The sequence below is a fragment of the Pinus tabuliformis genome, chromosome J, assembly GCF_031772625.1.
Source record: "Pinus tabuliformis cultivar Carrire ecotype Pingquan chromosome J, CPIR1, whole genome shotgun sequence".
NCBI classification, from domain to species: domain Eukaryota; kingdom Viridiplantae; phylum Streptophyta; class Pinopsida; order Pinales; family Pinaceae; genus Pinus; species Pinus tabuliformis.
Window position 1 is genome coordinate 417725327 of NC_142295.1, and position 72089 is coordinate 417797415.

Consider the following 72089-nt stretch of genomic DNA (forward strand, 5'->3'; position numbering starts at 1 on the left):
GGATATTATCCATTCTCAATCTAAGGGAACTTATGTCAGATTGTCTTGTTTGTGGCTAGACCCTTTCCCCCGGGCTAGAGGGATTGTCTCTGTCCATAGAGAGAGTCTTCGTACTCCACATAGATAAATAAATAAAACTGGAAATAAAGAATGTATACCTCCAGATCTTAAAATTGACGTAGCTAGGGCTACAAGAAACCTTTTCACGTGAAATGAGAGGGGTACCTCACTAGAACAGATGCTCCTAACACAATAGAGCATTCCTCTTGGCCTAAAAGCGGTCAGAAACAATATATCTAGGAAACGACAATCCAATGCAGTTGTAACTGCTTCGGATTTGGATCACCAATGAATGTGGCCCTCAAATAGTTGTGATACCATGTAGGAATTTACAGGGTAAGTTACTTAGATAGAACACCAAAGGAAACTGCTCAAAAATAGATCACAGATCAGTACACCAGTATTCTTGACATGGTTAAAACCCTCAAAGAGGGAAATATTCCACAGCCTAAGTCAACATGGCCACTTCAGGCAATTTATTAATGTAAAAGAAAGAAGATGGTAGCCTTATCTATTCCATTATTACTAATTTGGGACCATCCTACTCTATGTTTGTTTCCACCTTCCATTCTACTAGAGAAGCCTTTATTTCTCAAGGATAAGACTACAAGTCCCCCTCTTTTGATGGCTTTTGTGATTATTTAATAAGAGAACAAGAAAAAATCTTACATCTTGGTCTTCTTAATCTTGGAAACTCTTCTAAGAAAGCCTTAGCCTTCCAACAACAACCAAGTTCAAAGAATCCTAAGAAGCGGCATCCTAGAAAGAATGGTCCTAAACCAACCAAAGGTCCTAAGCACTTTCATTCTAAAAATGAAAAATCAATTCAACAAAATGATAAGGCAAATAAAAACAAAGGGAAGAAGAATGATAGACATTGCAACTTTTGTAATCATGATGGCCACTTAGAATCCAAATGCTTTAAGAAGATAGAAGCCTTGGAAGAAGCCATGAAGAAGCATAACATCCATTTGGAGCACTCTTGAACTTCAACTTCATCTTTAGGAATAACACTTTCTGCATGTGGTTGTCAAGCATCTTGGTCTGGTTATGCACTAAATGTATCTTCTTCTTCTCATTCTCATGAGTGGCTTATTGCTTCTGGAGCTTCTTATCACGTGGCCAAAAAAAAAGCCATGTTTTCTGCTTTAAGTTATTGTAACACCAAAAATATATATGTTGGTGATGATAGATCTCTTAGTGTTGTAGGGACTAGTGTTGAGCCATGGAAAAGGTATGCATATGTTATTTATTTGATCATCCTTTTCCTTTAGTTCTATCCCTTTTATATCCTAAAATGTTAATATATCAAAGGATTATGGTGAAAATGAGGAAATCATCAGTAATTACAATTTAGCTGATCGTATCCTTCTTTACACATGAAAAAGATGGAAAGGGACAACTGCTGTTCCCAACCAAGGAACAACGAGGAAGCAACAAGATAAGGAAGGGTGCAGTGGTTACAGATATGTCCAAAAGAAAATCAAACAGGATCAACGCAAGGAGGGAAAATGTCTGAGCTTAGAAATTTTGCGAATCCCTCAGGATCAAGAGATCCTGAGGGATCGCTTTTACTAGTTATCATTTTACCTCTTTCCCATTATAAAAAGGGAATAATTGTAAATAGAAAAAGGGAATTATTATTGGAGAAATTGTAACGTTTATCACTGACTCTCGCTGTTAAGTAGAGCATGAACTTGCTGTAATGTTTATGCAATGATTAATATATAAAATAGTTGTCGTTCCTTCGCATATCCTGAAGTAATCCGGTGGTGTTCACTAAAGGCTAAGGGCCCGGCCCTGGTGGATTCAATTGCTGTTCCTATATCATGCATTTATGATTCTTGTAGTGTGATGGTTTGATTGAATTTCTACTTTCTGCAATTATGTCGCTGTGTTATTTCCTGTTTTCAAATTACATTCGTTGTTCCTGTTTTCATGTATTCTGCAGTAATATCGTTGATATAGTTTACTGTTTTTTCGGATCTAGTTATTTAGTTAAGAATTCTGTTTCAAGATCATATATTGTAAATAGCATTGACTACTACTATTAAATCTCTCAGATTGAGATCATCTGCTGCTCATATAAAGAATTGTGTTTGATTGAATGAATAAGTTAAAAGAGGAATGAGTTATTGTTACTGTATTCTCGACTGGTGATTGTTGTTACTTTGATGAATGTCTAATTTAGTTTCATTAGAGGATTGAGTTTTCCTTTTAATTTCTATTAGAATTTACTTGCTGCATCTATTTAGTCTTGTATTTGAAAGGACTGTACTGCAATTTAGAAGCACTACTCTCTGAGTTCAATAGCCACCACATACTATGTACACTCTTGAAATAGAAAGACTTACCTGGATTGATAATTAATGTGAAGATAATTAGGAGATAAAATGGCACCTTTTATCACTCAACATTTTGGTGTCGTTGCTGGGGAGAGTGTAGCCATTTCTGAAGAGTAGTGTACATCTGATGATTGTTGTTGAAGAAGAATTGGGTTTTGAAAACAGAAGGTAAGAACCTACGTAACGAGCAAGTAAAAGGCTTGCTCTCATGCATGCTTTTCAACACAATTACAGAAATCTGAAATAGGTATTTTTTGCTTGTCTGTTGGGAAAGAATTGGGTTTTGAAAACGAAAGGTAAGAACCTACGTACGGAGCACGTAAAATGCCTGCTCCCCCGCCCGCTTTCCAACAAAATTGTTAAGAACTTAGGGTAGAGGTAAATATTTGAATTGTGTGTATGACTAAGAAGAAAAAAACTAAAAATAATCCAATTCCACTACCCAAACCCGACAAAGCTAAGGGACCGGTGACCCTTGGGCGATCAACTTTCATAGACGACATCATAAAGAAAGCCGAATCTCAGCCATCAGTAGGTCCTAGAAAAGTTGCTTCCAGACAACCTACTGGCTCCCTTCGGGCCACAGGCTCACCATCTGTAGCCTTTGCTGAGGTCCATAGCAAAACAGAAGAGACTGAGCAAAGTTTTCAAGAAATTGAAAATTCTCGCCCAATTTCTTTACAAGAAGGGAATTCTAGTAATCTTCATGAAGGAGGAGGAGAAACAGGGGAAACAGAGGAGCCAAGGTCCCCTTAGGTAATAATTCAACCAGGAACACTCAGCACCCCAGATAAAGGGAGTGTCGTTAAGTTCATTCAAGAAGGAGTAGGGGAAACAGAGGAGCCAAGATCCCCTCAGGTAGTAGTTCAGCAAGGAACACTCGTTATCCCAGACTAGGGAAGTGCTGTTAAGCTCATTCCCACCCCTTCTAGTCATCCTAGGAATAACTCTTTAGAGATCCCAGAAGGGTATTGGCACATGTTTGATCAAATGGCCAACAATCCACAGACACCTCAGACCTCCACCCTACAGTATCCCATCGTTGACATAGCGCTCAATGCACCTATGAAAGCCATACCTCTCCAAAATATTCCTACCTTTCATGGGCTAACATCAAAGGATCCAGACGCATTCAAGTTTGATGTATTATGTCGGGAGCATGATTATACCACCGACCCCCAAAAATTAAAATTGTTTCCCTCTACATTGAAAGGAGTAGCCTTGCGATGGTTTATGGGATTAGGTGGAGGCACAATAAACGATTGGGAACAAATGAAAACCGCTTTCCTAAAAAAGTATCAGGACTATTGTAGATCTAGGGAATTGAAAGATGAAATATTCCAGATGGTAGCAAGACCAAGTGAAACATTAGAAGAATATGTGGAATGATTTCAATATAACCTCCAACAGTCTCCCTATGCAACTCTGCCTTTACATGATAATGTGTTGAAAACTACACTAATTAAAGGGATGAAAGAACAATGGATAGAAACATTAAATATTATGGGTAAAGGAGATATATATCAGGAGAATTATGCTGACATCATTAATCTGTGTATCAGGTGTTCAAGAGGCAGCACGAGATTGAAGCCAACAGAACGCGACATGACCACAAGGGAGAACAAAATCATTGGTGGAGGCATAACTCACATAGAAATTGGCAATCTGCTAGAGGATTTCAAAACTGATATTTTAGGGACTCTGACAATGCAATTGGACATTATGCAAGCCAAACAAAAGCAGGTAGAAGCAGAACAAAATTTGGTGATATTCTGTCCTAGATGCAGAAAGAAGCATAGTCACAAAGAGTGCCCGCTAGACATGGTGCAAACTTGCGCCATATGCATGAAAGATCAAGCCACAAAAAGCTACCCGTCACTCCCAGGGCTAAAAGCAGTTTATAAGGAGGCAGAAGAAGATATAGAACCAGTCTACCTGCTCAATCAGCATCACCAATGGCAACCACAACAAACAGGTACATAGACTGATCCATCATCTTTCTTTCAAATGCCTCAATATAATTCACAACAATACCCGGGAACCATGTGGCAAAACTAGCCATCCTTTTACAATTGGTCACAACAGCCATCCTCTATGCGACCTTGACCCAAACAATCAAATCAAAATAACAATTGGCCAAATTCCTCTTACTTCCCACCGTTTTGGCAAAATAATGCATATCAATCCCAATGGCCACCCTCAACTTCACAGAATCAGAACTGGCAGCCAAGCTGGCAGAGACCTATAAATCAACCAGTAGGAACAATCCCCCTAACTCAACTCACACTGCTAGCACCCTACACATTACAACAGAACCCTTAGACCAAGTTACGACCACAACTCCGAGCCCAACCAAACCTGAACCCCAACAATAGACTGGTTCAATCTGTGCAAATTATTGAAGGACCAGAACCAGAAACCAATTTAAGGGAGTGAAATGACCTTCAATTAATATCTGGGTGGATAATAGAATCAGAGGGGGATAAAAATGTTCAAATTGAATATCTGTTACCTGTAGAACAAGCACTACAAGAAGAGAACATGGTTAGACAGAAAACTTATGATCAAGCAACCACCTCTTCTCCGCCATCCCCAGAAAGACTAAGCATACCTCGCCCAATTGAACACCCTGATTTTGATCTTTCGGGAGAATTGAAAAATTTGTGTATAGAAATACCACTCCTCCAGGCTATTCAATACATCCCAATTTATGCAAAAACTATTAAAGAATTATGTATGAAAAAGCCAAAGAGGAAAATAACAACAAATCCAACAATCCATGTAGTCGGTACCTTATCTGATTTACTATCAGGAAGAGAAACACCTGTAAAATATGAGGACCCAGGAAATCCTATAGTCACGGTGAAAATAAATGGATGCTCCTTCCTCAACGCCTTAGTTGATTTAGGAGCAGCAATCAATATTCTTACAACCACAACTTGTCAAAATCTTGACATTACATCCTTAGACCCAACCACGACCTTGTTGGAGTTGGCTGACCGATCAGTAGTCAAACTAGAATGCACATTACAGGATGTAATGGTGTTTGTAGACTCTTGGGAATACCCTGCAGACTTTTTGATTATCAATCCTAGAAACCGACTTGATGGACATCCCTTAATTCTAGGTAGACCTTGGCTAGCAATTGCGGATGCTTACATTAGTTGTCGAACAGGGAGCATGACTATAGCAAGAGGAAGCCATGTAAAGAATTTAGCCTTATATCCTCTAGCTCAACCAAGTTTAACAATAATCAAAACCAGAAAACAACCTGTATCATATCTAACTGAAAACATTAGATCACCGCTAACCATAGAAGATTTTCTCGAATTTAAAGATCAAACAGATCATTAATAGCTATATTAACCAATAAGATGTCGGATCCCATCTAAAATGTCACATGATCGAGGCAGCGTTCGATAGCAAAATAGAAGAAGATCCCCTAAAAGATATTAACGATCAATCAATACCAACTACCTCTGTTTATAATAGCAAAACCATCGAAATTGAGCCAGGAAAAACTTTGAATATTAACAAAAACCTGATTGCTGACCAGGAGCAGAAGCTTGTTAAACTCCTGAGAAAATATAAAGAGGCCTTTGCATGGGATTACCCAGACATGAAATGGATTGATCCCCAATTATGCATGCACCACATTTATATAGAGAAGGATACCAGGCCCGTTCGACAACCTCAACGGAGGTTAAATCCTCATCTTAAAGGTATTGTCAAAGCTGAACTACAAAAATTTCTAGATTTAAACTTTATCTACCCAATATGTGACAACAAATGGGTCTCTCCATTAGTAGTGGTGCCGAAAAAGAATGGAAAGTGGCAGATATGTGTCGACTATAGAGAGCTTAATAAAGCAACCCAAAAAGACCATTTCCCCTTTCTGTTCATTGACCAGGTCTTGGACATGTTGGCAAGAAAAAAATTCTTTTCCTAGATGGCTTCAGTGGATACAATCAAATTCAGATTGCCCCTGAAGATCAAGATAAGACTACCTTTACCTACCCTTGGCGAACATTTTCTTACAGGGTCTTACCTTTTGGGTTGTGCAATACCCCTGCCACATTTCAGAGGGCTATACTCAACATTTTTTTCAGATCTGATAAATGAAGGGCTCGAGGTGTATATGGATGACTTTACACCTTACGGAGATGACTTTGAGCCAGCATTAGAAACATTAGAGAAAGTTCTGCAAAGATGCATTGCCACCAGACTCTGTTTAAGCAATGAAAAATGTCACATGATGATGACCGAGGGCCTCATCTTGGGTCACTATATCTCAGCTGCTAGAATCTAGGTAGATCCAGCAAAAATTCAGATAATTCTTTTAATACCTACTCCTACCACACAAATAGAGGTACGCAGTTTTTTGGGATTTTCTGGTTATTATAGAAGGTTTATAAAGAATTTTTCTCAGATTGCTGCACCGTTATATGCACTAACAGGTAATATTGATTTCATTTGGACAGATAAATGTGACAATGCTTTTGAAGATTTAAAACGGCTTGTATCAACAACCCCAGTATTAAGGGGCCCAAACTAGGATCTGCCATTCCAGATTTCATCCGACGCTTCAGACACAGCCATAGGAGCAGTTCTTGGTCAGGAAGAAGATAAAAAGCCATATGCAATATACTATATTAGCAAAAATCTATCTCCTGCTAAATTAATTTATACTGTTATTGAAACGAATTTTTGGCTGTAGTCTATGCTATCAATAAATTCCGACATTATATAACATGTGGTTTTATACACTGATCACTCTGCTATTAAATATCTAGCCAATAAACCAGTTACAAATGGAAGAGTGACAAGATGGTTGATTCTTTTGCAGGAATTCGATATAAAAATTAAAGATCAACCAAGAAAAGAAAATCCAGTAGCAGACTTCCTATCACGAATGCCAAAGACAGATGACTCGGCAGTAGTTTAAGACCAGTTTCCAAATGAACATTTATTTGCTGTAACAATCAAAACACCATGGTATGTGGATGTCGCAAATTATTTGGCAGTGGGCAAATTACCCAAGCACCTGACGCCTAATGAAAGAAAACAAATAGTACAGTGCAGCACGTGATTCTCTTGGATCGGAGGCTATTTATTTCATACAGGAGCTGATATGCACATTAGAAGATGCATCAGGGAAGATGAAGTTTTCAACATTCTGAAAGCATGCCATGATGGGCCGTGTGGTGGACATTTTGCAGATCGTAGGACTGGTCACAAATTTTTACAGATGGGCTATTATTGGCCCACCATTTTTAAAGATGCCAAGAAGTTTGTCCAAGCATGTGACAGTTGCCAAAGAATGGGATGCCCTGGGCAGTCTGATGAGATGCCTCTGCACCCGCAGATAGTCACTGAGCCTTTTGAGAAATGGGGGTTAGACTTCATTGGTCCAATAAACCCATCCTCTAATATAAAAACATATATCTTAGTTGCAACAGAGTATGTGACTAAATGGGTGGAGGCAGGGGCCCTACCAAGGGCAACAGAGGATTCAGTAATCCACTTTCTTTTCCAACTATTCATGCAATATGGCTTGCCTGGAGAGGTAATTATGGATGGAGGGCCACAATTCATAGGCCATAAGTTCGCTGCAACATTAAAGAATGATCATATCATGTACAAGATCACAACTCCATACCACCCACAGGCAAATGGCCAGGTAGAAAGCACAAATAAAGTGATCGAGGCAATACTCACAAAGACAGTTGCATCACATAGACGTGACTGGGCTACCCGATTGCTAGAAGCCCTGTGGGCAAATCGTATGACATGGAGAAATACCACGGGATATTCCCCATACCAATTGGTGTTTGGCAAAGAGCCTATCTTCCCAATTGAATTCGAAATCTAGACATTGAGGATAGCTCAGGAGATAGGCTTGGACTTAAATGAGGCACAGATTAATAGGCTACATCAAATCAATGAATTGGATGAAATCCGACTATCAGCTCTTCAGCACACTGCACTGATCCAACAACAAAGAGCGAAATGGCATGATGCCCTTATTAAAAAGAAGATCTTCCACGAAGGAGATTGAGCACTCTTATATGATTCTAGGTTCCAGGATTTCCCCGGAAAACTCTAGACTAGATGGTTGGGACCTTATGAGATACAAAAATGGCACCATCACATTAGCCACCATCGATGGGTCTAGCTATTCTTTTAAAGCGAATGGACATTGAGTACGACTTTATCACAAACCGCTTACCAGGGAGTCCTTTTTCCAGCAGTTACGGGAAGATTCCACCATAAAAATTCTCGCTAAGGAGGACAACCCATCCTCAGCATTGACCCAGTAAATAATTCATTTTGTCTTTGAATTTTGTACATAAATTCTTCTCTCTATTTTGATTGAATTTGCTTTTAAAAACTGTAAATAAAATCTTTTTTTCCCTTTGTTGTTCCCTTTAAGGAACAACTGCTGTTCCCTTTAAGGAACAACTGTTGTTCCCCCCAAAAAAATAGCTGTTGTTCCCTCTAAAGGAACAACAATTTTGTGTACAGATTTTCATGTTGTTCCCTTAAAGGAACAACTGTTGTTCCCTCCAAGGAACATCTGTCATTCCCTTTAAGAAATAGCAGTTTCATGTGTGCTTGCTTTTGCTATTCCATTTAAGGAACAACTGTTGTTCCCTTTAAGGAACAACTGTTGTTCCCTTTAAGGAACAACTGTTGTTCCCTTTAAGGAACAACTGTTGTTCCCTTTAAGGAAAAACTGTTGTTCCCTTTAAGGAACAACTGCCATTCCATTTACGGAATGACAGTCTCCTGTATATTTGATTTTCGTGATGTTCCCTTTAAGGAACAACTATTGTTCCCTCTAAGGAACAACTATTGTTCCCTCTAAGGAACAATTGCCGTTCCCTTTAAGGAACAACAGTTTTGCGTGTATTTGTTTTTGCTATTCCATTTAAGGAACAACTATCGTTCCCTTTAAGGAACAGCGGTTCTGTGTGTATTTTTTTGTTGTTGTTCCATTTAAGGAACAATTGTTGTTCCCTTTAAGGAATAGCAGTCTCTTGTATATTTGATTTTCGTGCTGTTCCCTTTAAGGAACAACTGTTGTTCCCTCTAAGGAACAACTGCCATTCCCTTTAAGGAACAACAGTTATGCGTGTATTTGTTTTTGTTGTTCCATTTAAGGAACAACTACTGTTCCCTCTAAGGAACAACTGTCATTCCATCTAAGGAGCAATAGTTCCCTATATATTTGATTTTCGTGCTGTTCCATTTAAGGAACAGTTGTTGTTCCCTCTAAGGAACAACAATCATTCCCTCTAAGGAACAACAGTTTTGTGTGCGTGTGTATTTTGTTGTTCCCTTTAAGGAACAGTTGTTGTTCCCTCTAAGGAACAATAGCCGTTCCCTCTAAGGAACAACAGTGTCGTACACATTTGCTTTTTGCTGTTCCCTTTAAGGAACAGTTGTTGTTCCCTCTAAGGAACAACAACCATTCCCTCTAAGGAACAACACTTCCGTGTGTGTTTGTTTTTGTTGTTCCCTTTAAGGAACAGTTGTTGTTCCCTCTAAGGAACAGCAGCCATTCCCTCTATGAAACAACACTTCCGTGTGCGTTTGTTTCTGTTGTTCCCTCTAAGGAACAACAATTTCATTTGGGTTTGTTTTAATCTTGTTCCCTCTAAGGAACAACAGTTTCGTTTGCGTTTGTTTTTCCGTTGTTCCATCTAAGGAACAACTGTTGTTCCCTTTAAGGAACAACAATTTCACGTCAAATTATTTTTCTTTCTTTTCGTTGTTCCTTATAAGGAACAGCTACTATTTCTTCTAAGGAACAACTACTGTTTCCTCTAAGGAACAACAGTTTCGTGTGCAGTTTTATTTCTTTTTGTTGTTCCTCCTAAGGAATAGTTGCGGTTCCCTTTAAAGAACAACATTTTTGTGTGTTTTTCACTGTTCCCTCCAAGGAACAACACTTTTTGTGAAAGGTTTTCTTTAGAAAATAAGCACCTTGTGAATATTATTTCACTCTCTATGATCCTCTATAGGGCAAGAATACAAACATATATATAAGGATACAAATTTGAAGGTTACTGGAACAAGCAAATTAAATATTATCATCTTTAATGAGATTGCTTTGTATTGACTAAAAAAGGGAAGGACACAACCATCTATATCACTTTGTTGTCCTTATCTTCACTATAAATCAAATTGATTGATTATTTATACCATGTTGGTTCTTCCCTAACCCCTATAATTCTCTCTGCTCATTATCATTGAATAAGAGTAAGGGCATATTTTTTTCTATTGGTATGTTCAGACTTCTTCCACCATCCCTACTCTTAAGGAGTGTTGAGCCACCCTCTATATATAAATAGGAAGTGCTATATATATATATATATATATATATGTTTTCTAACAATTTCATGATTTGTCAGGTGGAGGATAGGGGGTCTCATCATGAGCCAGCCTACCATGATCATAAGGAAGCAGCGAAGTGGCATTCCCACTATGGCCACCACACCAGGGATATGATCCAATGGATGCATCAGAAAAATAAAGTCCTTGGAACAGGAGGTCTCATCACGAGCTGGCCTGCCCACTTTTCGCTCCTCCCCAGTGAATGGCATTGTGATTCATCTGGTCACCAAACCAGCACAATGGCCTCCATTCTGACATCATAAGGCACTTTCCTAATTATACATAAAGTATCATGGTTCCAAAGGGTGAAAAGGCAACTCTGTCAAGGTTATAAACACCAGTGGGCAACAGAAGCTCTGCTAATGGTATTGGAGTCAAATTTTCAACATCAATAGTGATTATAACTCCCTTTTCTTATTCTTTATCTTTATTACAGAGAAGATTATATCCCTGATTAATTTTTTTGAACCTTTATGCATGAGATATCTTTAAAAAAAAAATCAATCATAATGGGTTAAGTGGAATAATGACCACAAAGCATCTTACCCACGTAAGATGTCCTTTCTCCCTTTTCAAATCATTCCACAACATCTCCACATTTATTCATAATTCTCGTTTATGCATCGATTTCAGTACCCTGATATTTTTTGTGATCCTATCATAAATATGTATACCTTGTCATTTTTACCACTCCTATACGTCGCCGCCAGAGCATCATTCCTTCATTTAACCAGTCGAAGGTGACCTATCATTTTAAGGGGGGAGAGGGTGACTCTCAAAGCACTCATGCATGCGTGTCAGCCCTTTATTTGGTTATACCTGACTATACGACATTCCATAATAGCAAGTCTTTAATGGTATATATGTTGAAAAAGTATTATCCGATATTAACAATTTGTTGTTCCATTGTTGTGTTACCTGTCAATTGTTGTGTTACCTGTGTTAATCTAACAGTGTGCAAAATTCAAGAAAAATGGAAGGAAGAACAGTGCATAGGGAGCCACTGATACTAGTTGTTTCCGATGCCACCAGAGAAATTTTAGTCAGAGCTAGATGGGTTGCATATTTCACACGACTGTAGCAACCAAATGAAGCCATTGCTATCGAATTCTTACAGAATTTACAGAATGAACATTCTACAATAAGAGGAAGGAAAATTATAGTGACAGACACAGTAATAGCTGAAGTGTCTGGATTACCAGCAGTCGGACCCATATGGACTCATAAAAAATTGAGGTTGCAGGACGCTATTGCAGTTTTTCAGGATGAGGGACAAAACCTGATTGTCAAAGGCAAAGGATTTCAACCTTCATCCCTTGGAGAACCGTGGACAGAACTGGCCAAAATCGTTCAGAGCTATATCACATGCGATGGAAGAAAAGATGTGGTAAGACCATGACACCTTAAATTATTAGCAGTTCTGAAGCAGAAATGTTCTGTAAACTTGCCTGCATATTTGAATTTCTTATTGCATGACGCTGCTCGAAGCATAAAAAAATCCCGGCATATAGAAACTGTCGTGAGTCATCATTGCTTAATTAGGTTGATAGTAAGCTATAATCTTGCCCAACAACAAGCAAGTTGGGAAGAATTAGTATTTACCATAGAAGGTGGGTTAGCTTAACCTGCTCCTAACCCTATCCCAAAAAGGAAGAGAACTGCTAGCATAGCAAACAGTCCACAAAAATGCAGACGCTCTGCCAAGACAAGCTTGGGAACAACTAAAAACCTCCAAGGTAGCAGCAGCTAACCCTTAGAACTATCTAGCCCTAAAAATGAGCAACCTTTAAAACTGGAAGGACGTGATGACCGGGAATCAGAACTTGAGGAGGAAATAGAGCACTCTAGTGAAGAGGAGAGGAATGAATCAGAACTCCCCTTAACTCCCAACACAAGTCCCCCGCAAGACTTATTTGATATGGAATTGGCCCAGATTTTGGCCAATATGAATGAATTTATACAGCTCGAAAGCCTGCTCAACTTTAGTGTTGAAGCAACACAAACAGAAGAAAACTCTGCCCATAATAGGAGCATATCAGAAAATGTGATCGGTAGAGAAGAATCAGGGGCAGAAGTCACTCAGGAAGAGGTGGACCAAACTAGTAATGCACCTCCAAGAGAACCCAGTCGGGTCAATTTAAATACATAGGATGTGGGACAAATAGGAGAAATAGGAACAAGTCAGGGTAAGGACACAGCTCCTGAAGAACAAAACCCAGATAAGCAACCAACAGAAACGATTAGTGGAACAGTTGTTCCTTCCAAAAAGAAGAAAAACAAAGTTAAAAGGCTTAGAAAGGAACAGCAGAGGCTGCAGAAATTAGTGAAACGACTCAGGCAAAGGATAAGGACATTAACAGCGGGGAAAGTTTCAGGCAAAACCCCGAAAACAATGAATGCAACCATTCAAACTAAATTTCATGATACAAAGGTCACTGGGACTCAAACTGAGCCCATATTCACTCCAATTGTTAAGGAACAACACGTCACTGTTGTAGAAGCAGCTGCCCAAACAGAGAATATACATTTTCGTAGCATAGTTGTTCAAACGGAAGTAGTAACCTCCGACAACACGGCCACCCAGACAGAAGGATGGACTATCCATAATAAAAGTACATAGACTATAAGCATTCAGTCCCACAGCAAGAATATGCAGACAGATATTCAAGCCAAGGACATTATGACAAGCAGTGATCCTAGTATAGCAAATCTTCAAGAAAATCTGGCACAAGCTCGACTTACCATAGAATGGCTTGAGGAAGAAACTATCCCCCAACAGAGGTACCAGGAATTACAGAGGCAACTGCAGAATATGAATGCGTCAAAAAGTGAGGCATTTGAGAAATACAGAAAGGCAGAAGAGAGGACTGAGAAAATAAAGCTCAGATTGGAAAAGGCTAGGGGTCAAATGGATAATATTTTCTCCTTGTATACTGACATATTGGCATGCAGATCTCTTGCCAATAAATATGCCCTATTTTTGATGGAAAGATGCTTATAGTTGAAGATCAAAGCTGTCAAATCCGGAAAACCAATAGAGTTGAAAACAATTGATGATTTTATAAACTGTTGTAAGCATCATGGGATAAAAATACAGAGGCTGCTGTGTGAATTTTATTTACACAATTTTATATTATAAGAAGAAATTGAAAAGAACCCTTGTCCTTTTATAGGAGATGTGCAATTCTAGGCTTTCATTTCATTTGTTGTTAATCAATTGAAATGGTTCAAGGCCCATAACACTTTCCAGAGGCAAGAAAATGGACTAGACCTATGGGTTAGAGGTGAACCTAAGCACCCCTTACAAATTCTGGGCAGACACAAAAGTCTGATGAAGAGGGAAGGAGTAATCCAAATCCTGGGGCCCATTCACAAAGAGATTGTCCATAAGGGAGTAGAATACTTCCTTTCTATTCAAGAAAGCTCCTTGGCTGCAGCCAAGTTGAGGTGGACAGTTTCTAATAGTAATGTACAAAACAGGGAGCCATTCAATTATAAAAACTTTAAGCTTGCTACAGAACGCTTTGTTACTTACAACAACCTCATCTTAAGGGAAGGGCCTTATTGGCTGGGCTGTAGGTTCTGTAGCCCTATTGTTTGGTACCTTGCCGAAGGTTATAAAGCTATATATGAACTACCTGAAGGGCAAATAGGACCTATCCTTGAGTTCTTGGCCAAAAATCATGGCTTCAAACCACTTTATGACCTCCCTTCTCCAGCTTATTCCTTGACTGCTCTGCATACAAACTACATGGTTTTCATGAGGACATGAAAAAGGGTAAGCAGGGGAGTATGTTGAGTCATGGAAAAGGTATGCATATGTTATTTATTTCATCATCCTTTTCCTTTAGTTCTATCCCTTTTATATCCTAAAATGTTAATATATCAAAGGATTATGGTAAAAATGAGGAAATCATTGGTAATTACAATTTAGCTGATCATATCCTTCTTTATGCAGGAAAAAGACGAAAAGGGACAACTGTTGTTCCCAACCAAGGAACAGCGAGGAAGCAGCAAGATAAGGAAGGGCGCAGCGGTTACAGATACGTCCAAAAGAAAATCAAACAGGATCAGCGCAAGGAGGGAAAATGTCTGAGCTTAGAAATTGTGTGAATCCCTCAGGATCGAGAGATCCTGAGGGATCGCTTTTACTAGTTATCTTTTTACCTCTTTCCCATTATAAAAAGGGAACAATTGTAAACAGAAAAGGGGAATTATTATTGGAGAAATTGTAACGTTTATCACTGACTCTCACTGTTGAGCAGAGCATGAACTTGCTGTAATGTTTATGCAATGATTAATATATAAAACGGTTGTTGTTCCTTCGCATATCCTGAAGTAATCCGGCGGTGTTCACTGGAGGCTAAGGGCCCGACCCTGGTGGATTCACTTGCTGTTCCTGTATCATGCATTTATGATTCCTGTAGTGTGATGGTTTGATTGAATTTCTACTTTCTGCAATTATATCGCTTTGCTATTTCCTGTTTTCCAATTATATTTGTTGTTCCTGTTTTCATGTATTCTGCAGTAATATCGTTGATACAATTTATTGTTGTTTCGGATCTAGTTATTTAGTTAAGCATTCTGTTTCGAGATCATATACTGTAAAGAGCATTGACTACTGTTGTCGAAGCTCTCAGATTGAGATCATCTACCACTCATATTAAGAATTGTGTTTGATTGAATGAATCAGTTAAAAGAGGAATGAGTTATTGTTACTGTATTCTTGACTGGTGATTGTTGTTACTTTGATGAATGTCTGATTTAGTTTCATTAGAGGATTGAGTTTTCCTTTTAATTGCTATTATAATTTACTTGTTGCATCTATTTACTCTTGTATTTGAAAGGACTGTACTGCAATTTAGAAGAACTACTCTCTGAGTTCAATAGCTGCCACATACTGTGTACACTCTTGAAATAGAAAGACTTCCCTGGATTGATACTTAATGTGAAGATAATTAGGAGTTAAAAAGGCACCTTTTATCACTCAACAACTGGAACTCTTCATCTATACAATGGTCAATTTAATGATGTCCTATGTGTTCCTACCTTATCCCATAATCTTCTATCTGTATATCAGATAACTCATTCATGTGAAGGTAAAATCGTTGAATTTTCACCTCATGATGTTGTAATTAAGGACCTAAGAGATCCTAGACAGGTTTTAGCTACTAGCATTGCTAATGATTCTACAAGGTTGTATAAGTTTAACAAATTTGGGTCATCAACTCTTCCCTCGGTATTTGTTTCTCATAATGATGAAGTGAGCAAACTTTGGCATGAGCGATTTGGTCACTTAAACTATCGCTCCCTTCAAAATATATGTAAAGAAAATATGTTGATAAGTCTTCATATGGTATCTTGTAGAGATGGTGTTTGATCTGGATGTTTACTTGAAAAACATCATCGGGATAGTTTTGAAAAGTGTGCCTCTTGGCACGCCTCAGCCCCTTTACAGCTTGTGCATAGTGATTATGCGGTCCACTTCCAGTTGTTTCATTCTCTAGCTACAAGTATTTCTTAACTTTCATTGATGATTTCTCTAGACACACTTGGGTATACTTCTTAAAACTCAAGAGTGTAATCTTTAACATGTTCTTGGCCTTTAAGGAATTTGTTGAGAAATAATATGGACATCAAATTCTTAAGCTAAGATCTGATAATGGCGGAGAATATGTTAACAACAAATTCATCAACTTTTGCACTGAGCATGGAATTCAATTGCAACATACTGTTCCATATACTCCACAACAAAATGGTGTAGCTAAAAGGAAGAATCACACCTTAAAGGAAATGGCTAATTGTATGCTACATCTAAAGGACTTAGTCTTAATTTTTGGGCATAAGCAATTAACTATGCAAATTACATAGTAAATCGCATTCCTACTAAGGTTTTAAAGAATATCACTCTAGAAGAAGGATGAATCTAAATTAAACCATATGTAAGTCACTTTCATGTTTTTGGAAGTGAAGCATGGGCCCATATTCCCGATGAGAAACATAAAGCCTTAGAACCTAAGAGTGAAAAAAGTATTTTGTTGGATATTCTGAAGATGTCAAAGGATATAGACTTCTTCCACATAAATCCAAAAATTTTATCATTAGAAGAGATGTAAAGTTTACTCAAAATATATCGGCCTAAGATCCTAGTTCAGAAGATGTACCACCTCTCTCTATCCCTTCTACTTCTGAAAATATTTTTTCTTCAGATGATGACAGTGAGGATGATAACCCTCCCCCACCTTCTTGGGATCCTCCTTCAGCTCCTCAACTTCCAAAATGGGTCTACGCTACTTGAGATGCAAAAGGTGCTCTTGCAGGTGATCCTACAGATCAACGTCACACACGTTCTCAGTTTGATAGAGCCTCTTGTTTACTGGCTCAAGCTTTAGCGAACTATGATCCTGACACCATTACAGAAGCTTCAGGCCATCTAGATTGGGATGCGACTATGAATTAAGAATATCGTTCATTATTGGCAAATGATACATGGGATCTTGTTCCTCTTCCAAAGGGACGAAAACTTGTTAGATGCAAATGGGTTTACAGAACCAAGTTTGGACCAGATGGAAAATTTGATAAACATAAAGTTCATCTTATTGCTAAGGTTTTTTCACAAGTTGAGGGAATTGACTATACTGAAACCTTCTCCCTTGTTTCCAAAATGAACTCTATCTGCCTTGTTCTTTCCTTTGCCGCTTCTTTCAAATGGGAAGTCCATCAGATGGATGTTAAATCTGCCTTCTTGCATGGGAACTTGCATGAAGAAATCTATATGGAACAACCTCCTGGATTTATACAAACAGACTCCAACCTTGTATGTCAGCTTAAGAAATCCCTTTATGATCTCAAGCAAGCCCCTCGGGCTTGATATGCCAAAATGGATAGCTTTCTTTTAGATATTGGCTTTTCTAGGTGTTATTTAGATAATACTGTCTACACCAAGAAAGTGGGTAAGTCTCTTATCATTCTTGTTCTTTATGTTGATGATCTTATCCTTACTGGTAGCGATCCCAAACTTATAAACCATGTGAAGTCCAACCTTAAAAAGCAGTTTGAAATGACAAACTTAGGACACTTGCATTCTTTTCTTGGTCTTCAACTCTTGCAATCTAAGGAAGGTATTTCCCTTTCCCACTCCAAGTATGCCTTGATCTTCTACGCCACTTTCACATGGAAGACTGTAAGCTAGCCCCTTCTCCCTTTCAGTATGGAGCCAAACTTTTAGTCACTTGTACTTCCCCTGAAGTTGATGCTGCCCTTACACCTTCAGCTTGTAGGAAAACTTTTGTATCTAACCCATACCTGTCCTGACCTTTCCTTTCTTGTTGGCCTTATTTCTCGGTTTATACAAAACCCACATGAAATTCATTGGAAAGCAACTAAAAAAATAGTTTGTTATGTTCGAGGTACAGTTCAGTTTGGGCCTGAAGTGGCCGCGTTGGCTCAGGCCTTGGACGGTTTCCCTCTTTGAGGGTTTTAACCACATCAAGAATACTGGTGTACTGATCTGTGATCTGTTTGTGAGCGGTATCCTTTGGTGTTCTATCTAAGGAACTTACCCTGTAAATTCCTACACATACAAATAATCATAAGGGCCTACCTTGTACACTTTGCACCACAGGTCCAACATTTCCCCACACATGTATTAACATTATAGAAACACATCTGACATATAAACCATTGTAGCTCTAATCAAAACTATGTATAAGTATTATTTTGCAGCTATGCCATCACACAAGAAGAGGCCAGAAGAGGATCTGAGTGTGTAGAGTCTCTTAGCAAATTGTTCAAAGTTGAGGAGACTTATAAAAAAATAAAAAATAAGGATTTTCACTTACTACATTTTATAGCCAATTATTGAACCAAGAATATTTATTTAGTGGAAGATTAGATCACTAGAAATATATATGGTGTACTCTAGTTGTTAGCTTTGGGCCAAGGTCTATTGCTGAGTTGCATGTACTTGAAGATACAACATCCAATACGAATAAGGGATTAATTATAAATATGGTGAATAGGGTATATTTTTGCTGCATGTGTTTCACAGAAATTTGAGTGAAAAACAACGTGAATTCAGTTTCGAGCAAGCCCATCCTATTATTTATTCTTTCACCTTCGTATGGATCCAAGTATCCAATTAAATATCCATGAATAGTACTCGGATATCACGTGCAATGCATTGCATGCAGTAATGCAATGTGAATGATCTTTATTGCTTATTATCGTATTCAGGTGCCTTGTGCAAATTCCAGTAAGGAGTCAATTTCTGATAACTTAATCTATGGAACAATTTATGGAAGTTGTTCTTTTCCCTGCACATGCACTGTACCCTTTTTAATTTTTACAATGCCCCGGATTAGTTTATGACTAAAGCCTTGTTTTCTACGGATGGATCTCATCCGTATATCTTGGATGCATCGAAATAACTTTAGTTGTATTGGGAAAAAGGGTGTACAATGATAAAGTTATGCTTTTGTCAAAAAAAGGGTGTTAAAGCAAGGTAAATTATATTAAATTTAATTAATAATTTCAGTATTTGAGTTCATTTTTACTATTCAATGTCTATATCAAGGTGGCACCATCTTGATAGGTTTGCATTTACTATGATCAATAAAATATAGTGCAGAAAAGTGATTAGATTTTCCCTCTTTTTGTTTTCACAATATTTACAATGGCTACAATGGTCGATAAAACAATTATGGTCCTCAACTTCACATCCCAATGTAACTTGCAATTCCATTTGACATATAAGATCAAGTTTAGCTTCCAATTTCTTGTCCACCACTCATCCTTACATCAATGGAAAGATCACCTATGATATGAGATGAAAGAATGACCCACACTAGATTGTTTGCTACCACTGGAACCCACAAGGGATTCAATGAAGTTTGAGTTTAAAATAAATTCCATAAGCAAACAATAAAATGGCACTTCCATGTTAAATAAACGATTTTAAAACATTGTTTCTTTAAAAAGAAAAATCAATCCAAAACAGAGGTAGTTTCCGTAATATCAATTGGCCCAGATGTTGTAGCTTGAAACTGTAAAAATATAACCATCACAAAAAAAGTGGATTCAAAATGTAAAAACACAACTAAACTATTGCAAAATACAAGTGCAATGCACGTCCAATATGGATGAGATTACATGCATTATTCAATTCTCATGTTATTTATATTAAACATTGCAGGTTGTTTATGGGAAAATAATTATCTAATAGGATATTTAGCTTGTCATTATTAAGTCACTACATAACAATCACATATATATTCAGTTCACTCATTTAATTCCATCTATGAATTATTTTTTGTAAATACTGTGGGCTTCTTAGACTCTTGTCCAATTAGCGTAGTGTTCAAAATATGAAAAAATATATATTTCTTCCTCAACAGTTGAAAAGGTTTTGAATTAGGGACTCATTTAAACTTGTCATTTGGTTACACTATCTTTGATTTATGTGTGCTACTACTTTGTAGATTTAATGTTGTTTGCTTAATATGCAATGCTTGCTTATAAACATTTTGTCCTGTTTAACTATGTCATTATATTTTGTTTCACTGCCATTTTAAAATTTCCTTACAACTTCTTCTTTATTTTCATTGTGCCAGAGCTAGGTACTCATGTTTAACTAAATGTTCAACAAGAATACAAAAGAAAGGAGGCTACACCCTATATAGCAAATTTCATAGTGTTGTTTAGTGGTACTTGGTAGTTGGTTATTCAACATATTTCATGTTTTTTCCATTATAAAGTAGTCTTGCTTTTGACAAATCGCGATGACGGTTGGAAGAAGGAAATTCAGAGAAGCTATTGAAATACGAAAACATCCTGATAACCTAAATCGCGATGACGGTTGGAAGAAGGAAATTCAGAGAAGCTATTGAAATAAGAAAAACATCTTGATAACCTAAATCGCGATGACGGTTGGAAGAAGGAAATTCAGAGAAGCTATTGAAATATGAAAACATCCTGATAACCTAAATCGCGATGACGGTTGGAAGAAGGAAATTCAGAGAAGCTATTGAAATACGAAAACATCCTGATAACCTAAATCGCGATGACGGTTGGAAGAAGGAAATTCAGAGAAGCTATTGAAATACGAAAACATCCTGATAACCTAAATCGCGATGACGGTTGGAAGAAGGAAATTCAGAGAAGCTATTGAAATACGAAAACATCCTGATAACCTAAATCGCGATGACGGTTGGAAGAAGGAAATTCAGAGAAGCTATTGAAATACGAAAACATCCTGATAACCTAAATCGCGATGACGGTTGGAAGGAAATTCAGAGAAGCTATTGAAATACGAAAACATCCTGATAACCTAAATCGCGATGACGGTTGGAAGAAGGAAATTCAGAGAAGCTATTGAAATACGAAAACATCCTGATAACCTAAATCGCGATGACGGTTGGAAGAAGGAAATTCAGAGAAGCTATTGAAATACGAAAACATCCTGATAACCTAAATCGCGATGACGGTTGGAAGAAGGAAATTCAGAGAAGCTATTGAAATACGAAAACATCCTGATAACCTAAATCGCGATGACGGTTGGAAGAAGGAAATTCAGAGAAGCTATTGAAATACGAAAACATCCTGATAACCTAAATCGCGATGACGGTTGGAAGAAGGAAATTCAGAGAAGCTATTGAAATACGAAAACATCCTGATAACCTAAATCGCGATCACGGTTGGAAGATAAGCGACAATTGGATTCCCACAATAATAAAGGATTCCACCACTTCCTAGTCCCCCGTTTCCATTTCCCCTTTCATCCCTGTGTCTGATCTATTTCCCTTACCTTCATAATGCAATATACCCTTCACCACATCCAATTAATTTAATTTCCACAATAAAATTAATTTAATTTCCATAATAAAATTCTATATATATTAAATACTATTTATATCATAACAATATTAAATTAATAAAGATATATATATCATAATATATTAAATCAACCTATAAAGATATATATATCATAATATATATCATAACAATATTAAATTAATAAAGATATATAGATCATAATAAAGATATATATATCATAACAACATTAAATCAACCAATAAAGATATATATATCTTAACAATATTAAATTAATAAAGATATATATATATCATAATATATTAAATCAACCAATATACATAAAAAAGGTATAAAAAGAAATATACTAAACTTTCATATTCAAAACAATATAGGTAATTATAACAAAATCATAATACACATTAAATCAATAAATATACATCACAATACAATAAAACAAAACATAAGATATATTAAATCAAAATATACATATATATCATAACATAATAAATCAATATATACATATCTTAATACATTAATACCAACACCAATCAATATACATATATAGGTATAAAGAAATAAACTTAATACTCAATACATATTAAATCAATATATATATATATCACAAGATAATAAAACAAAGCATAATATATATTAAAATCAATATATATTAAATCAAAACATAATATATAATAAATCAAAATATATATATATATCTTAATACATTAAATCAATCAACATACATATCTTAATACATTAAATCAAAATATACATATATATCATAACATAATAAATCAATATATACAAATCTTAATACATTAATACCAACACCAATCAATATACATATATAGGTATAAAGAAATAAACTTAATACACAATACATATTAAATCAATATATATATATATATATATATATATATATATATATCACAAGATAATAAAACAAAGCATAATATATATTAAAATCAATATATATTAAATCAAAACATAATATATAATAAATCAAAATAAAATATATATATATATATATATATATATATATCTTAATACATTAAATCAATCAACATACATATCTTAATACATTAAATCAAGTACTTGTAATTAGTTTAATAAACAAAACAAATTATGCCAAAACATAATAAATATAAATAAACATTTATATACAAATAAAATAATAAGTCCATTCATAACGGAAATCATGATTAAGCCAAAAAAGATTTAAACACATTTCAAATAATTAAAAGGATAAATGATAATAGTAATAAAATATTTATAAAAATTAAAAATTAAAAATTTTCATCCTAAACCTAATTAATAAACCAATCTTATTTAAATCTTGTCGGTCCTACACTCTCCCTTATCTTCACCTATTTATTCACCACATCCCATCTCTGACTTCTTCAATAATTCTCATCCTGATGATGAACCACAGAGGCTGGTTCGAAACGTCGATGCACTTAAACAACAGATGCGATGAATCCGGAAGATACAACCACACAGAATACAAATCGCAGAAGTCTCAAATCCATAACTTGTCATTTTCACCCATTAGACCACCTAGAAATGAAAAATGCTTATTAGTCAAACATGCAAGAAATTGATCACAAGTTATCTAGATTAAATTTCTATAGACTACAACATTTCTTCTATTATCCAAGGGAGCGCATATTTGACTCTTTTGTTGTTTTTCTTCACTTTCACTATACTTGACTTGAAATTCAAGAAGGAATTCTTAATAACTTCTGCCATTGCTTAATTTGTTGACATGATGTCACTTTGCAATTACTACATATTGAACTAGCTCATGCGTATCTTGAATACCTTCACCATGTTAATGATGTTCAAACATACTTGCAAGGATTGTCTACACCTTCTTCTATTTGTGCTTCTTCTACAATTAGCTTATGGGGAGATGCTTTTTGCATCAAATGGTTCTCTAATTAGTTGTTGATTCTAGTCAATATTTGGCTATTCACAAATGGGAAACCATATCTTCACTTCAATCAAGACATTGATGACTATCAATATAATATTTTGATGTATAAACAGAACCCTATGTGTGGCCATTTTTAACCACTCTTGTTGCATTGCACAACAAACATCCTAGCTCTAACTCTTAGATTAATTCCTCCATTAATTTTTCCATGCCAATGTACCTCCAAACACTTTGACATGTTGTCAATTGAAAAAATCCTATTGGAACAAGGGTTTATGATCTATCATCATATTTCCAATGACTGTCATGACTCATTGTTCGGATCTATTTGTGCACTTGCGCCATGGTTTGACATGGTTTCCATGAGAAAAACAATTGCACAAAATTTTTACAACTGCTTCATTCAAAATGACATTAGAGCTATTGAATGCTTAGAAGAACACTTCCATGCCAAAATCATTGAACAAGAAAAATGTATCAATGATTGGAAAGGTTATATTATTAACTTATTAATGCCATATGCAAATGGACATATAGAGGGAAACACTTTTACAATCTAATGGATATGTGAAATACTTAATGTTAACATATACATTTGGAGTGCAGAAATCAAAGATATTACTTTGAGGCTCTATTCATCAAACAATACATCCAAAGTATTGTACCTCATGCATATTCCATTGTCCATATCACATGTGAATTATCATGTACTTTTGCAAATTAATAGTGCCAAAAATGTTAGCCACACTGGAAAAGTGCAAATAATGCTCAATCAATGATAAACGAAAACAATTGCAACATTGTGTCAACATCCTTTCTAAGCATCTTGTTGAAAAAGAATCTAATGCTACTACATATTATTCTACATTGAACTATCACTCAATTGAAAACAAAACATCAAGAAAGAGAAGATTTGTCAAAATGCCTAAACATTGCACACTATAAAAATAAGATTCACATTCTTTATCGTTGAGCAAAGACAATATCAAACAAGTCTCTAGTGTTTTTTCCAACAGATCCAATGAAAAATATAACTGCTTGCATCAATTAAAATTTTCAATATGAACAAAGGGTGTTATGATAAACAAAGAACATACAAAGAATATACAGTTAATTAAATCAATTGAGACATACTTTCAATCGATTCAAGACACACCTACTTCAGCATGTTACATTTGTGACAGATTCACTACAAAAAAAATACCATTAGTGATACAAATATTGTCGAAATCCAGTGTTTTTGAGCGTGCGAATTAGCTTCAAGCGACAATGAAATATATGGCAAAAAAGGCATGTTCACATTGGCACCTTGATTTACATCGGGAATAGTGTTAGGCATATTGTCGGGAATTGCGCCAAAAATAGTTTCTTCCATTATTGCTTCCACGTTGCATCCATTTGTTCTTATAGTTTCTCTCCCAGTTGTGCTTCATATGTTGCTTCTGGCATGGCATCGAAAATCGCTTCTTCTTTGGCTTCCTAATTAACACTAAGTTTTGATTCCAATAAGGAGCCATTTGTTGCACTTGGCTTTGCTTCCATTATGGCATCTTCTTTAGCTTCTAATATGGCTTCCATTATAGTGTATTTTGTTGCTTCTAATATTTTTTCCATTATTTCTTCTTGGTTTGTTACCTATTGTAGTGGCTACAGCTACCCTCCAAAATTTTGCCTATGCTTCATTTTGGAGCCTCCGTCGTAAAATCCCAATAGCTTATCTCGCACTTACCCAAGCACTTGTGCTTTCATTAAGATTTATCTTTTTCTTTATAGCTTGTGTTTTATTACTTGCTTCACTATCTAACCACAAGTTGATCCCTTCACTTGGTTGCAATCCGGTTTTAGGTCTGCCTTGGTGATCTACGCAATCCTAGAGGGAAACCAGACTTTCCCTCAGGAAATGCGCAATTCAACCCAGTAGTGAGATTCGGTTCCAGAATTTCACAGACCTAGATGGCAGCATGTCGTTGGCTGGGAAACTGCGCAAATCATGAGAGGTAGCCTGGGCCACTTAACCCAGGAATTTCGTAAAAGCCTTTCCTCAGTAGCTATCTGATGCATGTGCTAGTGAATTGCCTTGTTCTCCTCGAAATTATGCAATATCTCCGAGCATGGATGACAACCTTCCCGAAAAAGAAAAAAGCGAAAAAGTGAAAAGAATCCCTAGAAAATAGGGATCTATTTTTAGCAATAAAAGTTACACTTGAGTCATTTTTGGAAACTGCCACCAAGTGTCTCTTTTTCCTAGATTTTTGGCCTTCGTGTCATAAAACCTAAATCGATCCAATCTATTTAATGGACACCTCCAGAGCTGATTTTCACATTCGATCTTGGATTTGTGGTATTCCTGAGGCATATAGGAACCTTCGACACAGTCTTCACAACTTTTCTGGGTAAGTCTTGCTTTTCTAGTATTTTGTTGCTTTTTCTGTCACTTTTGTTTCCTTGGCTTGTGTGAGTGTTGTTTTAACCATTTTATTGAATGACTTCTGGCGTTTTGAATTTTTTTAGCTTGTAGAAGTGTTGTTTTAAGTTTTTCATTATCTTTCCTAAGTGTCACATGCATTACCCAGTTTTTTCACTAATGGTCGTCGTTGCGGCGACTCTCTCCACAAGCTTCAGTTTTCTTCATTTTGATTGATTCCTACACTTGTTTTGATTGCATGCATCATCATTCACTCAGATTTGCAACAAAATTCACTCACACTTTCAGATCTGCTTGTTTTCATGTTTCCCTTGGGTAGATTTGGGCTTCCTTGGCTTGAATCTTGCTCCTCCCCGACATGCACTACGCATTCTTGAATCTCAAGGCTCTGCCTTGGCTCCAGGAATTGTGAAAAGAATGCAAAGTGTTGGACCCAACTGCACATTGTGCAATTCCAAGAGCTAGTCCCGGAGCCTTTCCCACTGGGATTGCGCAATGCCCAACCCCAACCAGCATCAAGCGAGACTGAACTGCAGATTGTGTAGTTCGAGTCATCATCACCTTCCAATAGCAGTTGGGACTGCATAATGTGTAGATCTAGCTGGCAGTAAGTCACCTCTGAGAGCTAGTATTGTGCAATCCTTCCCAGTAGTTTCCCAGTTTGTTGTTTGATCTATCCTTAAAGTGCTTTTTGATTTCAAGCTAACATTTGCATGCCATGACTGTCCTCTTTGTCTCTAGGTACATCAGTTGTTGAGCATCTCTTCAGCAATACATGTAACATGGCTTCCAAGAAAGATGCATCAAAGGACACTGTCGAGAGTAACACTGGAGATGTAGTTGAATAGGTGTCAGTAAACTTTCCAGTCTATGTAGACACATAGTTTTTCATAGAGAAGGGAGTGAAGATAACATGGCAGGAAATCAAGGACATATTTGCAGGGAACTTCAAGGAATATCTGGAAGATCGATAGGTTTATGTCAACATCCATTGGTTAGGATTTCATAAGGTTGCATGTAGGTACCCCACCTTCCCATGTGTGGACATCATTCACTGGATTGTATAACATACAGATCCCGAGACGAGTACATTGAGCAGCGCCATTGGAATACAACTTGCTACCTTCAGGTTGGAAAACTATCATCAGATGTATCACTTACCATGTCTGGTGAACCACATTGATGCACTTTTCTATGCTCCCCACAGAAATGTGAACGCTAGAGACATAATAAAGAATTGGGTGAAAGGGTCATTGAAGTTCAGAGCGACACCCAATCATGTTTACAAGACTAAGTCACTCATAAAGGCTTACCAACTCTTGGTCATATTTTCATGTCGATTGTATGATCAAGAGAGCATGGAGACCCTTCCACAGAGCTGGGTGGTTGTGTTGGACTAGTTGGAAAATTACGGAAGGCCATACAACTGGTCGGATCTATTGGCTCTCCATCTGAAAGTGCATGTAACTAATGCCCGAAATTCGCCTAAGGATGAGAAAGTGAGATTCTATATGTTCGCGTACCTACTTGATGCAATCTGTGCCCAACATCAGTTTCCTAGAATGGGTTGGACATGGAAACCATCATAGAATGTTGTGAATATCTATTGTAAGTTTCTTTCCGAGTGTAGCTACCTAGGAGTCATGGAAAGTCTATTTGACGACTTCATCATCCCGGTTTACAAGTTGATCTTTGAACATGATCCATCTTGCATGTCCCGAGAGGCGATGGAGGCACTACTCAACATTGCAGATTGGTATGCCTGACCCGGTGGCACCTTCATTGGGATGTTTGGCAGAGAGAAGCCTTTGCATGTGCTACCAAGGTTTTCCACGAATAAGTTGGTCATGCAGGAGGTTTCATATCAAATCTCCATAGGGTTATCAGTAGGACTACATAGGAGGAAGAAGGCACCATGGCATGCTCTTCCTTTGTGGATTGGATTGTATGAGATCAAGAGCTTGAAGGATGTGGATGCCAAGGCCAAGGACTTATTTGAGTTCAACACCAAGGACTACAATCCCTATGATCCACATTGTATATGTAAGAACCACTATGTGAAGGTGTATTATCCATGGATCCACAAGACATTTCATTGGGAAGAGGAAGATACTTGGAGGTACTGTTACAACTCCTCCAAGATCAATGAACCAGTTAGCATGTCTATTGAATGGAAAGTTGCTCTGTAAGTAGCAGCACCATAGGAAGCAACAACAACAACAATAGTGAGCAGCAAACTGACACAAGGCAAAGACAAGAGGAAGATTGTTGAGGACCGAGAGGCCAAACAAAGCTACAAGTTCAAAGAAGATCCTTTCATTGAGAAAGAAGCTTTGGCAGTGGAGGCGAAGAGGCAACAACGCATAAAGAGAGCAAAGCGAAGGAAGAGAGAGAATCAACAGTTGGAGGAAGCAAAAAGGAAGTTACAGGAAACAAAGAATAAGTTGAAAGAAGAGCAGGAGCTAAGAAGGAGAGAGAGGGAAGAAAATCATAAATAGGAACAGGAAGAAGGGCAAGGCATAATGACGGAACAAACTACGCCCATACAGGTTGAAGAACCATAAAAAATGGCAGAAGAAGAAGAGGGTGAGAAGTTCCTGGATTGGGAAATTTCTCAATAGATTGAGAAAATGTTTGAATAGATGGATATGGAGATGGAATCAGAGCCACAGGATCAAGATATCGACCTCATGTCGAGAGCATCCTAGGTCGCACCGCAGCCTCCACCACCTCCAGTATCAGAATCTGTCCTGAGTAAGCAAGGAGAGGTTGTCCTCCTTGATGATGATCCAGGGATAGATGTGTACAATATATCCTTTGATGAGTTGTAGCAAAATATTGTACAGGCGCAGAGAAAGAATTCCCCGGATGATCATGCATCAATTGCATTTATGAAGGAAAGGGTGATTGTGTCAGATGTTACTATTAGAAAGAATCCAGTTGCCACAGTCAATGCCACTAAGTCTTATGCGGAATCCATGAGCTCAAGCGTTAAGTTATTGATAGCAGGGAATGATCAGATGGAAAAGGACTTGCAAGTGGCCAGGCAGAGAGAAGAAAAATCCGCGGGATACACTATGGTAGAGATGAGGAAAGCGATACATGTTGAAGTATCGACTCTTGAGAAATACATGCAGAAAATTTACGACGGATTTATCACCCATTCACAAGGCATTTTTCCATCTATATGGTTATCACCAGTGGTGCATCAAGATTTCCCAAACTCTCAAGGACATACATTCTACTATTGCACACATACAGGAATGGACAATGAGATACAAGGGAGCCCCACTTTACTTGCATAAGATCATGAAGCTGCAGGAAGAGTTGGAAAAAGAAAGAATATGGATGTTGAACCGGAACTATGAGAAACTCCCTCCATTCAACACTAGCATTGAGGCTTCCTATGCATGGTTACTCAAGAGTCTATATGTCATGGTGAGGAAACATAGGATCCCTTCAATCGGTTCCCTCACCCAAGCCATTAAGAAGATTCAAGTCTGACCTGGGCCCACAACTACATGCAGAAGCCTGCAAGAGTGTGATTATGAACCTCCAACCGCACACATAAGCTTCCTTCCCTATGATTATAGCCCAAATTTTCCAGTTTAGAGGGTGCGGTCCCGAGATCTAAGCCACTTTTCTAGGCCAACCTCTAGACCACTTCACAAAACTGCTTGTAACTTCTCATAATGATAAATGCCATACTAATAATGTTATTCAAACAAAACTTGAACAAGAACGCGACCTAAACAAGCCTAACCATGATAGTCGTTTCTTCAAACATATGGTGAACATGTAAGTTACAAGTCATAAATGCATATCTGATCATAGGAGTCTGAAAATTATCTGAGAATAACCAAGAAGGTCTAATTCCATCTCATAATAGTTCCAATAACACTTATTACTGTGAAAATTTAGTGACCCTGAATCCTACTACAACAACTAATAATGTTTCTTCTATTTGTTAAATTAATCAAACAAATTACTTGCAGTTTCCTACAACAAATATTGAAACATATACATTGCATCCTTCACAAAATAATTACTACGGAAGAAATAAAAACACTGGAAGAATAGATGCACACGCAAAATAATACACCGTTATTTTTAGACAAATTTCCCCAAAAAAACCCAACTTGGGAAAATCGGTGCACAAGCTAAGGGTTTTATTATTATGCAGTAGTAAATTTGAGTACAAATCTATGGAAGCTCAAATATAACTTTCCATACAGAGAAAATGGCTGACATAAGTCTAGTGAGAAAAATCTCACTTCCACTGGTGATCCGACACTGACCTTGGCTCAACACGAGCTACTCCTTGCTGCCTCTGCGTCACCCTACGCAGATCTATGTCACCCAGCTTGGACAAACATCTCTCTCACTAACTGATCAACTGCTACTCTGGAAACTCGATCTTCCTAGCCTCTAGGCTCCCACTTTGGATTTTGGCACTGAATTTTGGCTTCTCCTCCGCAAAATATGAATCTCCCTCTGAAGCACTGTGCTGCCTCTCTACTCTGCATTAGCCTCTATGTAGAAATATCTATTTCTATGCTATGCACTCTCCGGACTAGAAAAAATTCCTTCCAACCTTACTAGCCCTGCCCCTCTCTCGATGCTTCGAAAATACTAAATCACCTCCGGCAACTTACTTCTACTACTCTGGAGTTCAGTTTCCCATAAATATCGAATTCCTTGCTCCTCAAGTGTGTTCTCCAATTCCCATCGAATTTCTTCTTGTAATATCTCATTGAGGCTTCAACGACCAAGATTAACTAGAAATCGATCCACGTCTTCTTCTAGAACATTCTCACCATGACTTAATTAATGCCCTTTAATTAGTATTTTTTCCTAAGTTGAGACTTAGGTGCCTTTTAAAAAAAGATGGTTTAGGGTTTAGGGTTAAGCGTTTGCAGTTTAGGCTTTAGGCATTAGGATTTATGGTTTAGGGTTTAAAACACTTTATAAAATGCTTAAGGTTTATGTTCTAAGATTTTGGGTTTAGGGTTTAGGGTTTGTAGTTTAGGGTTCATGTTTTCAGGTTTATAACACCTTAGTAATTGTTTTAATAAACACTTAAATAGAAGTTACAATTTTTTTTTTAAAATGTTGTAAAATGCTTAGGGTTTAGTGTTTCGGATTTGGGGTTTACGGTTTATGGTTTAGGTTTTTGGGTTTAGGGTTAAGCTTTTGGGTTTAGGGTTTAAGGTGTAGGGATAGACCACCCCACCTTAAGTGGGTATCCGCTGCTACATATTACAAAATTTTAATTAAGTCATCTCTAGGTGGAATTTCCAGAAATTTCCTCTCCACAAAGTTTCGTGGCTAGAACACATCTGATGCTACAAAAAATAACACTCCTTCTTAGTGAGGAATGTGTTCTAGCACTACAACCCACTGAAGCAACACCCTGTCTCTGCACCACCTCTCGTTATGTTGCTAACGTATGGCTCTGTTGCCCACCAACTACTGCGCAACTCAGATACACGCTACATCTATGTTGTTGTTGGCCCTGTCAAACTATTGCCAACATTGCATCTTCACTGCAATCCTCTCCAACAGATGCTACTGCAATTACAACAACTCCAACAGAAGAGAATCCAAAATACTGAACCAACTGTGGTTAGTATGATGTGTCTATCACCCGAGTCTTTATTGTTGCTAGACTATGCATTGTCACTGAAGCCTTTGCATCGATGCTGAATCTTCTCTATGCCACTTATTGATCCATGTGGATATTGGTGGCCACCCACCTATTCCACCTGGACCCCCACCACTGTTTCTTTCAGATTTTCAGTTTCCTTATTTGTAGCACAATTTACTATTTTTGGCAGTTTTTCTGGCACTGAACTTCCGGATATGTTTTCAGGCCCTGAACGATGTTTTTTGGAAAAACCGGGAACAACATGGGTCATGGACCATTTTTGATCACTCAAAATTTGTAGTCCTCAAATAGATCTTTCTAACGAGGTATTTTGCGCGTCAAATAGAGATAATATGCCAAAGTTACGACCCCGAGAAGTTGATGTACGAATTTACCCAAACAGGACCATAGTTTGGTGCTTCATCTCCTAGGGTTAGGTTTTAGGATGTTTAGGGTTTTCCATTGTTTCTCAATAATAAATAGGCCTTGGAGCCTCATTATAACATAGTTCAGAGGCATGTAGCTGCCACATCTCTTCTCAGAGATAAGCTACCATCACCCGAGCTAGTCTTATTTCCATTTTGTTTGTAAGCATATTTCAGTATTTGATATTAATGAAATGAAGTGTTATTTCTATTGCATATTTGTATTTATGGTTATACCTATAATTTTTTGCGTTCCTATTTAAATCCAGATCAGTGGTATCAAAGCGGTCTGCTCTCTCTGTTTTTCTTTGCATGTCCCCAACAAGGTCGGGATATAAGGAGTTAGGGCTTGAACTAGTCGAACCTTTGCAAGACCAACCTCGCAAATCTCGACGACCTCCCATGGTGGATGAAAATAAAGACGAGGGGGCGGGATATCCTATCAAAATCTTGCTCGAAGAAGCCCTCAAGCGACAAAGGAATGCGATGATGGACAACTCTTCCCAGGTCCTTTAGCGGCTACCTAAGGGTGACACATCTACTTCTGAAAGCGCCACACCCTTTAAGGTACAAGTTAACTTTGACATTCCCATATTTGAGGGTCAGATAGATGCAAACTCTATAGATAAATGGTTAAATCTGCTACATGGATATTTTTCCATTCATGATTTTTCTAGCTGGGAAAATATTACTTTTGCACTTCTCAAAGCAGCCCCCACGTCAAGGACTAGTGGGAAACCTACTATGAGCAAAAGGATGAAAGTATGAACTCACTATATTCAACCACACCCACTTGGAACTCATTCCGGGATGCCATCAAGGAGCAGTACTACCCTATTGGGAGCTATGAGGATAAATACATAAAGTAGAAAACGTTGCGATAGGGAAGGGACCAAGATGTGCCAAAGCTTACCAATGTTTTTCATACCTTTCACACCAAGTTGGGTATCAAGGATTTTGAGAAACATTTGGTTCTCAAGTACAGCGGCTACCTACACAGGTACATCCAGGACAAGATGGAGTTCCTGGACATCTCCTCGCTTGGCACGACATACCGATATGCCATCAAGATCAAGAAAAACTTTAAATAGAAGAAGTGAGACTTTGGATCTGTGAATCTGAAGCAAGAGAAAGGTGCCCCCAAACCGCAGAACAAAGGAAAAAACCAAGGTGGGGCGGCCCAGGACAACCCACGAAAGCTGCAAGCAAATAACAACACCGTGAAGCCCAAGAAGGACAACGGAAAGTGGAGTGAGTGCCATAAGAGCTACACTCACAACCCAATTGAGTGTTGGGTCAAGCAGTCACTGGTGGCCAAGCTAAAGGCTTCGAAATCAGATGCATGTTCCGACTCTGAATCAGAACCCGACGAGGGGAATGACAAAGGGAAGCAGATTATCAATGTGAGCCCAACGCCACTGTTGCCACCATGAAGATCCAGAAAGAGGAACTCGAAGATCCAGAGGAGGAGGAGTGCCTCTTCCACTTCTAGATGTGGGTAAAGAGTTCCCTGCTACAGTTCATTGTCGACATCGAGAGCCAAAAGAACCTCATTTCACTAGAGGTCATGAAGTGGCTGGGCTTACCGACCATGACACATCCAAAATTGTACACCATCGAGTGGTTTCACCAAGGAGGGGATCTTCGCGTGAGCGAGTAGTGCCACCTTCCATACAACATCAAGCCCTTCACGAATGAGGTATTATGTGACGTTGCTCCCCTTGATGTTTGTGATGTATTATTAGTCCAACCATACTTATGGAAGCGACATGTTGTGTATGAGTCAAGGCCTCGTGCTATTATTGTTACTTTGGGAAATAAGTTGTACAGGATACTAGAGGTAGCACCGCCTATCACTATTTCTTTGGTTACTAAAAACAATGCAGTAAGCTCATTTCCAAAACCAGAAAATTCGTTTTCCTGATGATACGCCCTCAGGGAAAGAAGAAGATGGTGGCCACGACCTCAAGATAGGGCCCCTCCACATGAAAACAAAAGATGGATGTGGAGGAGTACGAGGACATCTTCACCTCCCATGCAGGGGTGCCTTTGCACTGTCAGGTCAAGAATTCCATCGATCTGACCGCAATTTCAACGCTACCCAATGGACCAATCTATTGGCACCCCATTCTGGAGAACTATGAAATCAAGAGGCAGATTCAGGAGCTGCTACAGAAAGGTCACATCCGACCAAGTTCATCACCCTGTGGGAGCCCGATCGTGTTGGTACAGAAGAAGGATGGGACTTGGAGACTATGTATTGACTATCGGGCACTAAACAAGATCGCTTTCCAGAATAAATACCCGATCCCATGGATTGATGACCTTCTGGACCAACTGAAGGGGGGAAAATATTTCAGCAAGATCAACTTGAAATCAGGATATCACTAGGTACCAATCGAACCCTCTGATGTGTGGAAGACTACCTTCAAAGCCAAGGAGGGCCTTTCTGAATGGTTGGTTATGCCTTTTGGGTTGACTAATGCTCTTGCAACTTTCATGAGGTTGATGGATGACATCTTGCGACCATTCACCAACTCATTTGTAGTGGTATACTTGGATGACATCCTGATCTTCAACCAGAGTTGGGAAGAGCATCTCCACCACAGCTGGTAGGTTCTCCAAACACTGCGGCAACACAAGCTATGTGCCAATTTGGAGAAATCCACTTTTGGCATGACCCAAGTTTAGTATCTGGGATACATTATTGATGAATGGGGGGGTGCATGTGGATCCAACCAAGATCCAATTCATTCAGGATTGGCCAGCTCCAACCACTCTGACAGAGCTCCGTAGCATTCTGGGTCTTGCCAATTTCTATGGCAGGTTCATGTTGGGATTCTCTCATATCACTTGGCCCTTGAGTCATGTCACCAAGGGAGGAGCGAAAGCAAAATTATTTTGGTCTGAATCTTGAAAAAAGGCATTCATAGAGTTGAAACATCGCCTCTGCTCTGCACTAATGCTCACATTACCAGACTTGCAACAACCATTTGAGATCGAGACAGATGCCTCTGACTATGCTATTGGGGCAGTCCTTACTCAACAGGGACATCCCATGTCATATCACAGTGAGACAATTTTAGACATAGTTCGGAAGTATCCCACTTATGACAAAGATATGTATTCCATTGTGTAGGCCTACCGACAATGGAAGAATTACATTTTAGGGAAGGAAACGGTCATCCACACAGACCACCGGCCCCTGCAGTTCATACAGATGCAAGGGAAGTTGCAGAATGATCACCATCAAAAGTGATCCACATACCTGCAACAGGTCTATTTGAATATCAAGTATAAGAAGGGTAGCACCAATAATGTTGCAGATTGCCTCAACCGACCATCGATCATGGTGTTAATCACCATGCTCAACTCTTGTGGGCACGAGCCTTCTGATTGGCCACTTCTCTACAAAATCGACCCAAAATTCGACCACACATACCAGACGCTCTTGGAGGGTCAGCAAGTTCCATATTTTCACCTCCAGGATGCCCTATTATGCCACCTGGGACACCTTTGTGTTCCTTCAAGTGAGCGTGCCTAGATGATTTGGGAAGCACACTATAGTACTGCAGAAGTATCTCTATTGTCCGAATCTTCAACAGTGTATCGGGAAATACATCAAATCCTGCACTGCCTGCGCCATTGCCAAACCGACCATTAAGAAGCAAGGCCTCTATACTCTGCTTCCTACCCTAGTCGACCTTGGGAATCCATATCCATGGATTACATGTCGGGTCTTCCTTCTACTAAGCATGGCAACGACTGTGTTTTTTTGGTCGTCAACAAATTCTTGAAGATGGCCATTATGGCGGCCTGCAAGAAGAATATCACAGCGGAATCCACTGCTAAACTCTTATTTGAATGAATGTGGGTACACTTTGGGATCCCACAGTCTATCATCTCGGATCGGGACAACAAGTTCCTCAGTACATTTTGGTCCAGTCTTTGGTTGATGCTAGACACCAAGCTCACTATGTCCACAGCTTTCCATCCCCAAACTGATGGCCAAACAAAGGTCATCAACAGGATGATCGTACAAATTCTGTGCATGTACAACTCAAAGCATCCACACACATGGTATGAGAACCTCCCCTGTGTTCATCACAGCTATAACCAGGCTCTCCATAGCTCGATTGGACACAACACTTTTCAGGTGGGCTTGGGATTCCAACCACTATGTCCCATTGATGTGGCCATGCCATTTGCAGCTACTCCAACAGATTCGGCTCATGTCTAGTCTGAAACTGATAAGGAAAACAACTTCATTGAGCACATCCAACATATCTGCCAGTAGGTCCATGGCATTCTGGAGAAATCAAATGCCAAGGACAAGCAACAACATGATCAACATCGGGTGCCACACAAGTTTCAGGTGGGCGACAAAGTCTGGTTGCATTTGCAAAAGGAACGCCTTACCGGAACCTATCGGAAACTTAAACCTCTCCGATATTGTCCTTACACCATTACCAAGGTTGTGGGAGACAATGCATTCAACCTTAGAATTCCACAATTCCTTGGCCTGCACCCAGTGTTCAATGTGGACCCCCTTCAACCATACTTCCCACCATTGCTAAACACATCAGATATTGCAGAACGGCTCACACATACAGAGTTAAATCCAGATTGCATGGAACAAGCCACAACTGATCATATCATGGACACACAGATCAATAATTCCTGAAAACAAAGGATAAATCTATATCGAGTTGTCAAAGCAGGCCAACTCCTTCACTAGGGCAAGTGGCTCACCAGTGACCAAGTTCGGCAGAAGTTTCCTCATCTCATGGAGGAACTCAATGAAATGGGGACCATTGCTTCCTAAGGAGGTAGGAATGATCTGTGTGGTTATTGGTGGCCACCCATCTATTCCACCTAGACCCCCACCATTGTTTCTTTCAGTTTTTCATTTTCCTTATTTGTAGTACAATTTACTATTTTTGGCAGTTTTTAGGGTCTTGAGCTTCCAGAGCCGTTTTGAGGCCCTAAACGACGTTTTCTGGAAAAACCAAGAGCAACATGAGTCATGGACTGATATTTCTCACTCAAAAGTTGTAGTCCTCGGATAGATATTTCTAACGAGGTGTTGTGCGCATCAAACGGAGATCGTATGCCAAAGTTACGACCCCGGGAAGTTGATGTACAAATTTACCCAAAATGGGGCCGATAGTTTGGCGCTTCATCTCCTAGGGTTAGGTTTTTGGATTTTTAGGGTTTTCCATTGTTTCTCAATAATAAATAGGCCTTGGAGCCTCATTGTAACATAGTTCAGAGGCATGTAGCGTCGACATCTCTTCTCAGAGTTAAGCTACCATCGCCCGAGCTAGTCTTATTTCCATTCTGTTTGTAAGCATATTTCAGTATTTGATATTAATGAAATGAAGTGTTATTTCTACTACATCTTTGTATTTATGGTTATACCTATAATTTGTTGCATTCCTATTTAAATCCGGATCACCTACACTGTTGCTAACTCTGCACTGCACTGCCTAGTATCTGACCGCTACTAGTTATTGCATCTGTCACACTTGCACCTGACTGCCCCAACTGCCACTGATCCATCCTGCTACTACATATTATGGGCTCTTGTAACAAGGTATTGATTCATTAGGCGTACCTCCTCAACAATCCTGCCCATCTTGTATCTCTCTGGGGCTACAAAACCAAATCACTCCACCTCACACCTGGAGGTATCTTGGTGATCATGGAAAAATCTTCCTCCAATCTGGAGGATAACCCGTTGATCTCTACAGATGCAGCTTGTTGATCCTGGTTCCCCTCTTTGTCCTTATTTCTAAGAGGAAATTGAGTGTTGTAGTGGCCAAGCTCACCACATTCGAAGCATTTCACTTTGGAAATGTACTTCTTCCTCTAGTGTTACTCTTGCTACCCCTGTGATGCGAGGGTCACATTCTCCTCATCCTTTCCCTGCTTTGTCCCACTACTGTTGTTGCTACCACTAATGGTGTTATTCACTAGTTCTTGCCTCATCTCCTCCTGCTGCGGATGAACCCACATACGATCCCAATTTGGAATTTTTCTCTGCCCAGGATACTTTGGACGAAAACTTGTCATTCTTCGAAAACGTTGTTCAGAGCTAATCGCACCAATTTTGTAGGTTGGGGCATTGACCCTACTGAAGACAGCTAGTCCTGGACATCCTGAAGTCTAGTAAGGAAGGGGTCTATACACTCCCCCTTCTGCATCCTTGTGCATCTCAACTTCTCCTCAAGATACATCTTTTGTTGCTTGGAAGATCCTTCATACAACGTAGCAAGGGCCTCCCACATCTGTTGGGTAGTATCTTTGCTAGCTATGTGAGGTACCATGTGATCTCGAACTCCATCGAGGATCAACCTCTTTGCTTTCACCATCTCCTTTTTGTACTTCTTCAATGAGTCTGCATTTGTGGGTACAACTACCACACTATCGATTTAAGTCTTGAGATCATGTTCATCTAGAAGGCATGAAATTATAGCCTTCCAAATCACATACTTGGAGGCTCCCTCCAACCGATCTTGATCTCTCAACCCTATTGATGCCATCTCTCTAAAAATTTAAAATTCCCCCTCTTGTCCTCTGCATAGATGTTGCCCAGCTATTTGCACTTCCTTATGGAGTGAGAAATTATGCACACAACTACTATTTCTTTGCTAGGAGAAATTGAAATTTTGTGCTAGATGTTCCCTAAGGAAAAAATTCCCTCAATGTGTGCTCTTCCTTTCGCCTGACACTATTTTTCACTAGCAAGATCCTGCAAAATAATTGTGTCCTAGCTGAAGATCTACTCTGCAAGGATATCGCTGCTACTCCCTCTGCCTCTCGTAATCTTCAATTTGAAATTTTTTTTTCTCTGTCGAGTCACTCAGAGAAGTAAAATTTCATCGAAAACTCACCCTCCTAGCCAAGGATTTGCGCTGCCCCTGAGGTTTCGAACTGCTGCCTCTGCAGAGATTCAAACTGCCTAGTTCCTTATGCGTTGAGCTCTCCTGCTTATGATGTATGCTCTGTCACCATGTGAAAATTCGATGACCTCAAATCCTACTGCAACAACTGATAATGTTTCTTCTATTTGTTAAATTAATCGAACAAATTATTTGAAGTTTCCTACGGAAAATATCGAAAAATATGCACTGCAACCTTCACAAAATAAATACTATGGAAGAAATAAAAAAATTGGAAGAATAGATGCACACACAAAATAATAAAACCTTATTTTTAGACCAATGTCCCTAGAAAAACCCAACTTGGGAAAACCAGTGCAGCCACTGAGGGTTTTATTATTATGTAGTAGTAAATTTGAGTACAAATCTATGGAAGCTCAAATCTAGATTTCCATACATAGAAAATGACTGACAGAAGTCTAGTGAGAAAAATCTCACTTCCACTTGTGATCCGACACTGACCTTGGCTCAAGGTGATTTTCTCCTTGTTGCCCCTACGTCACCCTAAGAAAATTTGCATCACCCATCTCGGAACAACGTATCTCTCGCTGACTGATCAACTGCTACTCTGGAAACTCAATCTTCCTAGCCTCTGGGCTCCCATTCTGGCTTCTAGCACTGGATTTCAACTTCTCCTTAGCAAAATATAGATCTCCCTCTAAAGCACTGTTTTGCCTCTCTGCTCTGCGTTAGCCTCTCTGTGGAACTCTTTGTATCTCTGTTATGCACTCACTAGACTGGAAAAACTTCCTTCCAACCTTACTATCCTTGCCGCTCTCTCACTGCTTTGAAACTACTGAATCACCTCCGCAAACTTACTATTGCTAATCTAGAGTTTGATTTCCCAATAATATCGAATTCCTTGCTCCTCAAGTGCGTTCTCCAACCCCCATCAAATTTCTTCTTATAATCTCTTGTTGAGGCTTCAACGACCAAGATTAAAACATAATAGATGGCAAGGTTAACTAGAAATTGATCCACATCTTCTTCTAGAAGATTCTCACCATGACTAATTAATACCCTTTAATTAATCAGTTTTCATAAGTTTAGACTTAGGCACCATTTAAAAAAAGATTAATTATTTTAATTAAGTCGTCTCTAGGAGGAATTTCTAGAAATTATTTCTGGGTTTTGGAGAATACATGTATTCTAGACTCTCCACAAAGTTTCGTGGCTAGAACACATCCGATGCTACAAAAACTAATAGTTACCACCACATGCATTCATTAACCATCAAATACTTATCAAATCCTAAACAAATCATAACTAGAGAACATTATAGATCCATGCTTATAACTAACATATAACCAAATTATTAACCATCACATAACAACCATGAAATCATCATAATAACAAGTGCAATGCTCATAGATTATAATAGGAAAATAACTCTTATTAACTTATGCAAAAGGAAACTAAGTGAGGGACTTACACGTACCACTCGACCATAAATTGGGCTAAACCAAATATTTCTTTTAGCCAATCACCCCCTTGCCATATTCCAATCATGAATGTGGGATCTTAAGACATAAACAACCAAGGCTTCATGGATATTAAACCACCTCCACCCTCAAGCTACTTCAATCTTGTCAAAACTAGTCAAAAGATCAAAGCCCAAAACAAGCTTGGATGCCTTAGTGTTTCTTCACCATTACCTTGAGGAATTTTCTTGTCTCCACCCACCTATCAAGGGCTTCCCGAAGATTAAACCACCTCCACCCCGAACCCTTGGGAATTTTCCTGAGACCACTTCACTAAGTTCCAAAACCTTCCGGAAACCCAAAATCAACCAAGAAAAGAATCCCATCACACCATGGCTATCCAGTAAATGGCAAGACAAGGCTGAAACCATTGTCAAACCAGGAGAAACCCATTCCAATGACAATGAATAAACCAAATAAATAAATGCATGTTCCATGCATTCACTCCTCAACCTAAAAATCATACATGCAACATGTTTCCTGCAAAATATTCTAGTTGAAGCTACTTGATCCAACCTTCCTTGCTTGTCCTCTTCCTTCCTTTGCTTTAGCTTGCTTGCTTTCTTGATTTATCCTCTTGGTGCTCTTCTCTTTCTGAAACTAATTCCAAAGACAAACTGGAAAAAAGCTGTGAATTGATCCTCAAAAGCCTTTTTATTATTGAGGCCTCTATTTTCTTCATTTTCCTCTAATTGTCTTTCAATTTCCCTCTCATGTAAACTTATGACCTTTCATCTCCCTTTTCTCCTATTTTCCTTTATTTTCATAAATAAATGCCAAATAATGCCTCTTTTCCTTTGCCAATTTCCTTAGCCATAAATAAACCGAAAGTGACACAGAGTATGACGTTTTGCCCAAATTTCAACTTGGAATATGTGTCCCATGACCTTGGCCTTATTTTTACTTTATTAACCTTTATCACATGAACTTTTAACCCAAATTTGTTACATCCATGTTTACAACATGTGAATCTTTGCCAAAAAAAAAACAGCTCCCTAATGGGCCTCAGATCTTCGGTTTGACATCAGCCTCTTTGGGCCTTCTTATATGTGATATGAGAAATGATTATGACTGAGATATGAAGGAGATATGATGATACCTATGACAAAGATATCATGATAGACCTATGATTATTCAATTGCATTGTTATTGATAATGTTCTCTCTGCATAATTGCTTATGATGATATGAGTGAATGCAATGTGAATTTTTTTTAAATGTTTTAAAATGCAATGATCTACAACAGATAATTCTATCCCTATTAAAATTAGTACTCTATTGGTTAGTAAATATATAACATTGTCAAAGTGTGTAAAACAGTAAAATAAACAATCTACAATTTGAGTCAATCAGATTGGCGAAGAAATGAAGCTTGGACATGCAATTTAGTGAAGCGAGCCAATTTTCACTTGCTTCACAAAAATGGACACCCAACCTTGATTTCAAGGAAAAATTGAATGATTAAACTATGAGAGTATTTATTTACTCATAAGTAAAATTAATACAATTAAATATTTTTAATTTTTCACATATATATTTATGTTGTTCAAGAATACCCTAAATTGCATGGATTTCATAAGGTAAAATTCAGGGTTTGTGTACCTAAAATAAATGTATACCAGGATCTGTAATAAATTGGCAATGCTATATTGATCATTCAATCCTATGGGTCTATAAAATTGTACCTCAATCTTATGGTGTAACAATTCCCTAATGGGACTCGATCCTATGGTGTAACAATGCCTTAACGGGCTTCAGTTCTTGGGTATGATAGTGGCCTCTTTGGGCCTTCTTATCTATGATATGAGAAAATATTATGACAGAGATATGAAGGAGATATGTCTAACCCTATGACAGAGATATCATGATAGACTTATCACTATTTTGTTACGTAGTTATTTCTAATGTTCTCTCTACACAATTGCTTATGATGATATGGGGTGAATGCAATATGAAAATGTTTTAAAATGTAGTTGTCTACAACAAATAAATCTATCCCTAAGAAATTAACATTATTAATACTATACTGGTTAGTAAATATATAACATTTTAAAAGTGTTTAAAATAATAAACTAAACATTTTACAGTTTTAATCAATCAAATTGGCCGAGAAATGAAGACTAGGCATGCATTCTAGTGAAGCAAGGAAATTTTGGCCCGCTTCAAGAAAATGCATGCCTAGCCTTCATTTCAAGGCCAAATTGAATGATTCAAATTGGAGAGTATTTATTTACTCATAGGTAACATTAATAAAAAAAAAAAATCACATATATATTTCTATTGTTCAAGAATTCTCCAAATTGCATGGATTTCATAGGGTAAAAGTCAGGGTTTGTGTGCCTCAAATAAATGCATGCTAGTGTTGGGCACAACCCAACTTGGCTAGATTTTGGGCAAGAAACCCGAGTTTTTTTATCACGCAGTAGAAAATATGACACGGAGTACGAAGTGGACTGCAAAGTAGAGTAGCAAAGCACAACGAAGACCGCACAACAAACTCACCACACAGTATGGGGGGCTTTGTGGCGAAGCCCCTTCATTTTTGTAAAAACATATAATATTGTATAAGTTGATGGTTTTGGACCATAGTCCCCTGTATTTTGGAAACCATGGTATCAGGTCCATGGTAGTGTAGCGATGTAATCCCTCATGTAATGGTATATTTAGGGATGAATAATAAAGGAAGAAGGCATCAAGTATTGATCAAAATCTATGTTTATGGTTGTATTTTGTTGATCTATACTTCAGAGAAAGGGGAAAGGCTCCGCAACTAAGGGCGTGGAGGCCTGGGTCTACAACTTATTGTGCAAACACCCTACAACTATGTGCACAGGGACGAACTATTTGTTATACAAATTCTATATTATAAGCAACAGTTCTTGTGGACGTAGTCCCACATTGGGATGAACCATCGTAAAATCAGTGTCTCACGTGTTGTTTTTCTTATTATCTACACTTTATTTCAGTAGTGTGAATTTTATGGATGTTTATTTTATATTTAAGTTATGAAAGTAATTCTGCGAAGTGATATACAAGTGTGAAGCAATTAACATATGTGAAATAGCATGTTGTCGCATAAAAGTTCATTGCAGTTACATGTAGTCACAACACAATAATGTTTATAATGTGAAGTAATTTATAAGTGCTAAGCATAAAGAAAACACAAAAGTGCCACATCACAGCATCCCTCAAGTTGCAGAAACCTAGTTCTGCAACATCCCATAATCACTTCGGGTGAGACTGTGATCTACTTGCAGGTCGTTGCTGAGAGGGCCAATGCTTGAGGGTTTTGTTAGTGCATAGTAAACTTTGAACCTATGCCAACCCAAACTAAGCCAACAAATGGTTCCATTGTCAGGACTGGGATTTGTTTAAGGGATATTTATGCGACATCTGTCGAAGAAAGAAATTCAAGATCGGGTAGAACAAAATGAACGAGAATTTGCAGAACAATAAAAGAGAAGCCCTCATCGGTCAACTAGGAGGCTGTTGGAGAAGTATATTTGCAAAGAACAATACAAAATATTCTTCGGATCATTCCATGTGGAGTTAAAGGAGTGGATATCAAGGTTTACTTAGAGAAAATATACTTTTAAAGGAGATGAACCTAAGGACTGGAATCCTGAATTAATACAACAAATCAAGAACATTGACAATAGGATCTCAAGAGTTGTTGATTTCAAGATTGATAAAATCCTAGGAGGATTCATTATTGAGTTCACAGTAGACTTGATTGTGTCCTACAACGAAGAAAAACGAAAATTTTTCAAAGGACCATGAGGCAAGTTCTTAAAATATATGAACCTTTAGATTAAGATGCTTTTGTGTGAAAAGGGGATTTTACGAATGCAGTCAGATTATTAGTTACTTATGTTTAGAAGATATGAAGAAGAGACTAAGACAATGTGAAGTGGAAAAAGATATAGAATATACACTAGAAATAGATCTCATGGCCAAGATCCAAATAATTTTATAGAAGATGACTATAGCCCTCTGTTAAGTGAGTCTGAAAGTGAAGAAAATTGTCCCGAGAACCGTGAAGTAACTCCGCAATATTCACCCTTCCAACCTGAAAGTTCGTCAAAGCCAGAATTAGGTAATAATCAGGGTATTTCTGGTTGTCCCCATCCCCATACCCCTCCTACCTCCCCTACCCCTCATCCCCCTCCCCTCCCCCTCCCCCTCCCCCTCCCCCACCACGAAGAAATATGGTTGATGATATTAAGTTGCCTATTTTTAAAGGGACTCCATCAGAAGATCCAGAGCAATTCTGATTCTTATGCGAAGCAGTATGGACAGCGAAATAGGTCCATGATGAGAATATGAAGAAATCGTAAATTGTTACAACATTTCGGGATAAAGCGCTGACATGGTACATGAAGTATTCAAGCAATTAAAACATACCATTTGTTGGCATTAAAACAACACTGATAAAATAATGAAAGAAGTTGAAGTCTGAGTCATAGGGCATCCCAGAGATAAAAGAAATCAAACAGAAGCCTACTGAGTCTGTTTGGGAATTTGATCAAAGATTCAAGATACTAATGGATCAGGGGAGCTTCGAAATAGCTCCGCAACAACATAAAAAGTGGTTCATAGCTACTATGCTTCCACATATAAGATTGCCTTTGTCACAACAGAAGATATAAACTCAAGTCGAAGCCTTAGAACCTACGATGAAGTTAGAATCTTCGCCAATAGGGGATACCAATGCAGGTATGCAATAGATCCAGAGTCAACTAGAAAATTTGACTCTGCAAATTCAAGATATGAAGAAAAGTAAAGAAGTTTGAGAAGAAATATGGTGTACAAAGTGTAAAGGAGAAGGCCATTCTAAGGAATAATGTCCTCTCTTCAGAAACTACATGGCTAGTGGAGCACCAAATCCTTTGAATCCAAGATCCAGATTATGGTGCAAGATATGTAAAACTAGTGGCGAACATTGCGCTGAAGGCTATTATCTGTTGCAAAAGTATGTGCAGACTCTAAAGAACCTGTATTACAAGTTTTTCAAATCAATGGGACATGATGAAAAAATTGTTGAGCCTATGAACTAATGATGGATCAAAGTGCTTATGCATATAGGATGCAAGTTGAAGAACATGGACATGATGAACATGGAAAACACAATGGTCGAGGTAGTTATCAAGGTTGACGTCGAGGTATTGGTCGACGTGGTGGAGCTGGTCGAGGATGAGGACAAATTATTTGCTATAATTGTGGCCAGGCATGACACTTCACAAGAGACTGTCAGAATCCTACCATGACATGTAAGTATTGCAAATCTTTTGATCATGTAATTGAAGGGTGTCCAGTACTTATGGAAAAAATGTAAGAAAAGAGGAACCAGTAGCTGACACAAAACATCCAAACGATGATTGCAAAACCAAGGACCGGTGAACCTCCCATAAATATTATAACAAGAAGTGGAGATGATAAAGCAGATGGGAAGAGGAAATTCAAAGATACATGGGTAAGAAATACTATTGAAAAATTCCCTGTGTTTGATATTCAAAGGGAAAAAGAAGTCTTTATGGAAGCCAATGCAGGAGCTTCGACATCCAATGCACAACAAAATAAGAACAATAGTTGCAATCTATCATCTTCAACACAAGACCAAGATCTGAAAATACACGAACAAGATGCAACATATCAGGTAGATACTCTAAAATATCTTCTTCAAATTTGTAAGAAATTGTTGAGAGACCAAAGAGCTGTACAAGGACTTCAAGAATTGATAAATTATTGCGCATCTAAAGGAATATCGCCGAGTGAAATGCGTGAAGTTAACAATTTACATAGACAAAAGAGGACTGGGAAAGAAATGAGACTAAGTGCACAAATAGGAGAATATGACATGGACCGAGTTATTTTAGATCTGGGATCTAAAGCTAATGTACTGACAAAGAAAACACGGGAATTAATGGGTAAACCAAAGTTGCAATGGTCACCTATTCAGCGAAGAATGGCAAACCAACAAAAGATAGTTCCTCTGGGAATATTATAAGGCATTACAATAGACATTGAAGGGGTGTGCATTACTACTGATTTTGAAGTGATATAAATTGTGGATGACATTAACACCTATAATACACTACTTGGACTGGATTGGGAATTTTCTAACATGGTTATAATCAACTAAAAGAAGAGGCAAATGATATTTTAAAGCAACAATATGAGAGCTATTGTTCCATTAGATACATCAGAAGGAGCAAGTTATACTGAACCAGTTAAAGAAGAGTACAACACTGCAGACACAGAAAACATTCATCATATAACAACCAAAGAAGAACAATGGATTAACCCATTGCAGATGGAAAATTGGGTTGGGAACAAGACAATTCCTACACTTTAGATTCAGAAGAAGAATTGGAAAATGGGCAAAATATGTTACATGAATTGTCTACAAGGCGATGTGAAAAAATTACTAAAGTAGTTCATTGTATGACAGGTGAGGTATGTGACTTACCTCTTTATGATGGTTTGGGTAGTATAAATACTTTTCTTTAAGAATATGAAGAACAGATACCAGAGTGTCAAAGATTATTTGCTATGGATCTAGCATTAATAGCTACTCCTGCTAGATGGTGGGGTACACATAAGAAGAATATAGGAATTTGGCATTAATGTCGAAGGTTGATATGGATAAGGTTTGGTCAGGTAGAAAAAAAATTGGCAGATAAATATGATGGTCAAACTAATCCTAGAGAGCAAATCCATCTTTGTATGATAGCATGGAAGGAGATTCTAGAAGAAGAATGGGTGCATGGGTTCATCCATACATTGGAAACAATTCCTCAAAACTGGTACTTGGAAATAGAACTTTGACATGGTATTGCGAGATGGGAAGAGATGGTTGATGGGTTTATATTTACATTTAGCTTCGAAAATGATTGTCCATATATAGATTCAACCCTTCATATAGTCAAAAAGAAGATTTTTGAGAATGAAATTCCACTCACTTGGCAGCATGATTGGGATGCAAAGTTACATAATGTACTGGAATGCTAAAACATCACTGCAGAAGAAAATGAAGACCCTCACAATATTGTCATAGCAGAATCTGAAGGCTGCCGTGAAGTGAATGGACCTGAAATAGAAATTCCTAGTATTACAAAGCCATTAAATATAAGGAAGGTGAATATAGGGTCAAAAGATGAGCCAAAGTTTTCAACGTTAGGATATTACTGGGATGAAGCAATAGTCAACAAAGTGACATATATTTTGTATGAATACTAGGAGTTATTCCCCACTAAGTTCTTAGATATGAAGGGCAGAGACTTGGGAGTTATGAAGATTCCTTTAGAGCCTGATGCGAAGCCTATCAAGCAAAGACCCTACATATTGAATCCAAAATATAAGGAGAAAGTAAAAGAAGAGTTAGATAAAATGATAGCAGCAGGGATCATTGAACCTGTGGAGGAATCAAAGTGGGTGAGACCCATGGTGGTCCAGGAAAGGAAGGATAAAGGAGAAATCAATATTTGAGTGGATCTAAGGAAATTAAATCATGCATGTGTGCATGATCCCTTCCCTACACCCTTTACAGATGAAGTGTTGGATAATGTAGGTGGAAAAGAGGCCTACTCATTCACAGATGGATTTTTAGGATACCATCAGATCAGAATTGCACCAGAAGATCAACATAAGACTACCTTCACTACATAATGGGGATCATATCAATATACAATGATGCCTTTTGGACTGAAGAATTTCCCTGCCATATTTTCAAGAGTGGTGGTTTCGACTTTCAAAGAATATATTCACAAGTTCTTAGAAGCATACTTCGAAGATTGGACAATATTTAGGTTATTGAAGAAACATGTTGCAAGCTTAAGACTAATGCTCGACACATACAAACAATATCACATTTCTTTGAATATTAAAAAGTGCATATTCTTTGTAACTTTTGGTATATTTCTGGGACATATTGCTTGCAAACAAGGATTGATGGTGGATCCTGCAAAGATTGCTATTATTGTAAATTCACCTCCACCAAAAATAGTGAGACAACTTCACACCACCTTGGGACATACAAGATACTACATAAAATCTATCAAAGGATATGCACAGATTACTGCGCCTATGGGAAAACTGCTGAAGAAAGAGGTTACTTGCCTATGGAACAAAGAATGTCAAAAGAGCCTCGACACACTAAAAGAAAAGATGGTAACTACTCCTATACTGGTATTTCCATATTGGAATAAGGAATTTCATGTTCATGTCGATGCTTCATGCATAGATTTAGGAGTGGTGTTGGCATAGCCTGGTGCAAGAAAAATCGATCACCCTATAGCTTTTGCAAGTAGGAAATTGTCAAAAGCAGAAAAGAACTATATAGCTACCAAAAGAGAAGGACTAGCTATGGTATATGCTTTGCATAAATTCAGATATTATTTGCTGGGATCACATTTTAATATGTTCGCACACCACTTTGCACTAAAGTCCCTAGTCAATAAGCTTGTTTTGGGAGGAAAATTTTGTATATGACTATTATTATTTCAGGAGTATGATTTTGAATTTGTTGTTAAGACAGGAAGACTAAATGTTGGACCTGATCATTTATCAAGGTTAGAGACAAGAGAAGACCCAACGAATATAGAGGATAATCTTCCTGATGCACAGTTGTTTGCAATCAGGATAGCAGATGATCACTTCGTTGATATTATTTAGTTCTTAACCATAGGGATGGATCCTTCAGAATACACTACGAAGCAGAAGAAATAATTGGTGGTTAAAGCAACAATTTTTTCACTGATAGCAGGACATTTATATAAAATTGGAACATATGAAATACCGCGTAGGTATGTTGCTGAGCACAAAAGATAGATAATTTTAACAAAATCTCATAGTGGCGCAACTGGTGGACATTATGCAGGGAAAGCTACTACGTAGAAAATTTTAAGAGAAACACTATGGTGGCCCACACTACACAATGATGCAAAGGAATACTGTCGAGATTCTGATATCTGTCAAAGAACATGAAAATCTTCAAGGAGAGATGAGATGCCACTAGTACCACAAGTAACTTTAGAAGCTTTTGAAAAATGAGCTATTGATTTTGTCAGACCTATCAATCCACTAGGGAAAAGGACTAGTGTGAGGCATATAATCACTACAACTGATTATTTGACAAGGTGGGCCGAAGCAGAACCAGTGAAGGATTGTAGCTCAGAAATTGCTTCGAAGTTCATCTTTGAATACATATTGTCCAGATTTGGGTGCCAAAAGATATTCATGAGTGGCCAAGGGTTACATTTCTTGAATAAGACCATTGTAGCATTAACTGAGGAATTTCAAGTTTACCACCAAAAGAGCACTCCTTATCATCCTCGGGAAAATGGAACTGTGGAAGCATTCAATAATTTTTTGGAGAATTATGGGCTTATAAGACTACATGTAAAAATTTGACAAGTCAGACACCCTTTCGGTTTGTTTATGGGCAATAAGATGTGATGTGCATGGAATACATCGTCCCTAGCCTAAGAATTGCATCATTTACAAATATGGAAGTGACGAGCCTCCAAATTAGACATAAATTAAGGCCCATTTGACCATCCTTCAACACATTAAACCTCTCTTTTTTCATTAGATTATGTATTTTTAACTTTAATATGTTCATTAGGAAGGCTTATGGATAATTGCATATTTGTGCCTAATATTATTTATTTTTTTGGAATATTGTGAGAATATTGGGAAAATTATGAATATTTAGAAGAGGACATAATTTAGGGACTTTCTCCCTCCTATAGGAGGATAAATATTGAATAATAAATAAACAAGATATCATGAAATCATGCACAAATTCTGGAGCTCCAATGATTGAGAAAATCTAGGAATGTGTTCCCTGTCATTTAATGTAGATTCCTAGTGTTGGGAACTAGATCCACTATTTGAGGGATTTTGGAGGGGAAAGATTCCTCCTTTCATGGGGAATGATTCCTAATCATTTTTTATAAGTACCAAGTCAAATTTTCCTCTAGGGGTTGATTTTTCTTAGTCTTCTTGTGGAGAGAACTCGTATTTTTGCAGCTCCACTTTCATTTTTTGCAGGGATGTAATTGTATTGATGGAAATAATGAAGATTGGTGCCCTATTCAACTTCTAAATCTTTGTCTCCTTCACAGGACTCTGAGTTTCCTTGGGATCGGCAATCCTAGGAGCCTTAGAGCCCTTTTGTATCATTTATTTTTCTTCCTTTCACTTCTTATTCACATGCATCTCTTGTTCTTGTTTTTTTCTATTTATGCATTTAGTATTGATGATTTCTTGTTGTAGGATTGGGTTAAATGGTTGAAGTAAGTTATTTTGTAGGATCAAAAGCATGATTTCATCCTTGGAACATATTTGGAAGGTCATAGTAATCATTGAGCTACTTGGATTAGTTTGCTTATTCCTAAATCTAAATTTCTGGAAGTCCCTTGTGGCAAATAGTAGTAAATTTCTTCTATATTTTAGAACATGCTAACGAGATTGAATCAAGTTGATTCCACTTAAATTATATCACAAAAACATTCCAATTAATAACAAAAATTACCCCATTTAATTTTCACTTGATTAGGTTAGGCATTTGATATATTAACTAGCTCACTAGTTCTCGAATTTCTAGATTTTAGACTAGTAATTTTCTGTTATTTTTTAGCATGTGTTAACAAAGGTATTTTTGAGTGATTCCACTTGGAATGGAGACCTAAGAAACGCTAGTCAATAAAAGAATTGTCCCTTTCCAATTTGGATTTGATTTTCTTTGTCATTCGGTGAATTATATCTCCCTGTAGCAAATATGTAACTTTTTGTAGTAGCACCCGTAACTTCTTGTAGCACTCTTCCAGCATGCATATGCTTTCATATATTTTCCCAAAAATATTGGTTTTTGTCCATCAGAGTTGAATCATAACCCATAGAATATAAATAAATTATTAGGGAATACTAAAGACCACCTTGGAATTGCCTTTTACCCCTGCAAAACATCTCAACAATTTGGGTTAATGGACAGATTTATGAAATGGATGATACAATGATGATTTTCTTGATTGCCACATCTAGTGAACTCTGTCAATGGATCTGAACTATTTGAAAAATAATGATTGATATTTAGTTCATGATATTTTCTTTATGCAATTAAAATAAGTTTTCTTTCCTTGTATTTTCTTTCCTGCAATAGGCTAAGGTTTCCATTTTGAGAATTTCTATTTCTGCAATTAGTTTAGGATTTGATTTGATTACTCACTCCATTACATCATAACAATGAAGGAAGGACGCATTGTATGCTGCACATATAGCGTCGATACCTCATAAGTTTGTATGAACCTCGGGTTGATAATTAAAGTTTGTAGCCTTGGTAGTTGCAACGTTCTTGTTGCAATACTGAGGCTCATCCGGAAAACCCCAACATAATGGAAGAAAGAATGTCGTAGTTACTTACTCTGGAAGAAGACATGTTTATAGTAGTATTTCATCAACAAGTGCAGAAAGAAAGAGAAAAGTCTTGGCATGACATGCACATTAAGAAAAAGAAGTTCCAGATAGGAGACCTCGTGCTCCTCTATAATAGCAAGTTTGAGAAATTCCCTGGAAAATCCAAAACACATTGGTTAGGCCCATATGTTATTAAATATATTACATATGGAAGCACAAAACAATTAGCGAAGTTACATGGGGAAATAATTCAAGGAAAAGTGAATGGCAGTAGATTGAAGTTGTACAGGGACAATCCTATCCCTACAACTTCATCCTAAAGAAGAAAGAAGGAAAGTCTTAGTGTCACATGTAGTTGAAAGTGGGCATTGGACTATAAATTATGTTGTAGAGAGAGCCCCAACAAAGAAATTACTTCACTACAGTAAGAAATATGTCGAAGTTTGCAGGAATTCGTGACGTAAGACAAAGGTGCGCTATAGTAGGGGATGTGTCAAAGTTCATTAGAAAAGTAGAAATATGACCGTTAAAAGGGAAAATACAAGCATCAAGTTGCATTTAAGACGACAATTGTCAGAATTTAACGATATATACACATTTAATAATGAAATATGATCAGAATTAGGAAAAAATCAAATCTAATGATGAGGTGTGAAGGATGGAATTGTTATAAATTGTTGACACCCACTTAGATTAAGAACTTTTTTGAATCGCAAGTTTGAGAGAGTAATAGTGCGAAGTAGTTGCAGAGATTTCTTGCATGAATATCTTATCGATTGAAGAGTTTGTGAAAATATTTAATGAGAAAGTTTTAGAAGGATTTATGGAAGCAGTTGCTGCAGCAACAACTGATACACCTACATCACCAGTCACACCACCCATAACAACAACACCATAGTAGCAGCAATGCCACCACAGAAGTTGTGGACATCGCCGATACAGAAGCAACCCAAGGAAGTAAGAACCAAGAAAAAATAGGACATGAAGCCTGCCAAACCTATGAAGCCTCAGAAGAAACCTCAGCAGCTCGACATTGAAGATGAAGTAGAGGAAATTTAGGCAGAGGAAGGTGGCACAATGTTCATCTCACCTCTTCCCTCATATATCCACCAAGGAAGCCAAACGCTAAGCCTATAAAGGATGCCAAAGATGCAAAGTATGGGATGTTCACACCTCTATTGTCGGAGGATGTGCCATTTAAAGGAGATCTTTTAGGAAACATTCCGTGGTTTAAATTCACAGGTAATGATTTTAATGACCAAACGAACTACCCACAGTTCGCACCAGGTTAATACTTGCAACAGGTTCACAACCCAAATAGCAGAGTGACAAGATTAGAACCACATGGATGGGAAAATGGGTTGGTGTAGTCAAGACTGCTCAACATGTTAAATGTGTTGCACTTCGGCAAAAGATCATCAAACATAGCATGTGGTCGACAATTATTGGTATTGATACATGACAAACACCTATTGATGGGGAATAAAATCCTCGTAGACCAAATGTTGATTTGGAGGATCACGAGATTACCATACCAACAGCGGAACCCCACGGAGGAATTTGTCGAGAACGACCAGGACCATGCCTTGGCCGAAAGCATGAAGCAGAAGTATGGGTTGGTCAAAGGCAATAGGAGCTATGACATAAAATCCATCAATGACCAAGAAGTCCACTTCGTGACATATATTCTAGTTGGCAATATTATGAGGAAGTGTTGTGCAAATGAATTCCCTGCGTCAGTGGTGGCTTTAGTAGTGCAGTGTGGAAATGGATTACAATATAACTGGGTTACATATTTATGCAAGGAATTCATGAATGACTGTCGCAAGGTCCAAGAGAAAGGTACATATTTCCATTATGCCTGGTTACTATTGATCATTTCTATGTTGACATGGAAGGAACTAGAGGATATGTAGTTTCTACGATAGAAGAAGATGTATGTGAGGCCGCGAGGTATGCTTCGTTGTGGCATACCACTCAACCATCACGTGCACAGGAAAACAATAAATTTTGTATACTATACGAAATGAATTTGCACATGATCATAAACTAGTATCGCGCCTCTCGCCAAGTTTATATAAACAATACAGCCCCGTGGCAAGGTTCAAGGCAACTTTTCATAGATTGTACATACAAGTGCACAAAGACGTGAAGAAGCAATGGCATGCATTGCCATATATGGTCAAAGAGGATGATCTACTAGAAGTAGTGCAGACATGGTCCACAGATTGGATGACTCCGTTGGAGGAGGCAGGAGATAACACAATAGAAGAAGAAGAGTTGGACACTTCGCACCATGGCAAAGGAAGTGGAAAAGACAAGGAGAAGGAAGTAGAGGAAGAGGAAGAGGAAGAAGAAAACCATGACGAATAACATGAGGAGGAACCTCAAGGAGGAGAGGATACAACATAGACAAAGATGGAAGAAATACAGAAATCTGCCTGCAGAGAAAAGGAAGATCCAAGGTGAAGCTTCCACCAAGGCTAGAAAGAAGCATAAGGAAAATAAGTCAAAGGAGGTCACACCAATGGTTCTCACTGAGGGAGACTTGGACCAAATTGGAGACAAGGTTCAGGAGATCACAGTGGAATATTGGAATAGGGTGGAAGATCGCTACGACGAGATTATTGCAGGTGTGTAGGAGAGGATTGTGGAGTTGAAGCTTTTGGCATTATCAATTAGACAACCTGCACAAATACAGGAAAGGATTACAGAAGGAAGGTTGATTGTGCCTACCCTTGTAGCGAGGCTAACACAGATACCTGCAGGGGCTCTACAGTTTGAATCAGCGTAAATTCAGCATCAGGTCAAGGAGTGGACACACATAAACATGGACATCGTAGGAGTGCCACTGTCAAGGTTACTTAAGTTGCATGAAGAGGTTATAGAGGATTTAAAGCTAAGGGAGGAGCACACATCACAACTTAACATATAGATGGAAAAGGAGCAGGCTTCACTGTCACAGAAGCTTGACCAAAAAATACAAGAGAGAGATTAGATAGCAAAATAATATCAACAGCTAAAATACGCAGTAGAAACAACATGTAAAGTAATTCCGGACATGGAGTTTCGCAAAGAGGAATCAGCAGAAGAAAAGGTCGTGAAGCTCGACCTTGTAATCAAGGAGGATAAGGATAAAATTGTTATGGTACCGTTTGAATATGAAGTCAAAATCAGTGAGCTACAATTGAAGTTGTAGCCAGTTACGCTCTAGGATGTAAGAGAACAGAGGAAGGTTGACCTAAAGTTATTCATGGTTAGTATCTCCGCAGCATTGGAAAACTACAAAAAACTACTGGATGAGAGTATGCATATTTGTAATTCACTACAGGAAGATCCAAATGTTCAGAGATTGCAGGAAGAGATGCAACAAAAGCAACAACAATTAGAGGACATTCGAGCAGTTGTGAAAATATTACCCATATCGTAGAAGTGCACAAGGAATTAAAGATGCTGTAGAAGAGGATCGAAGAGCTGAAGAGGGAAGAGAAGACATTGATAGATAGAACTCAGCATTGGCAAGACAAGGCCCTTCAACTCTCCCAGATAGTATATGAGAAACTTTAGGAGCTTCGAAGAAGGAGGCAACATTGATAGAGAAGGTTGCATATCATGTAACATAAGAATTGTTGGAGTGATCACACAACGAGGATAAACAGATGACATAAGTGCTCCAACAGCTCAACCAAGCCTATAACACCATTGCAGAAAATATCATAGGCACAACAACTAAGTGACTCAAGACAGGTCATAGGTGAGTGTTAAGGGCTTGTTGGGCGCAACCCAACCTGGCTAGATTTTGGGCAAGAAACCCGAGTTTTGTGGAGCGAGCAATAGAAAAGATGTCACGGAGTACGAAGTGGACCGCGCAATAGAGCAGCAGAGCACAACGAAGACCGTGAAACAAACTCACTGTGCAATATGGGGGGCTTCATGACAAAACCCCTTATTTTTTGTAAAAACATATAATATTGTATAAGTTGATGGTTTTGCACCATATTCCCTTGTATTTTGGAAACCATGGTATCGAGTCCATGGTAATGTAGCGATGTAATCCCTCATGTAATAGTATATATAGGGATGAATAATAAAGGAGGAAGGAATCAAGTATTGATCGAAATCTATGTTTATGGTTGTATTATGTTCATCTATACTTCAGAGAAAGGGTAAAGGCTCCACAACTGAGTGTGTGGAGGCCTGGGTCTGCAGCTTAGTGCGCAGACACCCTACAACTGTGTGCGCAGGGAATAACTATTTGTTGTACAAGTTCTATATTATAAGCAATAGTTATTGTGGACGTAGTCCCACATTGGGATGAACCCCGTAAAATCTGTGTCTCACATGTTGTTTTTCTTATTATTTGCACTTTATTTCAGTAATGTGAAGTTTATGGATGTTTATGTTATATTTAAGTGATGAAAGTAATTTTGGAAAGTGATATACAAGTGCGAAACACTTAATATATTTGAAATAGCTTGTTGTAGAATAACAGTTCATTGTAGTTACATGTAGTCACAACACAATAATGTTATAATGCGAAGTGTTTTATAAGTGTTAAGATAAATAAAACACAAAAGTGGCACATCGTACCATCCCTCAAGCTATAGAAACCTGGTTCTGCAACCTCCCATAATCACTTCGGGTGAGACTGCGATCTTCTTGTAGGTCATTGCCGAGAGGGCTAGTGGTTGAACCTGGGTCAACCCAAACTAAGCCAATAGCTAGGACCTGTAATTAATTTGTAGTGATATAATGATCATTCCATTCTATGGGTATGTTAATTTGTACCTCACACTTGTGGTGTAACAATTCCATAATGATCCTCGGTCTTGTGGAGTACCAATGCCCTAATGGGCCTTAGTTCCTGGGTATCATAGTGGCCTATTTGGGCCTTCTTATTTGTGATACGAGAAAATATTGTGACAAAGATATGGATGAGATGTGTTGAGCCTTATGATAGAGATATCATGAAATACCTATTATTGTTCCGCTGCTTCATTATTGTTAATGTTCTCTCTACATTATTGCTTATGATTATATGGGGTGAACATAATTTGAAAATGTTCTAAAATGCAATTATATACAACCAAAACTTCTAACCTTAAAAAAATTAACATTGTTACTACTCTATTAGTTAGTACAAATATAAAATTGTAAAAGTGTGTAAAATAGTAAAATAAACAATCTACAATTTGAATGAATCAAATTGGCCAAGAAATGAAGCCTGGGCGTGCATTTTAGTGAAGCAAGGCAATTTTGGCCTACTTCACAAAAATATATGGCCAACCTTCATTTCAAGGCCAAATTGAATGATTCAAATTGTAGAGTATTTCTTTACTCATAAATAACATTAACACAATTAAATATTTTTAATTTTTCACACACACACACACACACACATATATATATATGTGTGTGTTTTTCAATAATAACCCAAATGGTGCAGATTTCATAGGGTAAAAGGAAAGGTTTGTATGCCTCAAATAAATGCACACCAAGACCTATAATTAAATGACAATGATATAATGATCATTCCATCCTATGGGCTTGTGAAACTGTACCTCAGTCTTATGGTGTAATAATGCCCTAATGGGCCTCAGTTCTTGGTTATGACATCGGCCTCCTTGGGCCTTATTATTTGTGATAACACCACAATGCCCTAATGAGCCTTAATCTTGTAGTGTAACAGTTCCCTAATGGGACTCATTTCTTGGCTATGACAATGGCCTCCTTCGGCCTTCTTATTTGTGATACGAGAAAATATTTTGATAGAGATATGAAGGAGATATGCTAAGTCCTATGACATAGATATCATGAGAGACCTAGGACTTTTCCGTTGCATTTTCATTGCTAATGTTCTCTCTACATAATTTCTTATGATGATATTGGGTAAATGCAACGTGAAAATGTTGAAATCTTTTTAAAATGCAATTATCTATAGCAGGTCCTCCATGCTTTTCACAAACCACTATGGGGAGCCCTCAAAAGTGGTTAATGATTTTTATGAAAACCACGCATCAGAAGTTGGTGACATCTCATGTACCTGTCAAGCAAGCCAAGACAGCGAGTGAACCCTTAAGTATCATCAATATTTTTTGATAAAAGGCCATCCCGCCTATTATTTTATTTGTCCTCCAGTTGCAGAGTTATGGTGACTAGCGTTGAGAGTGTACATTGTCAATTCCTCATCAACATTTAGTTGTTCATTTTCTCTTGTTACTAGGTAACTCATAATTCAAAATTTATTCCTTGTTCTTTCTTTCAAATTGTAAAAATGGAGAAAACCTTGAAATCAAATAAAAAACCTGCAATCTTTATTATTTTTGTCCATACACCCCTTATGGACAGAGAAGCCAAATTATATGATTCACGTTGCTCCTTGGACCTTATGGAGATTCGACAGGGCATTCTTGACCATTCCATTGACTCAAATAATTTTTTTGGAGTCATATATTCCAACATTTATCATGTAATTATCCTATATACCTATAGTTCCATGGAATTTTTCAATTGGTTAGTGTCTTCCTTTGTTTCACAGAGGAATTTTGTTATGTCTTCTTTAGGAGAGAATATTTTTTAGGGAACTTCAGAGCTAATACACGAAGATTTTAATTTTCCTAAAGTCGAGAATCCCATGAGCCTCTCAGATCAGTCATTACACGGCACTTATAGACTTCTTTCTAAAGAGAATAAGGAAGGTCTGTTTAGACTCTTTTTGCCATCAAATTTTGAAATTAGTTTTCCTGCGGTGAATTATACAACAACCTTATTTTTTGAAGTCGCACAACATGTCTAAGTTATAATTTTGTCTCTTATGGGAGAAGATGATACTGGGATAGTAAATGAACAAGCCCTAGAGTTTTTGAGTTTCTTGCTGCAACCATATATTGTTTTGGATATCCCTTCTTACCTAGCCAAGTATATGTTGTTATATGTGCATGCTAATAACTTTGGCCATTTGGGTCTGAATATGTGGGATTCAAAGAATTAAATGAAATATGTGATTGAATGGAAAGTGATGTTAGGAAGAAGGAAAATAATGAGGGTTTTTCTTATTGCTTGTCATCATTCATGGCCACTGTACATACTATTTTGAACAATTAGAAACCTCCAAGTATTTTTCCAGAAGCAAAAGAGTTGTTGTAGCTAAGCATGGACACCATAGTGGGGTACTAGTATATTTTTTAAGATTATGCTCATAAGACTATATGGGGCTAAATTCCACATCTTTTCCCAATATTTTTTCTTATGGGGATATTTTCTCTTGAATTTATAAGGTAGAGTCTAAATTTTGACCAAGTTCATTTTTTTCCTACACGCAAAGAGTATATTTTTAAGTTATAAATAATTGTTGGTCCATTCATTGTGAATAGCAGACAAGCCCTCCTACAAGTTGAAAAAATGATGAAGGAGTTTGGATTTGATCAAGGAGATAAGGTGAAATATCACCCTCATCATATAATTTCAAATAAAAGAGGGTATGCTAGTTCTGCACCTTATAGTCATGAAAGCAAGCCATGACTTGAGAAAATAGAAAATCAAGAAACATGGCCAGGCAACAAAATGTAGCAAAGAATAAATGTTCAAACCCCTATAGTGAGGGAGAAGAGATTGAAGAGAAATATACCTAAAGAAATTGATGTTGAGATAGAAGACTCATAATTTCAAAAGAGATCAAAGGTTCAAAGAGAAGAAGAAGCAGAGGTACAAGTTGAATTAACATAGGTACCCTCAAATCAACCAAGTTTTCAAATGCATTTGGGAAATCTAGAGTGCTCTACCTCCTCCTATATTTTCATTGATTTGATAGTATTATTAATTGAAAAAAATCCCTCCACCACATAAGTGTTGCAAAGGAATTACCAAAAGATTGAAGAAAGAAGTCATACGGTGAGAAGAAACATGGAAACTCAGCTAGTAGCATAAGAAACTCCAACTTATCAAGCAAGACAACTCACTGTTATGAATTTGTAAAGGAACCAATTAAAATTGTCCCTCATGCATCCAGGTCTTTAGTATCTTCCTTTAGGACTTGATTTTAAAACATTATATATATCCATAAATTTAGTTGACAACCCACTTTTTGACAATATTAATTTACATAGACAAGCAGGGGAAATGGTCTCTAGTGACCTAAGAAAAATCTCTTTGATAGTAAGTAAACAAGAAAATATTTTGGAGAAAGTTTCAAATAAGCTCAAGCAAGAAAAGGGAAATTATAGAGAAATGGATATCCAAAATGAGGACTATAAGAAGCTAGTTGTTAAATTGGGAATAGATGTAGAAGACATGGAAGCTTTCAAAAACCTGTTGTAAAACATAGAATCTGAGATGTGGTCATTAAGGAAGAAGTTGAAAATGCCTGCGACTAAGCATGCTCAAACAAATAAACTAGCTGAGGTTGATAAAGAGAAGGAAGTTTTGATGTGAGTGTTAGTGGACAAAAACAAAGAAAATTTCATTTTGCGTAAACAAGTGTAGGGCTTACAACAATCAATCAAAAGCCATGTTTACACTATTGTGGTCCCAAGTGAGTCAAATGGCCCCTCGGATAAGCTTACAAAATTTATGGAAGATTTTAGCATTTCAAAGGTTGTACTAAAGAAAATCCAACACAACCTAACTTGGGTAAAGGAACAACTTGATATCAATGAGAGGCAGCTAAATACAACAAAGGAAAACAATGATCATTTGACCACCAAGAACAAGATAGTACAAGATGAGATCAATGAGTTAAAAACCAAATTGAAGGGAAATATATCTCTAATTGATGCTAGACAAATTGTTTGGGATGATATAATTCATGATGTCCGTGCTAAATGGGAGTATATTCATATAATTACTCAACTGAATATTATGTTGAATGGGTCTTAATCAAGAATTGATGCATGCAAGAAAATTGTACAGAAAGAAGAAATGAAGTCTAAAAATATGATCACATATTTAAATGGAAAATCTTCTACTAAACTAAGGGCATTAGATATTAGAGACAAAGATGGAGTAATTATGGAAATCAATAAAATTAATGAGAAAAAAATACTTCGTATTTAGGCTGAGAACAGATTAAAGGAGGTTCACAAGTCAATATCTTTGTTTGATTCCAAATTTGACTAGAGGACTAGATATGGTCTACCTAGTTGTTGGGACCAACAAGGAAATATTCTTTCTTGGGAACTATATGAAAATGAACTAGTGGTTGTTAAAAGCAGAGTAAATACAACACATGAAAATACTGCAATTCTAAAGGGAAGTACTATAGTGAATTATTTGCAAAGGGAATTCCAACTTTGTTGGCTCGTGAAGACACTTTTTTTTACAAAACATGATTATACAAAGCTTCCAAATTTGAAAGTTGCATTCTAGAAAATGATCTAGTGTAAGATCCTAGATGAAGAACTTTGGAAGAAGTTTGAAAGGTTAATTACTCCTATTGAAGGAGAAGTTGAAATGGCAGAAGCAGGCACTAATCCTCAAAGTCAATGTTCCACTAGTCATCAGACTTCTCAAAAATGAGAAATTTTCATTTTGCAATGTTGTAAAATAATTTTTACTAACAGATGGTTAAGCAATTATAGATGTTTTGACAGTTATCTTTGTAACTGATTTTGATGTAATATTTAAAAGACATGAGAACCACTGGAAAAGGGTTTGGATTTTGGCATTTTGAGTACTTGTGTAATCATTTTGGCTTCCTTGGAGATAATAATAAAATTCACCAGGTTGATTCTAGTATGTATTGGTACATTATAGTATGTGTTGTTTCTCCTATGTGTTTTCCATATTCATTTTCATTCTTTGAAGCATGTGTATGATCATAGCAGATTTATTTAAGCAAGTTGCAGACTATTTTATGTATCTTTAATAGTTATAGTGAATACATGTAAGTTCTATTCAAAGACATCTTAATAGGCTCTCCACTACTTCTACACTTCCATTCTTAATCTAAATCATTCAAACTTTCATCTTAGAGTTTTAAATTTGGATTATATTAAAGGGCCCAAGTTATAAACCCTAGCCTCTTATCAATTCTACTTTCTAGCAAAATAATTAATGTCTTGCTAACACAAGGCCAATTTGGGCATAAATATTCATCTCCAAGATTAAGTTATGTTACACAAGGGAATATATCACCTTTGGGCACATTTTAATAAAATTTTAACAATCTTTTAAAAGTTTTGAAACAATTATGTGGATGTCCTAGGCATTGGTTCCCTTTCAGCCAAGAATTGTCTCTATGGTGACAACACAAGATATGGAGGGAAATGTTACCCACAAAAGTGGGTGACCCTATAGGAGTTTTTTCTCCAGATTTGTCTTCAGCCAATAGCGAAAAACCCTTGCCAACCACTAGTGTAGCTAATTATTGCGCCATTCTATCTCTGCTCTCTAAGTCGGTCATATGCCCTCTCGCCCATATGTTGAGAGAATGTGTTTGAAGCTGGGAAATCCAATCCTAAAGCTATGTTTTTCATTATGAAATATGGTGCTTATGCTTCTCTCTCCTTGGTCACTTTGGGCATGGATTTTTGGGTGGCTTGGAAGAAGGAAGGGTTTTGATTGTATTCTTGTTCCCTCACCTCAAATGGGGATTTAATCCTCAATCCTAGTCACATGGGATCTCCCCTAATGGCTTATAGCTTTAGGAATGACACTAATTGCAAAACCTCAATTTTAGTAGCGTGGTCCCGAGAGTCTTGCCATTGGTGAAAGTCCATAAAGAGAAGGGGACCTTTACTAAAGAGGCAGTGGGTCATTATGCTATTGTTGTCACTTACTCTAGTAGTTGTTCGTTAGGGCCCTACTAGATTGTGTGCTAACAAGCAACATTCCATCGATATGGTGGGAAAAATTCCACCAATATATTACCCTAGATGGATGCCATTTATCCTATCTTGTTTCAACCATCTTCAAATCAATTTTACAATTAGAATGTACAACATTTTTCATTGGCTAAATATGGCAAACAAGGGTATGTTGTCTCTACTCTATGTTGCAAGAAATGAAAATTGACATATAAACAAAAAAATATCCAACTAACTTATTGAAAGTGAACTATTAATACCTGATTCTCCATCTAGATAACAAAGTCGGTCCACTTTTTGTTTTGTAACATGTTCTTTTCAAATTTTGTTGGATGACATACATATTTTTCCTCCTGTCAAAACATGAGACATGGACTAGTTAAACTAATTAATATGCAATTATTTACCTTTTTCTAGGAAATAAAAAATTATCATTTCACATACTAAATATACATGCAAAGGTACAAATAAAGGTATATAGACCTTTATGGCCACTATGATGCGTGGCCTTCATTTTACAATCCTAGCCTTGGAGGCCTTGTCCTGAAACATATACTAATTGAATATAGCTATGCAAGATAAAATATAAAAATTGTTTAACAAATTTGATATAATCTTATGAGAAAATTCAAATACCTAGATAATCTCCTCATTGGACATCCTCCATTCATCCAACTTCTCATACATTTTTACAAGTTCTTTCCATACTGACATCAAGTAGCCTTCTTTCGAGTCTTCTCCCAAGTGGGAGTTCTTTTATCTTCTTTGTTTCATTTCACCTAAATCTCTTGCAATTTTGAGACATTTATAGTTTAATATTTCTTATAGACCAATCTATGCCAAATTCAACCTGCATGTCGTGAATTATTGCTTTCTGTCGATGCAATAGTATCTTTGAGAATGGAAAATGGAGATGGTATTTGAACTGTTGAAGGCATGAATCCTTCAACCTATTCAAAAAAAAATTGCCAGCATATGATTTACGGATTTCACTTGAAACCATGTCGTATTTTATCCTTGTATCATGGCTACCAATGCAAGATTCATAATGTAGTTTAGAAGAAGATATTTGTGTCATAGGAGTGGATTGGGAAAGCATATTTTTCTTGTTCACGTTCTTAGTGGTTATGCTTAATGATTTCCTCCTTGGTCTTCTTCTCGATCTAGGAGTGGTTGGGGAATTAATTGATTCCCTTTGACCTGGTTGATGTGCTTGAAATATTTCAGTTGATTTAGTTGATCATTTTTCTATGTATCTAGCAAGAATTTTCAAGTCCATGTTGTCAAGTTTGTTAACTGTCTCTATCCCCAATATCGAAGCCAAGGCCTCTTTCTCCTTGTCAGTATCATGTGCCTAGATATATAAAATAAAGTTTTATTTTTAAATTTTGGAATTAAAAAAAATGAAAAAAAAAATAAAAATCAAATAAAAAATTTAAATAATTACATCTCTATAAATTCACAATGACTTACCTTATTCTATCCACTATCTGCTCCATTCCCTCTACTTGACATTCTGAGGTTGGGCTAGCAAATCTTGTCCATGGAGGTGAGCCAAGGGAAATAACGTGCAAGGAAGGAGATCAAATAGTGTGCACGAAGGGAAACAATTCATGTCGAGGTAAGCAATCTAGCCATCACATACACACAATCTGCCTAAATTTTTAGCAAAACTTTATGATAATCAAACCATTATGCACCAATACATGAATAAATATCCCACAATTTAACCCTAAATCCACCCTTTGTTCACGGAACCAACAATGCCTTATTCTGCAACTCCAATTTTTGAACCAAAAGAGGATAAAAATAAAAATCTCGTGTAAGCTTTGTCTAAATTCTTAAGTTTACTCATCTACTCCAATTTTTGGACCAAAAAGGGAGAAAAATAAAAATCTCGTGTAATCTCCATCTAAATCCTTAAGATCCTTTAAAAGAGGTTGAATATCATCAAAATCTATAAATTTGTTTTAGAGTATTCGAACTGTCTCCACGAACCCAAGCAAAAGAAAACAATATTGAAACTGTTCATCCAAGACAAATGGGTGGACTTCAAAGCTCCTGTATCAAGACCCAACCAACAACAGAGGAGCCCATTATTTTCTTTTCTAGTTCCATGCCTATCAACAATGAAAAAAATACTCAAAGGAGAAAGAATGAGTCTGAACTTTTTAGTTCAATAGATGGCAGGTAATTAATTTTGAAGTTTTGGCCCGCAAGAATTTTAAAATTTTGACTTGCCCATTGCTGAATATTTTGATTCGCCAATCACTAGCTTTAGCGCCGACTCAAGTGAAATAATGTGACCATGTTAGGGCATCAAAGTCAACGAAAATGGTGCCTAGTATAGTACCCTCTAGTTATTTTGTTCCATAAAAATTTAGACGTAGAAATGTTACAAGAATATAATTTTGTTCTCAAATAAAATCAAAGATTAATAGAATACATTCAATAGAATAACCATAATTTCAATAATCTACTACATTCACTATAGAGTAATTTAATTAGCTCTAAAATTATTGCATAAACTAAGTTATAAATGAGGAATGAAACAAAATTGATATACACACTAGTGGTAAAGTGTGTTACATGGGGGGGAAATGCTAATATCAATTAATATTTATGTTGTAAGGACAAATTATACTCTATTCAAAATATAGTCTACCAATAATTCTGCCCCTACACTTATTTTTTTCATTACTGATAATTGGATTTGATTGGTGTACTAAAAAATATTGTCATTTTTGTATATTACAGGATCGAGAGGAGGCCATGGAATTATGACATGGATTGCGTAAAACTACTAAATCGTAGAGAGGAAAATGGTTTGAAGAAGATCTGACAATGGAATATGCAAATACAATATAGATAAGAATACAAAGAAACCTTAACCAAAGGAGGAAGGTCTTTATGATTTCACAAATACTAGAACATAGAGGAGAGAAAGTCATTTTTTCCCATTAGGCCTTTGAGATCAAACTTATTAGTTTAAAATGCATAGGAACACTGATTAAATGTGATTCTATGATCAAAGGAGATGTTTGAAAATTTGGGTGTCCATGTGGGATAGGGATTTTGGATGCTTTTCTTGTTGAAAATTTGGCTCAATGTATATACCTAGGGTCATAAAATTATTTTTGTTTTTCAAGTCCAAATTAACATGATATCAATATGTCAAATATATGACTAAAGTGAAGTTTTGTGTTGGATTCTATATTCATTGAATTGATATAATTGGTGTAGTATACAGAGGGGAGATAGTATGGGGTATAGAGGGAGGTACCCAAGGGAATAATGTAATAATGGGATGGGCCATAGTAATAAATAAAGTGGTTAACCTGTATCATGTAAGGGACCACAAGTAGTTAGCAATAATGTAATAAGCCCATGGTATTAGATAGATGGTATTGAGGGAACCATGGTAATGACCCATGGTATTGTATGTATGAGGCCTATATAGAGGCTAGAGACTCCCCATTGAGAGATGTCAAGGAATATTGTATGAACAAGCATATGGCTTGTGGAGTGTTCTTATTCCTTAAGGAGTGAATGTATGGTGTTGCCCTACCTTAAGGGTTTGATAAATAAAGAAGCATTTAATTCTATATTCAGATCTTTTTATTTCTTGGGTATATTTGTATTTACATATATTTCCAAATCAGGTCTATAACAAGTGGTATCAAAGCACTTTCTTGGGCAAAGAGGATTTTTTATTATTATTATTTTTGTAGACATTTTTCGGCGTGGCGAGTTTGCAGATCAGATCTGTAAGTTTTGGTGCAAAATTTGTAGAATCTCATTGCATATCTAGGTTCTTTGCAAAAAAATACCCAATTTGAAAAACAAAATCGGTCGAATCGGAGTTCGGATGAGGGAGATATCATTGATTTAAAAATCAGTTGTGTTGTAGACATTTTTCGGGGCAACGAGTTTGCAGATCAGATTTATACATTCTAGGTCAACATTTGTAGAATCTAATTGCAGATCTGGGTTCCTTGCCAAAAAATATCCAATTTCAAAAAAAAAAAATCAGTCGAATCAAAGTTTGGATGAGGGAGATATCATTGATTTAAAATTAGCTCTTTTTTCATAAATTTTTTGTAACGGCGGGACAGTTGCAGTGCGAATATGAAATTTTAGTGCCTGGATCGGGATTTGTATCACATGGGAAAATGCAGAATGGTTATTCCATTTCCAAAAACAGGTCATAATAGGGATTCTAAACAATATTGACTAAATTGTGGCCACTTTAAATTTTCGCCAAGCACGTGATTTTTTTTCAAAATCCTCTTCATGGCTTCTAGCAAGAAATTTTTTACAGAGAAAGATAATGGTCCTACTATTGAAGAATTCATAAAAAATCTTAAGAAAAACCATCAGAAATATTGGAGAATGTTTCTATGGCATAATGTGAAAGACGAGGCTGCCATATGGTGGTACTCACTTGGCACCCAGAAGTTTGATTTTTCAGATGAATAAATTGAAAAACTACTTTTGGACAAATAGTCTCATACTAGAAATGAGGAAACCACAAAACCTAGCAAATATTTTATTTTTACAGAAAAGAAGGAAACCAAGAAACATAAAGGGTTATTTTCTGCTGGTATCTCCTTATTACAGGTTCATGGATTGATTCAGAAGGAGAAGATCATTGTGTCTATAAATCCTAGCTGCAAGCATAATTTTATCAATGTTAATTTGGCAAAAAAATTGCAAGTTCTAGCAAAACACATTGAAAACACACAGGTTGATAATGAGGATGTTCAAGTTTATAAAGATTTGAAGCTTTCTATGGATAAGTATGTGTTGCATTGTGATTTTTATACTTCAGATATGGATAACATGGATGTTGTTTTGGGATATCCTTGGATGGAATCTGTGGGTACTGTCAATATTAATGTGCAGAAGAAATTCATGAAGCTCTGGTATAAAAAGAAGAAAATTACATTGTAGGATATTTCCATTAAGACCCAAACAAAGACTATGGAGGTAGAAGCACAAAGTTCTAATGACACTGACACATCAGATGATGAGCCTTTGATGGTTGACAATCAAACACAAACATCAAACCAAGTACTAGAAAAACAGGGAGTGTCCAAGGAGGCTGAAGTAAAAAATGTTATAGGTAATGATATATTAGATGAGGACTCACTGGTCGAAGTAATATTAGAAGATAAGAAACAACAACAGGCACCAAAACATGTACCAGATACCAATCAGGCTCCATTAGGTGGTGAATTAAAGAAAGATACATCGTTGGTTAAAACTTCAGCATATCACCACCCACATCACCCTGCAAGAAAACAACCAACACGATGGCAACGAATCAGCAACAAGGACAACAACCCCTGCATGACAGATAGAGAGGGGCGACGATCCACCCACAACACAACAACACAGAAGAGCCGCCAGGGTCAACTTCCATCTCAAGCGAGTGAGGCACCAACTAGATCGAGGGTTCACCTTTCTCTTGGATGGCTAGATGCACGTGCATGGTACCAGTGGACTACTCTTTTGAGTAGATCTTATTATTTGTGTTCTTCTTATGTTTTGGGGACGAAACATGTTTAAGGGGGTTAGAATGTAGTATACTTAGGGGGATATTATGGGGTACAGAGGGAGGTACCCAAGGGAATAATGTAATAAGGGGATGGGCCATAATAATAAATAAAGTGGTTAACATGTATCATGTAAGGGACCACAAGTAGTTAGCAATAATGTAATAAGCCCATGGTATTAGATAGATGGTATTGAGGGAACCATGGTAATGACCCATGGTATTGTATGTATGAGGCCTATATAGAGGCTAGAGACTCCCCATTGAGAGATGTCAAGGAATATTGTATGAATATGCATATGGCTTGTGGAGTGTTCTCCTTCCTAAAGGAGTGAATATATGGTGTTTCCCTACCTTAAGGGTTTGATCAATAAAGAAGTATTTCATTCTATATTCAAATCTTGTTATTTCTTGGGTATATTTGTATTTACATATATTTTCAAATCAGATCTATAAAAATTGGTGTACTGAACATTATTGACTATGTTGTGTATTATAGGAGCTAGATGAGGTCATGGCAACAAATCATGTCATATCAAATGAGGACAAAATGGATGATGTGGGACATCAGGTACTCAAATTTTCACTTCACTTAGGAAAAATGATATAATGGAATTTTGTGATACATCCATCTTTCTTCACGATATTATTAAAATTTATAGTGTATTATCCAATCTTGCATTTTACGAAGCTTCTCAAAATTTGATCGACTTATTTATTCCCTTCCTGCATGGAGAGGAAATTAATGCATGTTGTTGATTATTTTAGATGGATATTGGAGAAAATGTAGAGCCTAAGCCTTCAACTAGCAAAATAAAAAGATGTGTACGTGGACGTGGACCTAAAATTGTTAAATCACGTAGCAGACAGTGGGTGGAAGAAGATATGACAATGGATCTTGAAGACACAAAAAATGATTGCGCTAAACAAGAGGTTGGTCCATTCTATAGTACATGGGATGAATACTTTGAGAAAATTGTTGTTTTCGAAGGTTCTATATGTCATGGAAAGAACAATTCAAACGAGCACTTGTACAAATACATTACATAAATGATGAGTTTGTAGTGGGTAGTGTGCCTTCTACAATCGACTTGAATCCAATGGGAATTGTGGCAAGGAATTTTCCCATTTGCTTTAAATAATAAGCATTCTTCTTTGCAACATTGTTTTATATATATATATATTAATGATTACTTGCAAGATAAAGTTCTTGGTTTAAGGTTTCCTAGAGCACCGAATTCCATCCTAGAGTCCAGTGACCATTTATGTAATGATACATCTAAGAAAAATGTGTGCACAAATACTAGTTCAGAAGATGAGGAATTGATGAAAACAAGTAACATAAAAAGAACCACTTTAAAGATGCATAAATTGCTTAAAGACAAGGGGAAGGTGGACTACATACCCTATGAGAATGAATGTGATGGAGATGATGGCTTGCCCTTGAGATTGAGATCAATTTACAAAGAGACATTTGATCATCAAGTATATGGTGATTGGCCCAATGATCGACAACTACCTAGAGTGTATGAGGTGTTATAATTTTGGGGATACAGCTACATGATACTACCTTCCAATATTCATGGAGTGAATCTATGCCTCTTTTTTGTCCAAAATGTCCATGTGGTATTTAAACATAGAAACAATTCACATCAAACCACTAGGATATTAATGCCATATTATGGTCCATCATATTACAGTGTTGAATGGATAAGGCTAACAGAATATAAGGCTATCATATTAGCATATGGTCTAAATTAAAATATGTATACACGTCGTCTCCAATTAGAAAGTAGAAAATAAATTAATATAGGTCATCTTATGTATATAAATGGACATACATACACACACAAAAATAGTGTAGGATTTATACATAGTAGTAAGGGAAGGGACCCCTATTGTAATACCATATAGATATGGATTTATGAAGGAATGAAATAAAACACAAATATAAATAGAAGAACAAAGATACAATGAAAAACAAAACTTCATTAATAACAAAGTATTGAAAATTGTTTACATGCAAAATGGAAATAAACTAGCTCAGACGATGGTAGCTTATCTCTCAGAAGAGATGTGGTGGATACATGCCTTCTGAACTATGTTACAATGAAGTTCAGAGTCCTATTTATTATTGAGAAATAATGGGAAATTCTAAACATCCAGAAACCTAACCCTAGGAGATGAAGCACTAAAAGTCTGTGGGCCCCTTTGGGGTAAATTGGTATGGGTCGTAACTTTGGCATACAATCTTAGTTTAACATGTACAATACCTCTTTAGAGAGATCTATTTGAGGAATACAAATTTAAACTACAATTTCATGATGCAAGTTCATATTTTTCCCGTTTTCCAAAAAAATGTCATTTAGGGCCTCAAAACAACTTTGTAACCTCAGGGCCCAAAAAACTGCCAAAAATAGTAAATTGTGCTACAATTAAGGAAACTAAAAGAATCAATGGTGGGGGTCCAAGTGGAATAGGTAGGTGGCTATAAATATCCACCTAGAATAATCTTAGCCCCTTATGAAGCAATGGGCCCCATTGTGTTGAGTGCCTCCATGAGATGGGGAAACTCCTGTTAAACTTGGTCCGTAGTGAGCTACTTTCCTTGGTGTAGGAGTTGGCCAACTTTGACAATATGATACAGTTGGAACTTCTGCTGGTGAATTTTCTTCATCTATATGTCCACGATCCAATCAATTGTGGCATGTTCCATGCAATATGGATTTATCTATGTTAGTGTCAGTTATTCTACAATGTCTGATGTGTCCAACAACGGTGGGAAGTATGGTCAAAGGCAATGCACATTGAACACTGGGTGTAAGCCAAGGAATGGGGGAATGTTGAGCTCAAAATAATTATCTCCCAAAACCTTGGTGACGGTGTAAGTCCCATAACATAGTGGTTTCAGCTTCCGATGGGTTCTGACGAGGTGTTCTTTATGCAAATGTAGCCAAACTTTCTCACCCACCTGAAACTTGTGTGACACCCAATGTGTATCATATCACTGCTTGTACTTGGTATTGGACTTATCCAAGATTTCGTGCACTTTCTAACGAATGTGTTGGATTCGTTCAATAAATCGGGTTGCTTTATCAACCCCAGACTGTACATGTGTGGATTCTATATGTGTAGCCGCATGAGGCATGGCAACACCAATTGAACACGATGGTTGAAAACCCAGACCTACTTAAAAAGGACTACAACGAGTCAAGCTATGGAGAGATTTGTTATAACTTTGTTGCACATAAGGAGGGATCTCATCCTAGGTTGATGGATGCTTGGAGTTGTACATGTGTAGTATGTGCATTATCATCTTGTAGACGACCTCTATCTCACCATCAGTCTAGGGATGGAATGCAATCGACTTGGTGAGCTTAGTGTCCAATAATTTCTAGAGGCTCGATAGAATGTGCTCAAGAACTTGTTATCTCAATTTGATATAATGGTCTGCAGGATTCCAAAATATACCCATAATCATTCAAAGAAGAGTTTGGCAGTTTCCTCTATTGTGATACTCTTTTTGCAAGTCACTAACATAGCCATCTTAGAAAATATGTTCATGACCACAAATACATATTCATTACCATGCTTGGTAAAAGGGAGGACCGATAAATATTCCATGGAGATATATTCTTGGGGTTCGATGGGAGTAGGCAGAGGAGTGTACATGCCTTTCTTATTGATGGTTGTCTTGGTGATGGCATAGATAGTGCAAGATCTGATATATTTTCCTACATCCTGTCGGAGTTTTGGCTAATAAAAATAATTCTATTGTACAACCAAAGTTCTTTCCCACTACAACAAAACTTTGTGATTAACATCCATTTTTGCGTATAGA